Source organism: Hyperoodon ampullatus, assembly GCF_949752795.1.
Source record: "Hyperoodon ampullatus genome assembly, chromosome: 19".
Classification (NCBI taxonomy): Eukaryota; Metazoa; Chordata; class Mammalia; order Artiodactyla; family Ziphiidae; genus Hyperoodon; species Hyperoodon ampullatus.
The window spans coordinates 51,575,344-51,647,432 of NC_136932.1; the positions used below are offsets into that span (position 1 = coordinate 51,575,344).

Sequence of the window (72,089 nt, forward strand, 5' to 3'; positions counted from 1 at the left end):
TACAGCAGTCAAGAAGTTTGAGCAGATACTTCCAACAAGGCATATAATATTTGAATTAGATATTTTGAATGCTGAAAGAATTAAAGAATCAGTCGGCTACTGGAGGTAATTTGTGCAGATTCTGAAGTATTTCCATACAACTTTGCTTCTAACAGAAAAGGGAAAACCCTGACTCTGAGTTTGGCTTCTTATTGTGCAGAAAGATTTGAGGACCAAGTTTCAGTCGTGGTGGGGTCACTCACCCTCCTATCTAGTGAGCTCCATATATGAAAAGGCTTTCCTTTTGTTTTACAAGTAGCTCTTATTGTAGGCTAGCCTTTAACCATTGAGAAATTAGGGTTCAGGTCTCAACCTAAGCAACACTGAGGTTAATTGCATCACCTCCATCCTCAGGGGTCTGATATCCAGGGAAGCCAAGGGCGAGAACAGGGTGAGTCCAGGACACACATGTTAGCAGAGACAGTGCAGCGTGATGAGGCATGCATCCAACCCCCTAAGTGTGCTTTAGTTACCAGAATATTTGACACACCCACAAATTAAGTAGCAAAACATTTTAATCCATTAATTCTAAAAATAACAGAGACATTTTATATCCAGTGCCACCTCCTCAAAAGTCTACTGCAGATTAGACAGCCAGACTGCAACTTACAAAGCCAGACATTAAAGTTGAAGATGCAGTTTGGGACAAGACCATCATGGGGAGATTTTCCTCCTCTTTGCTCATAAACGTAAGTTGTTAGCTTAAAAGAATCCTCAGACAGAAAGAGAAAGCTTTCTCTATATATAACCTCTATATTTTAAATCTGTCTGTAATGTTTGAAGGCAAAACAGATAATGAGAAAACCAACCTCCCAAGCAAGTACAAGGATCTGAGCTGCACTCCTGGGACTAAAGACTGGTTTAGTTCTATTTCTACCAACACTGTGATGTGAGGTACTATGGTTCTTGTTTTAGTTATAAGAGGTGTTAGGAATGAATGCCCACACACAATTAATAATAGCTTATCTAGCACATAACTCTGCAGCACAATACCAACAACAGGAGTATTTTAAAGCAGGGTGGAGAAGAAAGTAGACATTAATACAACTTAAGGTTTCCTTTGTTCTTCCCCTCTTTTTACAAGGAGAATTCAGCTCAAAAACAAAACTCCACAATGCCCGTACTGTCCTTTGGCCTACCAGGCCTGAAGAGCCTCAGGCTTTAGTGATGTATCCTTCTCGGATGAGGAAGTCATAGATTTTCCGGGTTTTGTTCACGTCTATCTTGATGAGTGCTCTTGCCTGTGCCAGTCTCAAGCCTCCTTGCTTATTACATTCGTTCAGTAGAGCAGATTTGTATTCTAAATAGGCTCCTGGGACCAATCTCACCATCTGACAGAGCTGCAAGACATGGCACATTTAATAAACATTAACATCTGTCATTCTCATAATTTAATCCAGCAGGTATAGCCAAAATAAAATTTAAAGGGTGACATCAACCTCCAACTATTTATAGGAGCTGCTGGTGGCTAGATCACATTCCAGTCTGTCTTTTCTTTGGAGAGAATACTCTCTGAAGACAGACAAAGGCAGAGTGTGATGCCGGGAGAGCTCCAGCACCTATCGGCTGGCTCACCTGGGTTTGTCAGGGATACAAGTCTGTGTCCTGAGGAGCGGTGTGGAGTAGAGACCCGGCACCTTCCAGCTCAGCCAGTCAGGGAGGAGCCACCGGGCACCGTGTGGGTGGGGCTGCTGGTACTTGGGTTCCCAAGTGTGAATCGCATTATTTTTAGTATCGGCGTAAATCTTTAGTCCCTGATTTTCTGATTACATTTCCTACTTTGGAGGGAGAAGAGATATAGAGACCTTGCCAAGAGGTCACTTTAACTGCTAAAATATCTAGAAACCTGGCTCGATTCCAGTTCACCTGCCATTATCCAGAAATGAACAGCCTGAGGCTACCACTTTGTGGGTAAGGATAAAAACTGCTTGAAACTCCGGGCCATTCCACCCTTGATTCAGAATGGCAATACTTCTTCAGCAATACTTGGATATAACATACACCTCCTTCTACTCCCAAACTAATCTCTACTGTTCCTGCTAGGTAAAATAGAAGACTAATACTAGCGCCTACTCCATGACTTTTCCTTACTGTCTGACCTGAATTACTGATACGGAGTGGCAGATGAAGACACTGATCTTGGGAACCGAAAATGGAGCACACGGGGAACAAAAGAGGATCCTCTCCTGGAATGGACTTGAGAGATGCAGCATGTTCTTTTGAAAACGCTTGATGATGACACTTTTGAGGCTGGATTTAAAGTTTAGAAATGGCCAAAAGTAATATGAAGAAGACACATCCGGTGATTATCATGTAAAAGAAAAGTAGGTCATGGCTTTTTTAATCAAAATTAATGTGTGACTATATATGATGATGAATTCCTCTTTTATGCTTATACACATACTATGGAGACAATTCAAAAATCTTTTAAGTGATGCATAGTGTTGGAATAACAGTAGAACTTCTGAAAATGCCCACTCTAATAGGAAATAATCATTTTCATATACCAGTTTTTTTTTTTTTTTTTTTTTGCGGTACGTGGGCCTCTCACTGTTGTGGCCTCTCCTGTTGCGGAGCACAGGCTCCGGATGCGCAGGCCCAGTGGCCATGGCTCACGGGCCTAGCCGCTCCACGGCATGTGGGATCTTCCTGGACCGGGGCACAGACCCATGTCCCCCGCATCGGCAGGCGGACTCTCAACCACTGCACCACCAGGGAAGCCCTATACCAGTTATTTTAAGTTTGAAAAAAAATTACATTCATTGACATAAAGCCCAGTACAGTATCTAGTACATGGTAAATGCTCAATAAATGACAGTTGCTCTTATTTAGACTTACATCTCATATGTTCTTCTCTCAGGAGATGAATGGTGGCTGGGTGATAAGGAAAGGAGTCCCTGAGACCTGCTGAGGTCAGCTCTTTAGCACCCAGATCTCTGGGATGGACTAGAGCTGTACATGCACGTGTGCGACATGAACAGAGCAAAACGGGTTTGATCCTATGACATGTTTTTAACGACAACTCAGTGAATAACCAGCCCCTATTCTCTTTCTCTAACCAGCTCCCCTTCTTTTTGTTACCTCCTTTTCTTTTTCATTCAACTTCTCTGTGCCAGGGAGGCCAGTGAGGTTCAAGGGTGGGGCACTTCGTCTACCTACAGATACAGACAGAAAAAGGCATGTATTTCATAAGAGCGACAGTCCCTCAGGTGTAAAGTATATAACAAAGTTCACCACAGTCAGGCCAGTTAGGTCCAAGATTACTATACATAGCTGTACATATACACCTCAGGCCTCAGTTTATCTGGCAACACGGGTACCCCAATGTTCACTTGAAAATAAGAACGGTAAGGCATGTGCCCTCTGCTCTGATAAAATACACATATAATCACACATATCTCAGTGTCAAATATGGCTATTCTTCCTAAACCAGTAGGAGATTCTAAAATCTACAGCCCAGATGTCATCCAGTTAAGAAAGGTCATACGCTGCCTGCCTTGACAGCTGATGAATGGAAATAACAACTCTGCGTGAGAGACATTTCCTAACCCTTGCCACTCTGCCAGCAGTGCAAGGCAAACGTGGTAATTAACCACATACCTTTCGCCTTGAGATCAAAGGCAGAGTGTTAGGCCAGCAAAAGGCCCTTATTTATTACATGAGGGAATATCTGTTCCTTCCAAAGTAGTCCTGTTTACCTGAAAGATCCGCACAGAGGAATGAGCCACTATATGGCAAAGTAGAGGCTGAGGTGAACTCTCATACCTGAGAAAGAAACCCAAGCATGAGGTCACTGCCCAGGATAGGAAGCCTGATGTGCAAAACCTTTTGGTTTTGTTTTGAATGTATACTTGAATGAATGGACTGCATTAAACAAAAGAAAATGCAGAATAATACGCTACATTTCATGGGGGTTGCCGTTTAGGTGGTGGAGAGAAAGGGGATGGACTGTTGCAGCCTGCTGTACTACAAAACAGACTTCTCTGTAGTAACAACAAACGGGATGAGGACTTCTCCATAACTGACAGGCCTAGCCGTACCCTACATGCTCAAAAAGGGAGACTACAATCATTTGGTGCCTCAGCAAAGTTCCCAGAGGCTGGGTTACAATCAGGGATCCAGGCTTCCAGCTCTGCACTACTTTAGGAGCAACTCAGAGCATGAAGAGGAGTAAGGGGTCACCTCACCCTAAACACAGGGGTGAGGAAGGCACATGCCCGCCTAGGACGCAGCAAAGAGCAAGTGCGAATGGTTCAGAAAACACAAATACCAAAGGAGCTCGGTCATGTCCATTCATTCATTTTAATTAGCCAATATTAAGTTATTTGTATTTCTGTATTTAGATTGGGAAGGGGGTGGATGTAAGAAACTTAAAAACTTGGATTTAACTGTCTTGGCTTTTCCCTAAAAGACACTCTTTTCTCCTTTAAATATTAAGAAATTATTACTTGAAACAAAGGAGTAAATGAAAAAAAAATTATCATCCATAAAGTTACCTTTTCTGAGCCCTGTCTAGATCCTGAATCTGAGAGATTGTGAATGGGATCACAAGGTCTGTTGTTCCAAGCTTCCAAAAAATGGTAAAATTGCAAGTGGGTCATCTTTTTGCCAAGTCCAATCTGTAATCAGTGGAGCAGTCTGTATGTTCTGACCAGGGGAAGTGGCTAATCTACCATATGGAGCAGGGGTGAATGATAACCAAGAAAACAGGCAAAGAAACACCGTGATCTTGGACCAGAGTTCTACAACTAACACCACCCCAAACTACCATTCACTGATTACCAAGAACCAGGGATTACCAGATACCACATGGCTTAATCTTGCTCTGTGAACTAACCTCAAAAGACGAAATACCCAAAGAGATAAGAAATAGAAATACCTTAAGTCTCCAACTTATAAAGAAAGTCTTGCTTTTCTGGCATGTAACATGCTTCTTTGGCTCATATAGGATACAAAGCCTCTAATTATCCCCTATGAGACAAATCTCAAAGTCTGTGGTAGACAGCATCATAGTAAACTAACTGCCCATGAACATTGGTAAAATAGAGAACACACCTGCCTGGAGTTCTTTCTTCCCCTGTCTTTGTACTCCAAACCTGAGGAAAGTCCTGTTTGGCCATGAATATTCTAAAAACCTGCTTATGTTTATAAATTGGGATAACACTTAATTACCATTCCTCTGCCTAAGCACCCAGGTCCCACACAGGCTGAAGGGATTGCTGGGTTACCATAATTCCTAGAATGAAAACTTCACAATCAAGACCTGCTCCAGCCTAAAAAATAATTACCTGAATTCGAAGCCATTGGTACGGAAGGACTCAGGCCAGAATCACTACAAAGAAGAAGAGGAATTTAAACTTATATCACATCAAAGAGAGCCATTTCCAAAAGCCCATGTGAGACTGGGTGACACTTATCAGGTCAGTTACTTTGAAGAGAAGTAATGAGACAGACTGTATTATGTTTTACAGGATATCCCAACTGTACTACCTAGGAAAGGAAATCTGTTCCAGAGAAGGAAATTGCTTGGACTTGTTAAGAAGAATTCTTGGCCTGGCACATCACAAAGACCATTCATGGGGAAAGGAGAGGAACATAATTCTCCAATGAAAATCATACCAACAGATACAGAGGGAGAAAGAAAGCATGGGGAGGGAATTTACTAATTAAAAAAAATAAGGTCAAAGTAGCAAAGTAGGATTCTAGGAGGCCAGTTATGTTTCTCAAAACTGTCAGTATGGTACTCTTTTTTTTTTTTTTTGCAGTACGCAGGCCTCTCACTGTTGTGGCCTCTCCCGTTGCGGAGCACAGGCTCCGGACACACAGGCTCAGCAGCCATGGCTCACGGGCCCGGCCGCTCCGCGGCATGTGGGATCTTCCCAGGCCGGGGCACGAACCCGCGTCCCCTGCATCGGCAGGCGGACTCTCAACCACTGCGTCACAAGGGAAGCCCAGTATGGTACTGTTTCTGAGACAGCCTGCTAAAATTTTCTAAATTCTTCTAGTCACCCAATTATTACTGCCCTGCCATGTAGGATAGGGTGCCCACAGAATTCTCTGAAAATATAGGTAAAGGCCAAATCCTCCAAGAGATTGCTCCTTCCCCCTGGACTAATTCCTCACATGTCAGCCTGCCGGCGGAGCCACTGCTGGCAGGCACTACTGTCCTGGATGTACTGGAGAACCTCCGAGAGCATAGTGCGTTTGAGGCGTTCCTCTTCTCGAGTCTTCTTGAGGTGATCATAGGTTCTGGCACCTGGAGGTATTAAAAAACACTGCGACTACAATGACAACGCAGCAGAACTAACCGAAGGGTTTCCTAACTCATCAGCAAACTTTATCTTTCTTAATCTTTAATTTAAAAAAATTTTTGGCCGTGCCGCGAGGCTTGTGGGATCTTAGTTCCCCAGCCAGGGACTGAACTCCATGCCCACGCAGTGAAAGCGCCAAGTCCTAACCACTGGACCACCAGGGAATTCCCAGTCATTTTTAAATTTCCTTTGCAAAACTGCTTCCACAATTATTTTTCTTTTTTTTTTTTTTTTTTTTTTTTTTTTTTTTTTTTGCGGTATGCGGGCCTCTCACTGTTGGGGCCTCTCCCGTTGCGGAACACAGGCTCTGGACGCGGAAGCTCAGCAGCCATGACTCACGGGCCAAGCCGCTCCGCGGCATGTGGGATCTTCCCGGACCGGGGCACAAACCCGTGTCCCCTGCATCGCAGGCGGACGTTCAACCACTGCGCCATCAGGGAAGCCCCACAATTATTTTTCTAAGAGCAAAGTCATTTCCCCTAGTTTGAAATCCTTTTTTTGACAAGAAATAAAAATATTTTTATTCCTTTTCTACCTTTAAGACATTTGGGGGGAAAATCCCCAAAACAGAAAATTACAAGGAGTCCCTCATATTTCCATCCCCTAAAAGTAACTTCTAATATTGTCATATTTACTTCCTGTTCTATATTTTTCTATCCATATATTTTTCCAGGTCACACAAGTGCTATACACATACACTCTTCCTTAAAAACCAGTTAGAATTACAAATAAAAATAAATCCTCATTGACCAGCACTATTCCTTTCCCCTCTTTCCGAGAGCAACCAATATCAGGTAACCCAAACCTGGTATCAGAGTCTTTATACGCATCTTGATAAACGGTTGCATAGTGTTTTCTACATGTTACAAATGTATACAGGATCCAAAATATCACACCAGTGGGTTTCAAACCGTGCTCCACAGAGGCCCAGGATACCATGAAAATATCTCCGGGATTACGAGGAAGAGCAAGGGCACCAGCACATACCAGTGGTCCTGTGCTCCACACATGACCTGAACCATCAGACTTCAACCAAAGTAGTTCTACTTTTATCTTATTTATGGATTAGTGTCCCACATAAAATTTCATTTTGTCAACGGTTTCCACTGTTAGAAATAAAGAGCCATTACAGCAGGCTGAACTTATACCCACAGGGCTACTTCTTGTGAGCAGTGGGTGATAGCTTTCAACCAACAGGAAGAGGGAGGAAATGCCGAAGATCATTCCAACAATAACAATAAAATGACAGAAACTGCCATTTACTGAGGATTTACTGTGTGCCAGGTATTGTGCTATGTTTTCATGTATTATCTCTAACTTAATCTTTTTAAAAAAATATATTTATTTTATTTATTTATTTGGCTGCACCGGGTCTTAGTTGCGGCACGCGGGATCTTTAGTTGTGGCATGCGGGATTTAGTTCCCTGACCTGGGATCGAACCCGGGTGCCCTGCATTGGGAGCGCGGAGTCTTAACCGCTGGACCACCAGGGAAGTCCCTCTAATTTAATCTTCATACTAACTCTAAGAGACTTGGAAAATTGAAATGAACAGAATTATAGATCTTGTGAAAGAACAGCCAGAATTCAAACTCAAGCTGTCCAAGTCTAGACCTCAGCTCTTAACTACTAACACACACTACCTTCCCTTATGAACTGGCTCTACAACAACTAGCTTCTTAATCACTTTAAACTTTAGTCTCTCCATTAAATGAAAATAACAATAAGTTTGTTACAAGAATTAAATGACACGATCCAGGTGAGGTGCACAGGGTAGGGCCTGGGGCATGGTAAACTGTTAGCTGCTATGAATGTAATTATCACTACCTCAAGTAACTGGGATGCAAGCACCTAGAACCAGTTGAAGCTCCCTTAATAAGAATGATCAGACTATGCATCACTAAATTTAAAAAGGCTGAGGCTAAAAACTGGAATACAGAATCCTTTTTTTTTAGAGGCCACAACGGAATCCTAAATCTAAAACAGCATCTCTCTTTTCTTTGTGTCATAACTTTTACTTCACCTCAGATAATCCAAATAATGGTATTTTATAAGGATTAAATAGGTGAAACTTTATGGGAAAGATTGAAAACTCATTCTGAAATGTGATAGCTTGTTTCAAAAAAAAAACTCCATGGTACCTAAAACAGAGACACCCTCTATGTATTTGGAAGACTTGCCCTCTGATTTAGTGTGTAGCTTAAGCATACTTACTACAAAAATTGGTAATGCCTGCTGTCCTGTATTCCTGGAGCCTCTTGATTTCCCTTCGGAGCTCGAATTCCACTATTTATCCCCCCGAAAACAACAGAGGAGAAAAATTGGAAAAACAAAATCAACATTAATGAGCACTTTTACTGTTGAATATTTTCAGTAATTCTGCCTTCTATAACAGACTGGGCAATTCCATTCAGGGAATCCTAATTTTTGCTAATATCTCATTAGAAATTTTACCCAAGAGCTGACAAAAATGTACAACAGCTGTCTTTTGGCTTCTCTCTCCAGCTGCTTCCTAGAAAACGTATAATGAACTGGTTGAATTCATTTAGCTACAGAAGTAATGAATATAATTTTTTAAACCACCAAGTTTCCCTGCTCTATGTATTCTCTGTTAAAAGTTCTAGTCACAAAACCAAATTCTTTTATGAAACCTGTCTCTGGTATTACTTGATGTGGCCCTTTTGCAAGGGAAGGACAAAAGCTCTGTGCTTCAAGTCCCAGATAGTTTCTTTACAGCTTTTCTCCTATAGGAACAAAAGAGCATTGTGTTTTCCATAAACCAAAGATTTCTGCCTCCTCTGAGCACACAGATCAGGTTGCACTGCTTGGGTTATTATGCGATAGAACATTCAAATTTGGGTGCTTTGAAACAGAGGATGAAGGAAGAACCTGGACAATCCACGGGGTGTTGTTCTTTGGACTGACACATAAACCAAGGATGGCACAAACTGGGACAGGAAGTGAAGGATAAATCACCCAGGATAAATCACACAAAGAATGCCAACCAAACAGGGTGTCTGGTGAGGACAACCAACCTGGCTCAGATACATGCCTACAATGTCATGCAAGAAATGTGTGCATGATGAGTACAGGATAACAGTCTTCATGAAGTACCTTCCCAGAACTAAACTTGGGGGTCAAACACCTGACTCTCATGAGTAAAGGTATAGACTTAGCCCCCCAGTCCAGACTGTTTTATAGTCTAGGCCTTACTGCCTTAACAACTTCAATTTTTTACAGTGAGAAATCAAATGGTAACTAGATAGAGCTCTCTCAGGGAAAAAGGCAAGAAAATGATGGAAGTACTATATACTATCTCGATGAGCCATCCACCTCTGTCCCCACTTAAAAAACTAGTTTTAATACTAAAATAATTACAAACAAAATAATATGATTTGCTTCAAAATAATCCAGATTGAGGATGGGAGGGGAGTGGGTGGTAAAGATGAAACTGGATTGCCCATGTGTTGATAATTGCTGAAGTTGGGTGATGGACACAGGGGTGTTCATTATACTATGATCTCTATTTTTGCATGTATTTGAAAACTCCCATAATAAAAAGGGGGAAAAACTACTCAACTATTGTTTATCTAAGGGGAAAACAAGCCACTAGGCTTTTTAAGCTCTCTTCTCCCACCCCCAAAGTCCCAAATTAATCTCATAGTAATAAAGTGGAAGAAATACAAAAAAATCCACGTATTTACAGAACTTCACATAAAACACACCATTATCTCTCCTATTTACATAAAAACATACACACAAATATTTGCTCAAGGTTAAAAAACCACCTACATGCATGGCTTTCAATGAACTTGTCATGTTCTACCGGCCCCACTATCCTTGCAAATCGCCTCATTGTTTCATAAAGGTCTTGGACTTCCTTGGGATACCGCCGTTCCATTACTACAGAGAAAGCAAAGAATATAAAGATCTCTAAGTTTTCTGCATTTTTTTTTTACAAGAAGTAAAATGGAAGAACATTATTCCTAACCTCATATGACTAACTTACCAATGACAGGAAGCAAACTGGAAAGCTAAGAATGCAGCACACTAATCATAATGATAAGAGAATCAGAGTGACTATGACACAGAGAGGCTGTTATCACTGGAGAGCATCTGCACTGCTGAGCACCCTGGAGACCTCCACACCTTGCTGCCTCTTAATCTATACAAGGGCAGGAAGTACTGGCAGTAACGGGAAAAATGAGTAGATCATGTGTTCTCAGAAACATTGTGGGGCAAAATCTCTGGTATTAACTTCTGCAGAGGGCTTCCCTGGTGGTGCAGTGGTTAAGAATCCGCCTGCCAACGCAGGGGACATGGGTTCAGGCCCTGGTCCGGGAAGATCCCACATGCTGCGGAGCAACTAAGCCCGTGCACCACAACTACTGAGCCCGTGCTCTAGAGCCTGCGAGCCACAACTACTGAGCTCACATGCCACAACTACCGAAGCCCATGCGCCTAGAGCCTGTGCTCCACAACAAGAGAAGCCACTGCAATGAGAAGTCTGCGCACCGCAACGAAGAGTAGCCCCCGCTCGCCGCAACTAGGGAAAGCCTGCACATGGCAACAATGACCCACTACAGCCAAAAATAATAAACAAATAAAATAAATTTAAAAAAATAAAAAATAAAAAAGAACTTCTGCAGAACAAGGGAAGTGCAGACAGACTAATTCATCTAGAAGAGGTAGATTAGCCTAGAAAAAGTGTGATCTCTGGCACGCTCCACCAAAAATAAAAATCTCTGTAACTACATATCCTCAAATGAGGCATTTATTTCTTCACTTTCTACATGGGTCATTTTGCCTTTCTCTAAACTTAATTAGGTACCACAACTTAATGTACTACTAATGAAGTTTTATTTTAGTAACGATGATGGAAGCGAATGGTCAAATATGCCATTTGGGATACCCATATGGGTCAGCAACTTTGAGGATCACTACTGACCAAACTTCTAATAAAAAGAGCTACCAGCAAAAAGATGGTTAGTAAAACCCACCAACAGTAACTGGTAGGTTGGAGCGGCCGGGAACTCTCGAACTGCTACTCAGTCATTTCAATAAGAGTAACTAGGCTAGTTCTGTCCACTCTCAGGCTAAAGATACAGGCTATCACTTATGACAGTTACTTAAATCAAGTCCTCTTTTCAGATGAATCTCTTTCTTTGCAGGAGAAATTCTTGCCCACAAATTCTAGGAGCTGATTTGATGGGCAGCCACAAATTGATTATTTTCACCACCCAACTCCCCGCCCCCCTCTACAGGGATAATACAGAAACATTTGGAGTAAAAGTTTTTAATTTGATGAAAAAAACTCCTATGCCTACATATTAAGGTCACACGTACATTCAGTATAATGGCAAATGAAGACCTCTCAAACCACAACGCACATACCACTTCTTTCTCGGAAGCAACAGAGCTTCCTCTCAGCTCTGTATGTAAGAAATACAGTTAAAAGAATAAAGAGGCTAAACTGACCTCTGTCCACCAGCTGAGAACAGAATTTATACAAGAGTCAAGGTCTACTATGTAAAGGTTAAAATCAATTGACCTATCGTGGAAAGCCCAGGAATTCAGACAAAGGAACCCACTACTGTGGCTATCAGAACGTGACCAATTATTGTCTACAGAAAGGGCAAGGGAGATCTGACCTTGGGTTATTTTTGCAAACCCACAGCTCTCGATGAGGATGAGGTTAAATAGGCAATACTGTATACTGCTAGAAGGAATATAAATTGATAAAACCATCTTTTAGGAAACAATCTGGCAGCATGTGTTAAGCATTTTTAATAATCATATTCTTTGACCTATTTAATTCCACTTCTGAGAATCTATCTTAAAAAAACAATTCTAAATACAGACAAAGCTCTATTCACAAACAAGTTTACCTTAGCTTTATTTATAATGATTAGAGAAACACTGAAAATAAGCTAAAGATCTAATAATAAAAGACAGGTTAAGCATGTCATTATATATTTATGTATCTATACAACATATTATGTAACTATTAGAAGTGACATCGTCAAAACACCATAATGTGTGTAATGGAAAGCGAAAAAGTAAAGGACATAAAATGTAACCTACTTATGAACATGACTCTATTTTTTTTTTTTTTTTTTTTTTTGCGGTACGCGGGCCTCTCACTGTTGCGGCCTCTCCCGTTGCGGAGCACAGGCTCCAGATGCGCAGGTTCAGCGGCCATGGCTCACGGGCCCAGCCGCTCTGCGACATGTGGGATCTTCCCAGACAGGGGCACGAACCCATGTCCCCTGCATTGGCAGGCGGACCCTCAACCACTGCGCCACCAGGGAAGCCCACCATGACTCTATTAAATGATACTTAACCCAAGACTGGCTGACCTGAACCCTCCTGGCACAGAGTGTCAAACCCTGTAAGATTCTATCAATTAGCATACGAAGCACAATCATTAGGTACTTTTACAAAAGAAAAAGTCTTGTGACATACAACTATTATAAACATATATAAATATTGCAATTATTATGATATCATCATTCTTATGTTCTGAACAAACTCTACAGTGTAGAAGAAGAAAAAGTACAGAGACTCTTTCCGCCCAGCATAGGTTATCGCCAAATATTTAAAAGGTCAAAGTTAGCAATCATTTAAAAATCATAGTTTATTTCATCATCATACAATGCTAATGTCTTTTCTTGCTTGTTTGCCCCGACCATGCAAAATAAAGCTATCATTTTCTGTTAATTTTTTTCCATAAAAATATTTTCACAACCTGGTGGTCAAAATTATTTTATGTTTAACATATAATTCCAAAACACAACCCTATCCAGTTCCAGAAAGTGATCCATTAATATTCATGCTTTAATTACTATACTAATTTTAAAAAAAAAGAATTCTCATGCTAGTGTTACTGACCATATATTAATGGTTTGTAACTCTTACGATGCAACAGAATTGCCTTGAAGACTTTAAAAAAATACAGATGCTGTAGCTCTACCTCCAGAGATTCTGACTTAATTAGTCTGAGGTGACTGTCAGGCATTAGCATTTTTTAAAGCTTCCTAGGTGATGCTAATATGCAACTCTGATTAAGAACTACTGTCATAAATGATTTGTTTAAAACTATTCAATAATGTTGGGAGAAATTTTAAAATAAGGAAAACTAATACTTACACTGAAACTTTCTAAGGTTGATTAATCCATGGTCTCTTATAATTCTAGAATGAAAAACATATATATGATAATCAGTTTCACATTTAACAATGTTTTCCACACACAGCTTTCATTAGACATCCTAAACACTGCAAGGGGGAATACGGAGGTCCAGAGAAGTCACTCCCCACAAAGTTCTGCAGGTCAGTAAGTCTCTAGCACAATTTCAGGCTCTCAAGCATCATATATTTTTCCTCTCCTTGGGCACTGTAGATTCTCAATAACTATCTGCTGGATGAATGAACAGATCAATAAGCACTCACAAATAGTGAAAAACACATGTCTGTAACTTAAGATGAAACAGAAGGGAATCTGTGTCCATATCATAAAAATCATCTATTCAGCTTAGGGAAATGATAATTGAGAACAGCCGTTTAAGGGAAATCTGTGATCACATACTCAACATTTACAACTGTACATTCGCAGAATGCCTTGAAGCTATTTGAAATAAATCTTGTGCATGTTTAATGGAAGGTCATCATAAAGCATAAGATCTAATAGCGACCTCAACTACTGAGTTCTACAACACTGTCTAGCTCTAATTCCGTGTTTTAAGCAAAACGGAATTTAGGCAAACCATGCAGAGTTACGTGTCTGGAAACTCTGATTTATACCGGAGGTATTCATGACTAGCAATGAAGCTTCTCACAAGAACAGCTGGGTAATCTTCAGCGCTTCTTAGAAGCTAACTACAGACACGCAGAGAGTAAGCTTTCCTTTAGATCATGTCTTGGTCCCTCCAGAGTGCCTCCCAAGTCCCATTCCTTTTTCTTGTTGTGATGCCACTGTATCTCTAGTTATTAACACCATGGTAACATGCCTACACATACATACACACACACCCTCCGCATACCCTTCTCTGAACTGTTAAAGTCTCTGTAATCCAATAGGGGTTTGGGATCCATAATTTCTCAGTCTCAATGTATGTTTTTTGTTCTGTTGCAAAGAGAAGGAATAACCAAGAGTGACTGAAACTTGTTCATAATTTCTTTGAAATCCTTGTACATAAAAGACTTCTCATAAAAACTGAGCAGTTAGAATAGAGCATTATTAAGTGTAACAACTTAATAATATCTTGAATTTTTCTTGTTCCTTTTTTCCTTAAAACAGTGTATCCATATTATTCATTGGTCACCAAAACATCAAGAAAGGGTAAGGAAGGAGGAGGTTAAAAAGCAAGAAAAGGAGAGGTATTATTATCTCCTTTTAACAGATGGAAAAATTGAGATCCAAGGAGGTTAAGTGTATTCCTCAAGGTCCTAAGATGAGCCACAAGTGGAACTTGTTCTTATGGGCTATAGGTGGTCAATAGTCCAAAGCCAAAAGAAGGCAGGATGGTTTTCTAGACTTACTTTTTTCGCCTTTGTCTCTCCTTTAACCTGGAATGATAGATATCTACTACAGCCATCTTCAGAGCTATAAACAAACAAACAAACAAACCCTTACATATAAATAAAGCCAAGACAGGAAGAAATCTTTTGCCCAAGCTGTCCTAAACTTTCAACCTCATACTGCTAACTATTCCACACTCACTGGTCTAGGAAATCTGTCTCTTGGAAACAAAAATACCCTAGGATAGTGAATTTCTGTATCAGTAAATTACAGTAAAGTTCTTTTCTCCTAAGTATATGTTTATATGGGATTACGCTATAGATAACAATTTCTGCTTTTTCCTGAGCACCTCTTTTGACCATGCTTTGCTATCTATATTATTAGCTTTCATGTAACAGTTCAACAAGGAGTCTGAACTTTAGTAACACATGGACTAGAAATTACATCTGTCAGAGTTTCAGATTAGAAGAAAGAACTACCAAAATCTAACATGCTGAGCTATGAGCAGATGCACTACATCTGTATATAACTTCAATCACTGGGAAATGACCAGGAATACTTTATCCAGGCCATTCTCCCTTGGGTCTGAGATAAAAATAACATAAATTCTAGCTGGATGACCTGAAGAGATGAATGACTGCAATACTTTTTAAACTTTAAGTATTAAAAAAGAAGTATTAACTATCAGGGATCTTTTGTTCATTTCTAACAAGTTCAAAAATTTAAACAACATTACTTCATTTTTCCTCATAACTGCCCACAAGCTAAAAATAATTCAATAATATCAGGTCCAAGATTTAACGCAATGGTTTTCAAACATTTTTTCAGGTTGCAGAACTCTTTCTATAAATGAACTCTTTCTTGATTTACATGTGTTCCATATAGAAGCATAGGTACCACAGAATGCCCCATACCCTGCCAGTGTTTCCTAATAAAACTGCTGGGGAATGATAGGCTCTAGAAGGCTGTGCTGGTGGAGATGCACTTTACATAACTGTGTGGTGGGAGAGGAAGGAGGCATGGGGAGAAGAGGGACTGTCTCTGACATGCAGTACAACCAAGTACAAGTTTTATGGCGGACTCTACCTTTACTTCTTATGAGAAAGAGAAATTAGGACGTCAACAGTTCAAGGCAGAAAGAGAAGCAAATAAAATAGCTAAGTAAACAGTTGTCATACACTGAGTATTTATCACGTTCCAGGCTCTTTAGGTGCCTTATCTCGTTTATCTACTCAATAATAAGATGAGTTCAATAGGAAAGAAACTACCTGAAGATCCAGTGGAAGTTAGTGCTAATTTTGACAAAATATTTCGGTAATTTTTCTAAGACACTAACTTATCATGTTGTTTCTTGAGATTTGTGCGGGAATGACTTAATTAAACAGAAAAAAAACTGAAGAGACTGTGTTACAGAAAAACTCTATAAATAAATCCTGCTGATAAATGCTTCTGATGCTTGATCATTTCAGTAGTTTAAACTTGTACAACTGGCCCTGGAGAACAAAGGGAAGGAAGGGAACACAGAGAAACAAGTGGGAGAACTGGAATTCTCCCAGAGAAAAATTCATAGTTGAGGCTCTCCCTTGTCTTTATGAAGCACACTCAGATAGCAGCAACTGATTATAAGATCTTAACTGCATGAATAACCCAGGGAGGACCACAGCACAGCAGGCAGAACAGAAATGAGGCAGACACTGAAAGAAAGAGAATCACAGGTTCATATTCTACTGAAAGTGAGTGGAGGGTCTAGTAAAGCAGGCAAAGACCCAGAGCTCCTTAAAAACAAACAAACCCAAAGCACCCATAACCTCTCCATTGATGCCAGGCCTCTGGAATCTCAGTTTTGGGGGATGACTAGTCTCCCTGTGACCACATTGGGGACTGATAACAAAGTTTCCAAACGGCTGGCCTTAAAATATTTCAAGAAGTGGGCAGAAGTCAGAGGCAGCTCCTTCCCACTGCAGTGTATTTCTAACATTGTTCAAAATAGCTGGCAACATGTTTCTGTTTTCCTGACAGAAGGCACCTGCTGCTTGCTTGGCAAGAAAACCTACTCAGAGGCCTTAACTGCAGAGAAGCCAATCAAAATCCCTACTGCAAGCACACAAGCACAAACCTGTGACTCAGGCATTCCCCAGAAGCAAAGCTTTTTAAAAGTCATTTCCCCCCCAAAGATTTTGGCCGAGATGTACACAAGTAGTGCTATGAAGGAAAGACAACCATGTGACCTAATGGTTAAAAGTCAGCAACTAGGAAGCCTTAGCCAAGTCACTTCACTCCTTTGTGCATTTCTCTGAAAGTAGAATGGGAAAATATCTATTTCCACTTCTCAGGAATGTGGTTAAGCTATAGAAGATAAAAAATGTGAGATCTAAAAAGAAAAAAAAAGGTTCAAGGTTGTAGAGACATTAAGTATAGCACAATATTAAGAGCATAGACTCAAGATGGCCCTGCCACTTGCAGGTTACCTCTTGACCTCAGGCAAGTTACTTAAGATTCCTACTCCTCAATTCCCCCATCTATAAAATGGGGGTAACAGTAATAACACCTAACCCAAAGAGTTTTGTGAGGATTAAATGAGTTCATGTGTGTCAAGGACTTAAATGGTACCTGGCAAACAGTAAGTGCTATACGTATTAGCTACTATTATTAATAGCATTTATGTCTAAAAAGTCCAAAACATAAAGCAGCCAAATCACCATCAAGGGAAGGGCACTGCCAATAGGTAGGTAATAGGCACAGTGACCAGGCTGGACCTCTGATCGACTAATTGTTAAAGGCTCTAAAGGCTGACAATACAGACCAAAGAAAGAAAATCTGGGGGGAAAAAGTGGGGGAGTATCCACATCTGGCCAAGAAATTTTGCTGAAATTGGCTTTCCAAATAGAAGGAGAGTGAACTGCTCTAATGTGCAACCCTGAGAAGTGCTGAAAACACAGGCCCAGTGCAGAGGAAGGAGCTCATGATGCCTCTTGCTTGCCTGGGTTATGGGCCAGCAATGATTACAAGATGCTGCACGCAGGGCTTAGCACCTATGAAACTCTGAGAAAGAAGAGTCCACAAATTTAGGAGAGAGTTTCCCAAATGAAAGCAGATGGAGAGCGATGTCCCCTAAGGAAAAGGAAACTATGCTGTGTGTATGCACTGACATCCCACAACATGCCACAGGGAGTGCCGAGTTATGTCTTTTGCGTCTCTCTCTCTGGACCAATAATTTCTGCTTATTTCAATAAAATACTAGGAGGTGTCATTTAGGGATCTCAGAACCTCCTTATTTTCTTCCTTAGACACTACTTCACATGCAATATCTTTTGGGGGCCCATTCTGAAAGACTTCTGGTATGGTGGAATGTAATTACATGTCCCTCCATTGTGTCCCAGGCCTCTATAATGGACCATTTAAACCTCCTTTATTAGACAAATTCCATAAATCACAGCAAAAGTCTTGGGTGAGGAAAAGAGCTTCATGGCATCACCCAATTTTCTAGATGCAATCTTTCTAGGCGATGGGATACAAAGCCCAGTCAAACAGTTTACTTCCTTCCAGTAGTTATAAGTGAGGAAACATAAAAGGAATGTTATTAATGCTCAGTAATATTAAGAGTATAATGGTATAATGGAATGGCAATAACACCAATCTGAATTATGTACCACGTTTCATTGGAGACATTCACCCTGACTAATCAGCATCATCCGTTCTTTGTTGGCCAGGGACACAAAGAAACAGCATGCAAAATTCCAAGGACTTGACCAAGATCACAGTGACTCAGAAGCAAGCCTGAGGTTGAATCACTGTCCTGATGTGCACAAAATATGTGCCCCTCTTTCTGTTCTAGGTGTGCATAAAAAGCTCCTTCTCATTCCCTCCTAGTTTCCTTAGGCTCCTAGTCCCCTTCACTGAGAGTTCCAGGAGAAACTGCTGGAACAATATGTGCCCAACTGGACAGTGGGTCATACTGCCAAAGGAGCTAATATGAGAACTCAGAGCCATAAACAAAGCATCCCTCTGTGGCACCAGCAAGTCATCCCTTTGATCTCTAGTCCTGCCAAACCTCTTTATGATGCTATCATCTTTTAAAAAGCACCCATCTAAACATCTTACAGTTCACTACTAGACAGGGAGGGAAAGGAGAGGCAGGGATTGTTATATAAGCGCTGTTAAAACTACTTATGTATAACAATCAATAACTGATTCTTAGTTCAAATGAATTAGAATCAAATAACTTAAAAGGCTGCAGAAACTGTAGAAAGAACACAAATAACTAAAGTATGTTATAGGTTTGAAATGCTAACTGAAATAAAACTTGTTAATCAGTTGATTCTTTTTGATTTTTTTTCCTTTTGCCCTCACTTAATTACAGAAAGGACCATAAGAGCACCAGCAGAAATTGCAAATCATGCTTCCACACAGGATGAAGAGTGAAATTAAATACCAACCATTACTACAGTTTTCTTAATAATGTTGAGGCTTAAGAATGAAGACCTTGGATTAGGGCCTGGAGAAGTGATTCAGCAAGTCCCTTACATAGTTGAGCCATGACTGATATAAGAGATTTTGACTTCCAAAAGTTCAGTACTTTTGAATAGTATCTAAAAGAATGATATTTATGAAACTGCTTTTTTGCATTCTGTATAAGAAAGGTACAAGCCAGGAAACAATACCATTTTAATCAAAGCTGGTGTGTATGATGAGAAATACTGAATGGCAACCTGCACACTGCCTTCAAGAGAATGACACACGAGGTGAGGATAGACAATAACATGAATTATCAGGGTTGAAAAGCAGAGATTGACATGGAAGACTGAACAAACACAATGGCTCTAGTGAATGCTAAAGCAGTTTGCTTTAAAGCTTTCCTCTTTTAGTTCAATCTACGTCACTTTGACTTTCCTTAAAGTTGTGTGGGAGAAGAGAAATGAAATTTTGCAAAGAAAACTGCTCAAGATATATGTAGAGAAAAAACTCTAAAGGTAAAATTTTTATGAGGACTCTTTCTTGGTCCCAGATCTGATGTAACAAATATCTAGTCAGCTCTTCTACGGAGAGAAGAATAAAACTCCCCTTCAAGTGACAGAGGACCAGTTAATGCAACATGAAAACTTGATTTAAAATTCAACAAGGATTCTAACTTGCCTTTCCTACCTGGGATATACATTTAAGAAAAGCAATGAAGATGTTGTTTAGGAAATACAGAAACCAAAGGAGCATTATTCACCTACTGCTTCACCCTCAATTCTGGGCTGAAATGAAACAGAAGATTGGGGATTATTTAAAATATGTAGTTCACTGAAAATGGAAAGAAGGAAAAAAAGACATTCACTGAAAGTCTAACCATCCACTTTTAAAAGCCTTGTTGGCATTAGCCATTTACGTTATAACAAAAGAGTTGACATAAATCCTTAGAGGGTTAATCTTAGATGAGAATTCAGAAGTGCTAAAAATTCAACAGTTCTGAGAAACAAGAGATTTCTAATCTTGGTCTAAAAACTCTTGAACTTCCATTCTTTTCCCCTGCTATGGGAAATTTTGGGTAACAAATTATAGTGAACATCTAGTATCAGCAGTTGTTATTGAAGTCCCAAGGTCTTCACCCTGATTCCCTTTCTTTTAAAGAGGCAGTGAGGGCCATTTAACCAATTACCTCAGTGTAGGCTTATCTCAGCCAAAAGAAAGCTCACACAGTCCAAGGGATGGGATATTCCTAACTACCCTTATATGATCAACATTCTCACCATCATCACAAATGATCTTTCTCATTATGGTCAAATCCCAGCAACAGGGTAAGTTCAGCAGCTTAACCACTGTAATTTGAGTCCCATAAGGGGCAGGAGACATGTTTCATTCATTCTTATATTTCTAGCACCCAATACAGTGTCATCACAGTTTGCAATCAATAAAAACATTGGCTGTAATAAAATGTTACCATGTAAAATGTCCGAGTCATCTTCAACAAAATCAATGTCTCTCAAGTCCCATTCTGCATAATTGTCAAACTCCTGTTTGGGGAAAAAAAATTCCCATCTAAAATCCACCAGCTTTGAGTAATGCCTTTACAGGAGCCATGTTTTAGAAGCAAATGGCAAATATATAAACAAACACTTGCTAAAAAGTACTGAATGGAGTACAAGGCCAGGACAACTGCCATAAGTAAATAAGTCATGGGAAAAAACTGAGAGGCTTTCAGGCAGCAGTGACGGCAAAAAATGAGAAAGTTATGAGTCCAGGAATAAAGCCAAACGTATTGTTCTAAAAACTAAAAGTTGTCTGTTCATGAAATCTAACTCAAGAAAATCTAACTCCTACTAGCCCTTCGAGTATTGGGTTGGCCAAAAAGTTCGTTCGGGTTTTTCCGTAACATCTTACAGAAAAACCTGAAAGAACTTTTTGGCCTAACCAATATTTAGGTAAGAAAATTGTCTGCATTAATTCATCTACCCTTTTACCACCATCTAGGGCTCTATTTATCCCATAATATTGCTTACATAGCTCAATGGGTAGATTTGTTCATGTTCTATTCAATGACTGCAATCTGTAGGGGTAGTATCTCTGAGGTAGCTCTACAACAGCAGCTGCCATGAACAAAATGCTGACTTGGGTGTGGCTAGCAAAATTGTTTGTAGTTTGCTAAACTTTAATTACCTCCAAGAGCACTATAATTGCGGATTAGGTGATACATCAAGAGACTTGTGACTACATTCACATGGCTTTTAATTCCATGGCTGAATGAAGAACATGTAGTTTTCATGCACATTCATCATTCTTCATAAACTTGTGAATATAGCACAGAGGTCAGCAAACTGCAGCCTATAACCAAATTCAGCCCACTGCCTATTTCTGTAAATAGTTTTACTGGAGCACAGGCATGCTCATTTGTTTACTACTATCTATGCTGCTTTTGCATAATAATGGCAAAGTTTAGTTCCAACGGAGAATTTATGGTCTACAAAATCTAAAATATTTACTATCTGGACCTTAATAGAAAGTTTGCCAACCCCTTGATATAGTACAACCTCGAAAACCCCTAGATGTGGAATGAAACTTAAGAAATAGGTTTTTGGGGCTTCTCTGGTAGCACAGTGATTAAGAATCTGTCTGCCAATGCAGGGGACACGGGTTCGAGCCCTGGTCTGGGAAGATCCCACATGCTGTGGAGCAACTAAGCCCATGCACCACAGCTACTGAGCCCATGTGCCACAACTACTGAAGCCCAGGTGCCTAGAGCCCGTGCTCTGCAACAGGAGAAGCCACTGCAATGAGAAGCCCGCGCACTGCAACGAAGAGTAGCCCCCACTCCCCCCAACTAGAGAAAGCCCGCGCGCAGCAACGAAGACCCAATGCAGCCAAAAATAAAAATAAATAAAATAAAATAATTTAATTAAAAAAAAAAGAAATAAGTTTTTGCTCTGAAGAACTTTTACCTTTCTAAAAGAAATATTTATTTACAAATGAGAAAAAGGCACTCAAATGGAGAAAATGTGGCTCGACAAGTTAGAGTGCTATGAAAGTCTCTTTTTACTGGTATGGAACCTATAGGTAAGAGATATAGCCTCATCCTAAACAAAAACAAGTTTCTCTTACCTCAATGAAATCTGCTCGAGCTGGCATGTATCCTGCCATGTCCCGAGAAAGCAAGGAGTCAAAGGTAGGTCGGGGAGGGTCATCTGTAGCTGAAAGAATTTAGTTTTTCTTAGTTACTTAATAAGATACTGGCATAAAAAAGTGATACAAAGAAAGTCCTCATTTAGACTCTGAAATATTTTTGTTTGGAGAAAGTGTCTGAGAGGATAAATAAAATGCAAGAGATTTTTATAAAGAAAAAGTAAAAAAAGATAAAGTATTAATGGAAACAAATTGATTTCTTGGAAACTAAGACTTAGGGAATCCTCTAAGTAAATACAGAAATTCCCTCTTATTTTTGCTTTCCTAATATGAAAGAAAATCAAGGATCTTTTCTTCAGTATTACAGAACTTAAGTATTTACCCTGTCTGCTTCAGCTCCCTTACCCCTTAGGACCAATCTCAATTTACAAATCCCATCCAACTGACAGGCAAAAACCCCCACTGGATTTGGAGTAAGCCAGAATTGAGTCCAGGCTCTACTGTAACATCCACTAGTCCCATGACCTTGTACAAATTATTTAACCTTTCTGAATCTCAGTTTCCTTGTGTGCAAAACAAAAGCACTTGCTCTGCCTGTCTCACTGGGTTGCCATGAGGAAGAAATGGTCTAAGGCATTTGAGAACAAAGTGCTAACATCCAAAGGGCTATCCAAATAGGAGGTATCATCAGGTTTTGAGTTAGTCACCTATGAAACTGTTTCCAGAGAGTATGAGGAAAGAGGCGGGGAAAGAAAAACATTCATATTTCATTACTCGTGCTCTGGGAGTCATTCAGAAAAGATGTCCATTTATAATTCATCATGGGTTTAGTTATGTTTTGTTAGAAGACCCATGAGTCCCTAAGTCACATGAGATTTAAAAAAAAGAAAACGATGGGCTTCCCTGGTGGCGCAGTGGTTGACAGTCCACCTGCCGATGCAGGGGACACGGGTTCGTGCCCCGGTCCAGGAAGATCCCACATGCAGCGGAGCGGCTGGGCCCGTGAGCCACGGCCACTGGGCCTGCGCATCCGGAGCCTGTGCTCCGCAACGGGAGAGGCCACAACAGTGAGAGGCCCGCGTACCGCAAAAAAAAAAAATTAAAAAAATTAAAAAATGAAATAAAAAAAGAAAAAAAAGAAAAAGAAGAGTTCGCTATTATTACCACAACCAAGTGAAGAAAAATAACAAATTGCTTCTTGGACTTAACACTGAGATGATTAATTATAATGAGCTAAATACTGGACTCTCTTACTGATACAGGGAGGTACTTACAGTGAAATGGAATGGCTGTGTCAGCCGTTTTTGCCTCCTCTGCTTGCTTCAGGTTTAGCAGGGTAGACGCAAATAGAGGGTTATTGATGAAATGCTTCATGTAGTGCTTCTCACACTCCTCCTTGGTCTTGGTGCACATTTGATTGGCTACATCCTGCCTAGAGTGTGGAAAAAGAGAGAAGGAAGTAGTGCTTTCGTCTATACATAATGGTCAAAGCATGGTTTGTTCTTTCCATATTTTAAGTCCTACCTATATAACGTCTGGAACTTGACACCTCCGAACTGGTATCATGGAGCTATCAGCAGAACATTGAGACAAATATAAACATAGCACTGGTGCAACCTGATGTTCCAGATCCCGCTATTTGGAGATTCGGAAACAGTATTTTTTTTTTTTTTTTTTTTTTTTGCGGTACGCGGGCCTCTCACTGTTGTGGCCACTCCCGTTGCAGAGCACAGGCTCCGGACGCGCAGGCTCAGCGGCCATGGCTCACGGGCCCAGCCGCTCCGCGGCATGTGGGATCTTCCCAGACCGGGGCACGAACCCGTATCCCCTGCATCGGCAGGCGGACTCTCAACCACTGCGCCACCAGGGAAGCCCGGAAACAATATTTAAAAAGCCCTTTCCTGGACTTCCCTGGCGGTCCAGTGGTTAAGACTCTGCCCTTCCAATGCAGGGGGTGCGGGTTCGATCCCTGATCGGGAAACAGAGATCCCACATGCTGTACGGCGTGGCCAAAAAAATAAAAACATAAAAAGCCCTTTCCTTTCTACCAAAAGAAAGGAAGACCACTAGAAAATATGTAAGCTAGGCTCCACCGAAAGAATTGCTATAAATAACAGTAAGCCACTTTAGAACATTCAAAATGTACATTAAGAGTAGTTTGTTTGTTTTTTTTTGCAGTACGCGGTCTTCTCACTGTTGTGGCCTCTCCAGTTGCGGAGCACAGGCTCCAGGACGCGCAGGCTCAGCGGCCATGGCTCACGGGCCTAGCCGCTCCGCAACACGTGGGATCCCCCCAGACCGGGGCACGAACCCATGTCCCCTGCATTGGCAGGTGGACTCTCAACCACTGCACCACCAGGGAAGCCCCAAGAGTAGTTTTATATTCACATGTTTTATAGTTTACAAAACACTTCACATGAACAAACATTTCTTTACTAGAGCTGTCGTGACAGACCAAGCTCTCAGCTAGAAATATTCACAACATAATTTAAATAAATCCTAGTATTAACTGTATATTTACTATCTCAGTTTCACAGATGAAAAAATGAGGCCCAAAGAGATTAAGAAACTAGCTTAAGAACACAAAGCACATAAGTGACAAAGCCACTTAATTTTTACTTAAGACCTCTGACTCCTGGCCCAGATGATGGAAAGGTACAGGTGAAATCTCTCCAAGTCTGCTCTCAACTTCTCTCTTCCACAGTACTTCACTTGTCCTTCTCCTAAGGCATTACTATGCTCTGCTTTGTGTACCTGAATCATCTGTACATATATTTTGATTCCCCTACTAGACTATAAGCTTCTTGAGGTCAGGATACATGTCATAATTCTTGGCTCTAGCGTCCTCACCACCAAGCTTAGTGTCTTACCCACAGCAGACAAGAGAAATAATGGTCTTTTTGTGGTCTTTGCTGAGAGGGAAGGAGGACCAAGAGGATTAGCCTGTTTTACGGTTAGAAAAAGCGAAAAACCAGGCCAAAGATGACTAGCAAGCGAATGGTCACTCTTCCTATCTTCCTTGGTATTCCCATAGTAAACAGTATGTTATGATACTTAATAAACGTTCAATGAATGGATACGAGCAAACTGTGAACTGAACTCAACTCTCCTTCTTCAAGGCCCTGGATGTAAGGGAGGCAGCACAGTATATTCTATTAACATCAGGATAGATTATCTACACTAGGAAGTCAGGACAAGGAAGAGCTAGTTAAGGGCCCTTCACTAATAAACTATGTGGTCGTAAGAAGTCATTTTAACTCCCTAAGCTTCAGATTCTTCATGAACAAAATAGATTTAAAAATGCCTCTGCTGGGACTTCCCTGGTGGCGCATTGGTTAAGAATCCGCCTGCCGGGCCTCCCTGGTGGCGCAGTGGTTGAGAGTCCGCCTGCCGATGCAGGGGATACGGGTTCGTGCCCCGGTCCGGGAGGATCCCATATGCCGCGGAGTGGCTGGGCCCGTGAGCCATGGCCGCTGAGCCTGCGCATCCGGAGCCTGTGCTCCGCAACGGGAGAGGCCGCAACAGTGAGAGGCCCGCGTACAAAAAAAAAAAAAAAAAACAATCCGCCTGCCAAGGCAGGCGACACATGTTCGATCCCTGGTCCCGGAAGATCCCACATGCCGCGGAGCAACTAAGCCCGTGAGCCACAACTACTGAGCCTGCGCTCTAGAGCCCACGAGTCACCACTACTGAAGCCCGCATGCCTAGAGCCCGTGCTCCGCAACAAGAGAAGCCACCGCCATGGGAAGCCCGCAGAACACAAGACCCAACTCAGCCAAAATAAATAAATAAATAAATAAATAAAATCACTAAAAAAAAAAAAAAAAAAAAAGCCTCTGCTATCTGGTTCACAAAATGAAATCATCGGTGTGAAAGTACTCCCAAAAGGTAAAAATGAAAGTGGTGGTATTATTAGTAAGCAGTGTCGCCTCACATGGCAACAGCCATGAGTGCTATTCAGTTCTTGCAGGTACCTACAAGCTAAAAACAGGGAATGAGGATAGGCAGTCTGTCAAACTTGAATCTCAGGTAAGCCATGGCTGTCTAAAGTCTGACTCACTTAAATGACGAGGGCATCTACAGCCAAGAAAAATTCAGAAATCAGAAAGGAGCAATAACTAATAAGTCTAAACTTCCCCACTATTCAGAAAGGAATAACCAACCTTCCTTGTGTGGATATGTCCAAAGCAGCCCTTTAGAGCTGTCCAGTCATGGACCACTAAACATCTCATAGCCCTGTGAGGCATTTAGGCCTTGGAAAATAATGTGCAGAGGGGAAGAGGACTTGTCTCTAAGTCATGGGTCAATAGAAAAGCAACATATGGCCCCCAAACTCCTTTTTCTTTTTTTTTTTTTTAATTTTTTGCTTTATAACAAATTTAATCAGTTATACATATACATATGTTCCCATATCCCCTCCATTTTGCGTCTCCCTCCCACCCTCCCTATCCCACGCCTCCAGGCGGTCACAAAGCACCGAGCTGATCTCCCTGTGCTATGCGGCTGCTTCCCACTAGCTATCTACCTTACGTTTGGTACTGTATATATGTCCATGCCCCTCTTTCACTTTGTCACAGCTTACCCTTCCCCCTCCCCATATCCTCAAGTCCATTCTCTAGTAGGTCTGTGTCTTTATTCCTGTCTTACCCCTATGTTCTTCATGACATTTTTTTTCTTAAATTCCATATATATGTGTCAGCATACAGTATTTGTCTTTCTCTTTCTGACTTACTTCACTCTGTATGACAGACTCTAGGTCCATCCACCTCATTACAAATAGCTCAATTTCATTTCTTTTTATGGCTGAGTAATATTCCATTGTGTATATGTGCCACATCTTCTTTACCCATTCATCCGATGATGGACACTCAGGTTGTTTCCATCTCCGGGCTATTGTAAATAGGGCTGCTATGAACATTTTGGTACATGTCTCTTTTTGAATTAAGCAAACTCCTTTTTCTGAGACTCCTCCTTTTACCCTCAACAGCACCTTCTTTTTGGAGCCCACTAGCACATGAGAACCCTTACTCCCAAGCTCTTACCAATTTCCAAAGCCACAGTCCATCACAGCTTCTAAAAGGGCCATTTCTTCTTGAGCAGTCCAGCTGGGGTCAAGAACAGGAAAATCTGAGGTCTAAGGAAGAAAAAGTTTGGCCTAAGAACAGACACAGAAATGGAACCCAGCAACCCCAAATGTAATCCTAATTATAGTCAAATGGCTGTCATTCTCATGGTATTGAGAGGTGCCTAAAGTACATTCTTATTAGCTGTCCACAGCCCCCCACCTCTACTTCCACCATTAGCTACAAGAGTCTACAACAAATATTATCAACCATAAATGCCACTGTAACTCAGGCAGAAATATATGTTTTTTAAACTTAGCAAAAAGGTAAATATAAGTATCATAGTATGTTCCCATTTAGCTAAGAAAGATAGGAATACAAATATGTATATTTCTATCTTTTTTTTTTTTTTTTTTTTTTTTGCGTTACGTGGGCCTCTCACTGTTGTGGCCTCTCCCGTTGCGGAGCACAGGCTCTGGACGTGCAGGCTCAGCGGCCATGGCTCACGGACCCAGCCGCTCCACGGCATGTGGGATCTTCCCGGACCGGGGCACGAACCCGTGTCCCCTGCATCGGCAGGCGGACTGTCAACCACTGCACCACCAGGGAAGCCCCTATTTCTATCATTTAAAATGCAAGAATAAACCATATATTAAAACCAAGGTTACCTATGGGGAGGGAGGGAGGAGATAGGGTGGAAAGGACAAGGATAGAAGCTGAACCTCTCTGAATATTCCTTGTTTGTAGACTTGACTTTGAAAACATAAATACTGTACATTAACTATTAAATTTTAAAATCATAAGAATCAAAAGCAAAATGTAACAAATAAAGCCATGAATTAATTTTAAGGCATAATCACACAGGAAGAAACAAGCCCAAGTGACTTTAAAACACAGTAACTTGACCAAATATTTCTAGTAGAATATACCTTAAAAGTAAAAGGAACTGCCAAAAAAATCTTAAACTGTTTTCAAGTAGTGTTGGTGGTTATTCTGAGATTATTACATGTTGACATGCTGTGGGGTAAAGCAAATAAGTAACTGTATTGGTGTCACTGCGCAGTGGGACTTGGAGCTTGGGGAAAAAAAAGAGATGTAAGATCTATGAGGCTATGTAAAACCATGTAGTCTTGTTATTTGAATTCAAAGTTTTAGTATGGGGACTTCCCTGGTGGTGCAGTGGTTAAGAATCCACCTGCCAATGCAGGGGACATGGGTTCGAGCCCTGGTCCGGGAAGATCCCACATGCTGCGGAGCAACTAAGCCTGTGTGTCACAACTACCGAGCCTGCACTCTAGAGCCCGCGAGCCACAACTACTGAGCCTGCGTGCCACAACTGCTGAAGCCCGCGTGCCTAGAGCTCATACTCTGCAACAAGAGAAGACATTGCAATGAGAAGCCCAGGAACTGCAACAAAGAATAGCCCCCACTCGCTGTAGCTAGAGAAAGCCTGCGCGCAGCAACGAAGACCCAACGCAGCCAAAAAAATAAAATAAAATAAATTAATAAATAAAATTTAAAAACAAGAAAGTTTTAGTATGAACTCATGTTGTATTTGTCTTAAAACAATAATTTCCTATATAGAGAACTAGTGATTCTAGTGGGGGGGCACAATACAGGGGTGGAGGAGTGGGAGGTACAAACTACTGGGTGTAAGAGAGGCTACAAGGATGTATTGTACAACACAGGAAACACAGCCAATATTTTGTAATAACTGTAAATGACGTGTAACCTTTAAAAATTGTACAAGAAATTAAAAAAAAATCCTATCGCTGTTCAATGAAAAGGTCTAGAAAAAATGACTAACCCAGTAGCAATGAACACTTCTAGCACCCAGTATGTGGTCTCTAAATACAATTTCCCACTAAAGGAACCAGGGCTCCTTGAAGAAAAAGGCAATTCCAGGTTTGGGTAGGAAATGTACAAGATGAGACTGGAACATTTCGTTACACTGGAGAGCAAAGAAACTCTCAAAGATGAAAAGAGTCCTGTCAAAAGGATTCAGAGGTCAACTTGTAGAGGCTCCCACTGACCAAAAATGGAACATTCTGAGCATTAATAAGAACTGCAAAGGATTACAACACATTAAACCTTCTAAATATCTAGAGGATGCCAGGGAACCAACTCATACTTTCAAAACTAGTAAATAATGGAAATAATTTATCCTGCCCTTCTGTACAAACTTTACCTCAGGGTGACCACGCAGATAATGAAATTTCTTTTTATAGAATTATTTAATCTCATAAATTAAAAGGAGTGATAGAACTGAAAGATAACTATGTATTTTGCAATTCCAGAAGAAAAGATCTAAACAATGATCATGAATGAATCTGATATAGCCAGTATATATTAACTACTAATTTGTAGGAAACACAGAAATCAGAGGAACACGTTAATCAGCAAAATCTAGACTGCACTAACATCCATAAGATAAACCCAGGTTTTTAAACAAACTATATGAAACAAGAGAAAGAGTGAGGGAAGGAGGGGAAGGAGAGGGAGAACCCACAGGATAAATATATGAGGCAATCAATTGGAATGTATGGACCATATCTAAATTCCAAATAGCACTGTAAAAGGTAAAAGAAAAATGATGATACCACTACACATTCATGATACCCACTAGAATATGAGGATGAAGAAAATGACAATAACAAAACTTGGCAAGCATGTGGAGCAATCAGAACTCTCATACACTGCTAGCTGAGGTGTAAAGTGATACAACCATTTAAGGGAACTTTTTGACAGTTTCTTAAAAGTTAAATAATCATTTATTTTATGACCCAGCAATTCCACTCCTAAGTGTTTACCCAAGAAAAACGAAAATATATGTCCATAGAAAGCCTTATACAAAAATGTTCAAAGCAGCTTTATTCTTTTTTTTCTTTCTTAAAGTATTTTTTAAAAATTAATTTATTTATGTATTTATTTTTTGGCCACATTGGGTCTTCATTGTTGCACGGGCTTTCTCTAGTTGCGGCAAGCAGGGGCTACTCTTCGTTGCAGTACATGGGCTTCTCATCACGGTGACTTCTCTTGTTGCGGAGCACAGGCTCTAGACACATGGGCTTCAGTAGCTGTGGCCTGTGGGCTTAGTAGTTGTGGCTCACGGGCTCTAGAGCGTGGGCTCAGCAGTTGTGGCGCACAGGCTTAGTTGCTCCGCGGCATGTGGGATCTTCCCGGACCAGGGCTCAAACCCGTGTACCCTGCACTGGCAGGCGGATTCTTAACCACTGCGCCACCAGGGAAGTCCCTTTCTTTTTTCTTTTTTCTTTTTTTTTTGATGTGGGCCATTTTTAAAGTCTTTATTGAATTTGTTACAATATGGCTTCTGTCTTGTTTTGGTTTTTTGGCCCTGAAGCATGTTGGATCTTAGCTCTCCAACGAGACCCCCTGTGTTGGAAGGTGAAATCCCATCCACTGGACCACCAGGGAAGTCCCTCACAGCAGCTTTATTCTTAATAGCCCCAAACTAGGCAAAGCCCAGTCTCTATCAACAGGAGAATGGATAAACAAACTGTGCTATATTCATACCATGAAATATTACTCAGTAACAAAATAGAATGAACTATTATTATATACAACTTGAATAAATCTCAAAAACATGCTGAATGAAAGAAACCAGAACAGGAGTACATACGGAATGAATCCATTTATATGCAGTTCTAGAATATGCAAAACTGATCTATGGTGATAAAAATCAGAATAGTCATTGTTTCAGGTGTGGAGAAGAGAGCAGTTTTTTTTTAAAAGCTTTTTTGAGATGATTAGAGAAATGTGAAAAGTGACCTTTGTTACTTTAAAATTTTAGAGTGACCTAATGAGACATTTACAGATGAAATGATACAATATCTAGGGAATTTGTTTCAAAATAAGCTGGAGGGGTACGGGTTTAGATGAAACAAGATAGGGTATGAGTTGGTAATTTTAAGAACCAGTGACAGGTATATGGGAATTTATTACACTATATGTGGTAGTTGATTACAATGGTGGCCCCCAATGAACTTCTAGAATTCACATCTTCATGTGGTCCCTTCCCATTTAATATGGGCTGAACCTGTGACTTGCTTAAGAAGGCCTGGCAGCTTCTACTTTTTTGCCTTTGGTAGCCCTGAACCACCACATAAGAATTCTAGCCTCCTTTCTGGAAAGACCACGTGGAGCGGCCACATGGAGAGAGAGAGGCCCTAAGGCTACCTGGAGAGGAACCAAAGGCCTCAGGCAGTTAAGATGTTCCAGTTCAACCAACTCAAGGCATTCTGAGGTGCTAAAAGTGAAAAAACCCCCTTGGACTTCCATTCCCAGCACACCATGTGGAACCAATGAAAGCTACTCTCATGGTGCCAATCTGAATTCCTGACCCACAAAACTGTGAGAGATAATAAAATGGTTGTTATTTTAAACCATGAAGCTTTCTTGTTTGTTTTGTTTGTTAATTAATTAATTAATCTTTGGCTGTGTTGGGTCTTCATTGCTGCGCACGGGCTTTCTCTAGTTGTGGCGAGCGGGGGCTACTCTTCCTTGCGGTGCATGGGCTTCTCATTGCAGTGGCTTCTCTTTGTTGCGGAGCATGGGCTCTAGATGCGCGGGCTTCAGTAGTTGCGGCACGTGGGCTCAGCAGTTGTGGCTCGTGGGCTCTAGAGCGTGGGCTCAGTAGTTGTTGCGCACGGGCTTAGTTGCTCCATGGCATGTGGGATCTTCCCGGACCAGGGCTCGAACCCGTGTCCCCTGCATTGGCAGGCAGATTCTTAACCACTGCGCCACCAGGGAAGTCCCTAAACCATGAAGTTTTGAGGCAGCTATTAGGGGCAACAGATAACTGAAACACCATTTTCTGTATTTTAGTATATGCTTGAAATTTACTAAGTTAAAAAAAAAAAAGTGACACAAGACATCCTCAGATCACATGGGCATTTAGAAATTGTTCTATCTTTTGTTAATGGCAAAAAAATCTGTGATCTGTGAAATTACATTACTAATAAGCAATATATTTTATCTGAGCACATACTAGGAATATGCCTCACATGAGATATTTCGGATACGAGATCCGAAAGAGAAATTTCAGAGTCTATGTCTGTATTAAATTCAAAATAATCACTCAATCTGGAAAGTACCATAAATACAAGTAAATATGACAACTCATAGTTGAAAAGCCTGTTATTTCTAAAAGTGTATTTTAGAATATTAATTAGTCCTCACCAACTTTACTGTGAGATAAACCAGAAAGACTTTCTACACCAAAAAATAAATGGGCATAAGTCAGTTTTTCTTAAAGTTGAATCAATATTATTCAATTTCTGGACCCAATCTTGGCCCTACCGAACCAGAATTTCTAACAGTGAGGCCTAGGAATCTATAATTTTAAGAATCTCCCAGGTGATTCTTATGCACTAAAGTTTAAGAATCACTGGTATAAAGGGTGTGGCTGAAAGAGGTGTCTTGACTTGTTCAAGGTTCTAAGAATTATAAGACAAAAATAGGCAAAGAACTCAGAAATCTTGATTAATGCACCACCCACTACAGCATGAGTAACTTCCAAAAATACAGCACCGTGAGATGGCAAAAGTACTGAAAACCATTTAAAGTTTTCTGAGGCTTCATATGCAAAAAGAAAAAAAAAGAGAAAAAATCAAGTTTTTAGTGGCTTCGTGAGTAGAAAAGCAAAATTTGGTCATCATTCCTACGGAAGGAAAGATTCTTCTTTTCCTTATCTGGGAACAGATAAAGACTAGCAGAAAAAAGGAAGTATTAGTAACCTCCAAGAGCTCTACAAAATAAAGGACAGAATTCTGAAATGTGTTTTATGGGTGTAGAATATGTGAGAAAAGGATGAAGTAATCTGCAGAGTTAGGTGGACTTGGAGTGAAACTTCGTGCCGTCAGCATTATGCAGAAGGGATGGTGCCCAGAACAGCTGAAGAGAGCTCATGGTCAGCTTTCCGGCAGTGGATAACTTCAATCTACCCAAACTATACTGAATTATCCTTTAAGGAATTATTTTCACAATTCAAATGAATAAATTTGTATTCTGCTTCTAGGCATTCTTATGTGAATTTAGGCAGAATAAGCCAACTTTCTGAAGATCTGATAACCCTGGTGAAATGAACTCAAAGCCACAGCTACTTTGACCATACTCTCCCCCAGCCGTTCACTCATTTTGCAATTAACAAAAGGGAAAAAAATTATTCATATGAAAAGATGTTCCACATCATATGTTGTCAGAGAAATGCAAGTTAAAACAACAAGACAGCGCTATGTACCGATCAGAATGGCCAAAACCAAGAACACTGACAACACCAAATGCTGACGAGGATGTGGAGCAATAGGAACTCTCTTTCATTGCTGGTGGGAAGACAAAATGGTACAGCCACTTTGGGCAGTTTGACAGTTTCTTACAAAACTAAACATACTCTTACCATGTGATCCAGCAGCCATGTTCCTTGGTATTTACCCAAAGGAGCTGAAAACTCATGTCCATAGAAAAACCTGCACATGGATATTTATAGCTGCTTTATTCTTTTATTTTATTTTATTTTATTTATTTTTTTTTTTTTTTGCGGTATGCGGGCCTCTCACTGTTGTGGCCTCTCCCGTTGCGGAGCACAGGCTCCGGACGCGCAGGCTCAGCGGCCATGGCTCACGGGCCCAGCCACTCCGCGGCATGTGGGATCTTCCCAGACCGGGGCACGAATCCGTGTCCCCTGCATCGGCAGGCGGACTCTCAACCACTGCGCCACCAGGGAAGCCCTGCTTTATTCTTTTTTTTTTTTTTTTTTTTTTTGCAGTACGCGGGCCTCTCACTGTTGTGGCCTCTCCCGTTGCGGAGCACAGGCTCCAGACGTGCAGGCTCAGCGGCCATGGCTCATGGGCCCAGCTGCTCCGCAGCACGTGGGATCTTCCCGGACTGGGACATGAACCTGTGTCCCCTGCATCGGCAGGCGGACTCTCAACCACTGCGCCACCAGGGAAGCCCTGCTTTATTCTTAATTGTCAAAACTTGGAAGCAACCAAGATGTCCTTCAGTAGGTGGATGAATAAATAAACTGTGGTACATCCAGACAACAGAATATTATTCAGTGCGAAAAAAGAAATGACCTATTAAGCCAAGAAAAGACATGGAGGAAACTTAAATACATATTACTTGGTGAAAGAAGCCAATCTGAAAAGGCTACACGCTGTATGATTCCAAATATATGACATTTTGGACAAGGCAAAACCATGGAGATTGTAAAAAGATCAGTAGTTACCAGAGGCTGGGGGGAGGGACGGATGAACAGGCAGAACACCAGAAGATTTTTAGGAACATGAACCTACTCTGTATGATACTATACTGGTGGGTACATGTCATTATATATTTCTACAAACCCATAGAATGTATATCACCAAGAGTGAATCCTAATGTAAACTATGGACTTTGGGTGATAACGAGGTGTCAATGTAGGTTCGTCAATGATAACGTATGTACAGTTCTGGTGGGGGAGGTTGCTACTTGGGGAGGTTACGCATTTGTGGGGGCAGAGAGATTTCTGTACTTCCCACTCAATTTTGCTGTGAACCTGTAACTCTAAAAAACAAAGTCTAATATTAAAAAATGTATTCCAAATCTTATAATTAGTGAAGATACTACTTAGAAGACTGAGGGTGTTTAGAAAGAGGCAGGGGAAGGCTAGACAGCTGGCTGCCAAGAACTCTTACTAAGGAGCATTTCTTTGACTAATTCATCATGGACCAGGATCTGACTCTCAGCATTACAGGCCCAGAAACTCACTTAAATAAGACTTCATAAATAATCAGACTTGGAGATGCTGAGTTACCCTTTCTAAACTTTTAAGAGACTGAAGTAGATATGCTACAGCGCTGCGGTACACAGAATTCTAAAGATGTCCCCCAGTGCCCCCAAGATTCCTGTCCCCTGATTATTCAATCAAACACTAACTAGATATTACTATGAAGGGACTATGCTAATGGGATTAAGGTACTAATCAACTGACTGTAAAATAAGGAGATTATGCTGGTGGGCCCAATATAATCACATGGCCCTTAAAAGTAGAAGAGAGAGGCAGAAGAGTCAGAGAGATTCAGCACAGGAGAGATGAACCAGGAGAGGTCAGAGAGACGCCAAGCATTTCATCAGTAACCCTCAAGGACTCCCTGCCATTGCTGGCTTTGAATATTGAGAATGGGGGCCAGGAACCTCTAGAGACTAAGAGTAAGCCCTGGCCAACAACTAATAAGGAAACAGTAGCATCAGTCCTACAACCTCCCGGCAGTGAATTCTGTCAACAACTTGAATGAGAATGGAAGTAGACTGGAAGTGGATTCTCCCGCAGGGTCTCCAGATAAAAACCCAGACAGGTCAACACTTTCATTTCAGCCTTACAGAATCTGGAGCAAACCACTGAGTCTAATGGTCTTCTGACCAACAGAATTGTGAGATGATAAATTTGTGCTGTCTTAAGCTCCTTCATTTTTGGTTAAGTTGTTACGGCAGCAAGAGAAAACTATCACATGTATCAATGGATTAACCCATGATGTGAAATTACTGTCAAGTAGATGCCCAACCAGCATTCCTTCTTGTAAGAAAAACAACATGGGAGGCCAAATGTAAGAAAACTACTTGGTGAACTAGGAGCTAGGCTCTGATAACTGACAAAGGTACTGTATATACACCTGTCAAGCATGCCAGATATTCACTTTGGCTTATTAAAGTGCCCGTTCCTCTGGCTAGATATTGGAAGGACACTACCAACATCTGCCTCTCATTCCTTCTTTAGAGGTGGCAAACAATCAAATTACAGCCAAGTCTTTTTCTGGCCTATAAGTCAGTCTACCTCTTCAAAATGATTTTGTATATTACTATGTTATTCACCCTACATCCATTTTACAACTTAACTCTCCAAGGGTAACTAATTTCCCCAAGGCTGGGGAGGTGGAGTGCCAGATATAAATATCACCACTGCCCACAAAAACCACATAAAAATACCATTAGCCAAACACAGCGACAACACATTTACTACATGTTTGTCAATGAACTTAGAAAACCACAAACCTCTGATCCTTATATTAGTATATCTCAAAAAGCACTTCCTTTAAATTCCTTCTAATTTAAACCAAAAATCTGAGTATATAAAATGATTTTTTGGACTTAAATGCCTTAGAAGATCCATAAAACCCTAAAAAGCTTATTACACAATGATTACCTAATCCAGAAGTGGGCGAAAAAAAGTGAGATACTTGCAGATGAAGAAAAAAAAAAAGACTAATTCCCAGTATAATACTTGAAAATGAAGGGAAATTCCTACAACTTCATCATTACCATTATTTCGTAAGTATGATCACTTTGATGTTTCTTGTACTCAAATCCTCGAGTGAAACACTGCAAAAGAAAAGAAAATTAAGTTACCAAAAAGCTACGTTTTGAAATGCTTTCTTAAAGGATAAAAGATGGCTTGGGGGTATTTTACTCTTGTGATGAGTTTTTAAGAATTCATTTAGTCTTGTCTGCAGCCACAACAGGAAGGTTAAGTTCATGATCGCAGCCTTTCAATGGCCCTCATAGAGAAAAACAATGATCTGAAAAAAAGACTTTTTCCTAGGACAACTTCTCCTTTTATAAAAGCATAAGCCCTGGAAGCAGACTGCCTAAATTTGAATCCTGGCTCTTAGCTTATTTCAGCAATTCTAAGACATGTATTATTTCATATTTTAAAACTCTGAAATGTGGATTCATCTTATAATAAAAAGTATATTACAACTTCCATCAGCCATTTTTACACTTTAACATTTCTGAAATTGGGATGTTTCTTTTAATCAATAGCATCTTGGATCTGATAAAATATGGTATTTGCTGTGTGACCTTGAGCCAATTATTTAACCTCTCTTTGCCTGAGTTTCCTTTATAATACAGGGATACTAATCATAGTTACTTCCTAGGGTTGTAGTTATGATTTAAGGGTTAATTCATGCAAAGTACTCAAGATAGTGCCTGGCACAGAGTAAGCATTTATCATTAGTATTTTTTTTAAACAATTTTTAAAAAATTTATTTTTGGCTGTGTTGGGTCTTCGTTGCTGCGCACAGGCTTTCTCTAGTTGCAGTGAGCGGGGGCTACTCTTCGTTGTGGTGTGCGGGCTTCTCATTGCAGTGGCTTCTCTTGTTGCAGAGCACGGACTCTAGGTGTATGGGCTTCAGTAGTTGTGGCACGCGGGCTCAGTAGTTGTGGCTAGCGGGTTCTAGAGTGCAGGCCCAGTAGTTGTGGCGCACGGGCTTAGTTGCTCTGCGGCATGTGGGATCTTCCAGAACCAGGGCCCAAACCCATGTCCCTTAACCACTGCGCCACCAGGGAAGCCCAGCACTTATCATTAGTATTGCTATTACCACCATCATCGATGAAATAGTTTGTTCCCTGGTTTGTCACCTGCCCAAACATCACTCTTCAGTAAGACAAAAAACAGTGTCATAGGTGCTATCAAAAGGAATAATCCTCCAATTCTATTTCCTGTAGTCCCAATACTTGAAATTTACTGGTAAAAACAGCATTAGGTTGATACAGGGAAGTGGAATATTCAACAGTCTATCTCATCCATCCTGCTCTGTTCTCCAATTTTTCACTGGTAAAATGTGTAATTCAATATTGACTGGAAAAAAATAGACTTAATAAGGTATGGTCCTCTGAGCAATTGATAGTCATCTCTGAATTTACTATATCCATAAAACTAGGCGAGCCTCCCCTTAAAGAGTTACCTGTAAGCACAGGAAAAAAGGAGGTGGCCCACATTCAGCACACTTGATATAAGGTTCCATGAGGTAGGAGGAGCAGCCTCGGCAAGGTGGCTTATCAGAGGGATCATCTATAACAAAAAGAAAAATATAATAGCTTCAAAACACCTTATGATTATCTTAAATGCGAGAAGGTGAAAATCTGCAAATGATTACACAAGGTAGTAAGCTGTGCTGAAAAGTTCATGGAGACAAGATGAGCTCATTCCAAATAAGAAAAAACAAAAATTATGTTCCTTTTTATTTCAGGGCAGCTTTGTTCCTACCTGCAGTGTATCTACTATTTTAAATAGCATTTAAGTAGATACTGCCCCTGCAGAGAAATTTACAAACACAAGTTTTAACTGGAAGTTTCATAATGCCCACAATTTATTTTCCCAGGGGAAAATAATGTCACATACCTACATAACACATATATAGTTATAGATAAAGCCAATCTGACAAAATGTTAATAACTGCTGGGTCTGGGTAATGGGCAATAATTGCTGTACTGTTCTTTCAACTTTCTATTAAGTTCGACATTTTTCATAATAAAAAGTTGGTAAAGAAAAACCCTTTAAACATGTCTTGGGATGTACTACTTTATATTTGATTTGGGAGTTACACCCAGGACAGCTCCCTCCCTTTCTCCCACAGTAAGCAGAGAACGGAGCAGACCTTCCTCCAGTTCTAATGACAGTACTGTCTCTGCAATATTAAGGCAAGGAGTATAATCCAAACTCTCTAAAGTCATAAAAATACAGATGTGTGTGTCCCTGGCTGCCCCAAACTCTGCCACTCTTGAGTCAGGGCAACCTAGCAGAGTTGTTCTCTGTGATCAACAGAAGTCTAAGAAAACAGGCTCTAAAGGTAGAGGAGGGATTTAATCTGTTTGGCCTGGGGCAGAATTTCTCACATTCTGCAATAGCATTTTCCTTCCTAAAGTCCAAGAAACACTCTTCAAGGCACCTTTCCCTCCTGTAAGTGGTGATATTGTTCTTTTCTTTTGCTTCTAAATGAACACCTGGAGAAAAAAATGACAGAGGAAAGAAAGGTAATCTTTCTGGCAGCAGCTTCAAAATAAACATGTGGAACAGCAACTACCCCACTTCTCCCATTTAAAATTTTGACATGGAAGAACAAAAATTATTTTATATTAAATGTCAATTTTTACCAAATTACCTTCTTTCTCATACCCCTTTTTTTTTTTTTTTTTTTGTGGTACACGGGCCTCTCACTCTTGTGGCCTCTCCCGTTGCGGAGCACAGGTTCCAGACACACAGGCTCAGCGGCCATGGCTCACGGACCCAGCCGCTCCACGGCATGTGGGATCTTCCCAGACCGGGGCACGAACCCGTGTCCCCTGCATCGGCAGGCGGACTCTCAATCACTGCACCACCAGGGAAGCCCTAACATCCTTTTCTTTTAATGATATGAGCTTGCTTTTCTTTCCTCAAACTTTCTTCAACAATAACAACAAAAAATTGGCCAATGACTGACCTAAAGAGTTTTTAAACCCTCATGTCAAGAAGTAATTGTTTTTTAGAGAAATGCAAATCAAAACTACGATGAGGTATCACCTCACACCAGTCAGAATGGCCATCATCAAAAAATCTACAAACAGGGCTTCCCTGGTGGCACAGTGGTTGAGAGTCCGCCTGCCGATGCAGGGGACGCGGGTTCGTGCCCCGGTCCGGGAGGATCCCACATGCCGCGGAGCGGCTGGGCCTGTGAGCCATGGCCGCTGAGCCTGCATGTCCGGAGTCTGTGCTCCGCGGTGGGAGAGGCCACAGCAGTGAGAGGCCCGCATACCGCAGGGAAAAAAAAAATCTACAAACAATAAATGCTGGATAGGGTGTGTAGAAAAGGGAACCCTCCTGCACTGTTGGTGGGAATGTAAATTGATACAGCCACTATGGGGAACACTATGGAGGTTCCTTAAAAAACTAAAAATAGAATTACCATATGATCCAGCAATCCCACTACTGGGCATATACACTGAGAAAACCATAATTCAAAAAGAGTCATGTACCACAGTGTTCGCTGCAGCTCTCCTTACCATAGCCAGGACATGGAAGCAACCTAAGTGTCCATCGATAGATGAATGGATAAAGATGTGGCACATATATACAATGGAATATTACCCATAAAAAGAAACGAAAGTGAGTTATTTGTAGTGAGGTGGATGGACCTAGAGTCTGTCATACAGAGTGAACTAAGTCAGAAAGAGAAAAATACTGTATGCTAACACATATAGAATCTAAAAAAACACAAAAGGTTCTGAAGAACCTAGGGGCAGGACAAGAATAAAGATGCATACGTAGAAGATGGACTTGAGGACACAGGGAGGGGAAAGGGTAAGCTGGGACGAAGTGAGAGAGTAATATGGACATATATACACTACCAAGTGTAAAATAGCTAGCTAGTGGGAAGCAGCTGCATAGCACCGGGAGATCAGCTCGGTGCTTTGTGACCACCTAGGGGGGTGGGATAGGGAGGGTGGGAGGGAGGGAGATGCAAGAGGGAAGAGATATGGGAACGTATGTATATGCATAGCTGATTCACTTTATTATAAAGCAGAAACTAACACACCACTGTAAAGCAATTATACTCCAATAAAGATGTTAAAAAAAGATAAAATTATTTTATAAAAATCCAATTTATGGTTTCAAAAATTTTAGACAATAAAAAGTATAAAGTATAAGTCATCCTCCATCAACATGCTGATTTCCAGCCCTTCTTCTATGTACATGTGTGTATATTTTAACAAAAGTGGGATACCATACATTTTATAGCCTGTTTTTTCACTTGATAATATATTGTCAACATCTTTCATGATGGTACACATAGATCTTCCTCACTGTTTTTAATGGATGAATAATAGTCCATTTTATCTATTTAATCTAACCTAATGGTTTTCAACTGCCTCCTAGGAAGGCATTATGGACATCTGAGGAGATGCTTTTTTGTTGCCACAATGACTAGGGAGCACTACTGGCACTTAGCAGGCTGGGATCAGGGATGCTAGATATCTTTCAACACTCAAGATATTCCTACACAACAAAGAATTGGTCAGTCTCCTGCACAACTTTCAAATGTCCCACCAGACGTTCAAGTAGGTGAAAACTTGCTCATAATTACATGACCTGGAACATAATTCCATACTAAATAAAACAAAATGTTTTTGACAGTTTTAATATGTATTGAATTTTCCAGGAAGGCAACTGCATTACGTCAAGAGGAGATTCTACCTTGTTTTGTTCAGAACTTTACTAAGAGTTATTCAAGCTTGTGGTATTTGAGTCATCACCAATACAACACACGTGAATCACTGTGCATTTGTAGTTGTAATATGCACAGTGATTTGACTTATGGGTACAAGCATCTGACTAAAGGCATTATGTTTTCCACTGTAATGTCTAAACATATTGATACATATTATTATAAATTACATTATTTATTACAAATCTTTTATTTATCTTTTATAGTATAGTTAGGGCATTATTATTATCTATCTATCTATCTATTTATTTATTTATTTATGGCTGTGTTGGGTCTTCATTGCTACGCACAGGCTTTCTCTCGTTGTGGCGAGTGGGGGCTACTCTTCGTTGTGGTGTGCAGGTTTCTCATTGAGATGGCTTCTCTTGTTGCAGAGCACAGGCTCTAGGCGCTCGGGCTTCAGTGGTTGTGGCTCGTGGGCTTACAGCACGGGCTCAGTAGTTGTGGCGCATGGGCTTAGTTGCTCCATGGCACGTGAGATCTTCCCGGACCAGGAACTGAACCTGTGTCTCCTGCATTCGCAGGCACATTTCTTAACCACTGTGCCACCAGGGAAGTCCTAGGGCATTATTTTTCTTTGAAATCATGGGCATAGATATGTTATATTATCTATGTATTTCATTTCCGAACAGTAAAAGGGGCTTTAAAAACATTATAAAAAGAAATCACTGGGTCTCATAAGATTGAGAACCACTAATCTAACCAGTTTCCTATTGGTGGATATTTAAGTTGTTTCCAGTTTTTCACTATTATAAAAAATGCTGAGATCAACGTTCCTGTACACATAACAGTTCACAATTTGTTCCTCAGGATTTCTATTTTCCTAGAACTAGAACTGTTGCGTGTACAGAGGGTTTCTGATACACATAGCCAAAGTGTCCTTCACAAAGGATTCCAGAACTTTTCTGTAACCTAGGAGGAAGGAAAGACTTTTTACCATCATTCAAACTTCAGAGGCAATAAAAGAGTAATAAATTTGACTAAACAAAACAAACAAAAAGCTCTTTTTTGGCGAAAAACACCATAAGCAAAGTTAAAAAAGCAAATAAACTAGAAGAAAATACTCGTAAACATATCATAAAGGGCTAACAGCTTTAATATAGAAAGAACTTTTTAAAATTGAGAGGAAAATAAAAGACCAAAAATCCTACTGTGAAAGTCACGAAGAGATAATTAGGAAAAAAAGAGAGAGATAAAATGGACTTTAAACATGAAAAGACATTCAACTTCACTCATAATAAGAGAAATCTACACTGAGATATAAGTTCTTACCCATCAGATTGGCAACAATTCAAAAGCTTGATAATATACTTTCTTAAGAAGACTGTGGGGAAATAGGCATCCTCATATATTGATGGGAATGCAAAATGGCACAACTTCTACAGAAGGGAATTTAGCAGTATCTAAATAAATGCATCCATTTATCTTTGGACCTAGAAATCCTACTTCTAGGAATTTATCCTGAATATACACCTCCAACAATATAAAGTTATGCATTAGAACATTCTTTTTAACTGCAAAATACTACTTTGATGTCCAAGCACTGGACAGTAGTTGAACAAACTATGGTACATTCACATAATGGAGTACTATGCAACTATAAAAAAATAACAATCTCTATAAAGCAGCATCGTATTGCCAGGAGATACAATTAAGTGAAAAAAGCAAGGTGCAAAAGAGCATACACAGTATGCTACCTTTTCAGGAAAAAATTAGGGAAAACAAAAGCAAAAACATATACACATCTGTCTGTCTTTGCAAAAAGAAATAAAGGACAGGTAAATAAGAAAACAATGAAGTTGGATACCTACAAAGGGTTGGGGGGGAATGGAACGGAGTGGAAGAGACCTAGGAAGGAGCAACAATTCTCCAAATATAACTTTTTGCATAGCTTTGACTTTTGGAAGCATACTTATGTTCTACAAATTAGAAAATTAATCCACTAAATATGGGAAGGGAAAACTGAAAGCAGAACGAACAGATGAACCCAAAAGTATTTCAAAGGAATACCATAGCCACAATGAGGAGGGGGAAAAAAAGAACCAATCCAGGTAACTTATGAACATTTAACAACAGACCTTCAGTCTTGGGTGATGCCGAGAATTGCAAACAAATCCTGAACTTGTTGAAGTGGGTCTGTGTTATGTAGTGGTATGCACAGAGCAATTCTGAAATAATTCTGGATGTATTAAAAGACTGAGCAAATGAATAATAGTGCTAATGCTGGGAGCCAGGGTTTTCACTGAGGAAAGGACACACAAACAAGGAATGTGGTGGGGTGGGGGGGTCAAGAAAAGAGCCTAGGAAGATGAACTGGAGGTTATCAGTGTGAACTCATGATTTCTAAGAAAGTGCATCTATGGATATATGCATGTATGTGCAACTATGTACATATACTGGTATATATGTACGTAGCGTATACCTACCATGTATTTCCCAGCGCTGTGGGCCAAAAAGGCCCAGATGCCAAGATGCTCTAGTAGAAATAAGCAATGGCCATATCTTGGTCTCTAATGTCATTCCTTTCTAAAAGGACCAAGGGCTCCTCAGAGAAGTGGCTGATTCTAGGGCTGGGGCATGGGAGGTAGAAGATGCACCTCGAACATGTAGCCATGCCAAAATGTAAGGAGATGCTCAAAAAAGCGATGGGGCATGTCAGAAGGTTGCAAGAGCCAGCTTGAAGGGGCTCACAGTGGTCAAATTAGGACAATCTGAGAACCAAAGTAAGTATGATAATGAATTATAAACCACTAAAAATAGAGGAATTCATGCGTGCATACTTATAATAAATAAGTGAAACAGGAGGTCTCTTGATTATAGTAGAATGCTAAGTGCTAACTAGTAAATATGGAGAGAGTGCTGGATGCGGGGGAAAAAATCATTTTGCGGCCATCGTAGTAAAGACTGGATCAGGCAAAACTCATCAATGGGGCTTCCCTGGTGGCGCAGTGGTTGAGAGTCCGCCTGCCGATGCAAGGGACACGGGTTTGTACCCCAGTCTGGGAAGATCCCACATGCCGCGGAGCGGCTGGGCCCGTGAGCCATGGCCGTTGAGCCTGTGCGTCCGCAACGGGGAGAGGTCACAACAGTGAGAGGCCCACGTACCGCAAAAAAAAAAAAAATCAATGGATGCTAACTAGGGAGAACTTCTGATGAGGAACAGGATATTTTATGGCCTCAAAGTGTCTCCTTATGGGTTGCTTATTAGACGCAAGGGAAAAAATAGACATTAAACAGTGAAGAACTCAAACGCACACCTTGACTGGGTTTTCAAAATTAACATCGCTAATGAGGACCAGAGCAAGACCAGACAAACCCAGAATGAGACACCTCTAGTTTTAAAAAGGGGAGAAAGCGGCTGCATTCTTCAAAAGTGTCAATCACTAAAGACAAAGGCTGTGGACATGTTTCAGTTTAAAGGAGGCTAAAGAGACAGCAACTTAATGCAAGACCTGAACCCTGACTGTATCCTGTATGGGAAGGAAAAAAAACATCGTCAAGGACATTATTGAGTCAGCTGACAAAACTGGAATACAGATGGCAGGTTAGATGAAAGTATTTTATCAGTGTTATACTTACTAAAGTTGGCAACTCTACTGAGGCTAGAATGTACTGAAGTTAGAAGAGAATATCCCTAGTCTCAGGAAATAAACACTAAAGTACTTAGGGGCCATGAGGTATGTCCCTAAGCCCTCAAAAGATTCTGAAAAAAAAATATGGGGTATGTATATCTACTTATAAATACATATATATGTGAATAAATATGTATATTTATAGATTAGAGAACTATGAAAATAGAGTAAAAGGTTTACAAAAGGTGTATGGATATTCTTTGTACTATTCTTATTCTTCCAACTTTCCTGTAAGTTTGAAATTATTTCCAAATAAAAATTTTAAAGTTTAGCTTAAAAATATTCAAAAAAAAAATTTTTTTTAATTTTTAATTATTTTGAAAAGGGGGAGAGAGTGGTTTCAGTTTACACCCCCAGCATGGGGATAATTCATTTAGGCTCTTTCCCTGAGTGAAAAATGAAAGATCTGAACTAGATGTATTGGAAGACTCCATTCTGTCCTAAATATATATAGGGAGCCTGATGAGAGAGTAAATTAGAGCCCCTTTAAGAAACTACTGAGGGATTTCCCTGGTGGTCCAGTGGGTAAGACTCGGTGCTCCCAATGCAGGGGGCCCAGGTTCAATCCCTGGTCAGGTAACTAGATCCCACATGCACGCCACAACAAAGAGTCTGCGTCCCGCAACTAAAAGGTCCCACGTGCTGCAACTAAGACCTGGCCTAGCCAAAAGCAAAATAAGTAAATGGAAGGAAGGAAGGAAGGAAGGAAGGAAGGGAGGAGAAGAAACTGCTGAGGAGGAAACACCCCAAAAGTGACTTTCTGATTCTTCTCACTGGGACACTACTAACATCTAACAATGGATTTCTATTTCTGCCAAATCTCTTATCTTCAGAAGAAAAGAAAAAGTGTATTTTTTCCTCCATAGTTGTGGCTGCCTGGATTTACTTCACATGTATGCTATAAATCTCTGCACTATTACTGTACTATAGTTTACTCTTAGAATACAAGTGCCAAAAAACCAGGGGCAGGAGCATTTCCTTTATTCTACCACTGACATTATTTCTTACCAAGGCGCCTGAAATATGTTATTGATTCTAAAGAGAAATTCAACTGCTTTTTTTTTAAGTCGAACTACGGGTTAATCATATTATGCATGGCCCACCTGAGCTTAATTTTCTTATAAGACCTTGAGTGTCATGTGCTCAGTTTTGTATCATGTGTTCAGTAGTAGTGGTTGATTTTATTCTGATTTGATACTCATTCCTTTAGGATCAGATTCACATGGCTTCATCTTCAAAGTGCTTATTTTTCTTCTTTGATCAACTTCCACTTCAGTTTGCTATTAATATTCACCTGGGACTTGTTCCCATGGTACTTACTGCTAAAGGAACTCAAACGGTCCATTCCCCAGTTGGCAAAGACTGCTGCTTTGATCTTCCTCAATGTAGGGCTCCTTCAAGGAGATTTCCGAACTGGCCAACGCAGACACCAAAGCTGACGACCCCCCCTATAAACAAACAAAAGTGGCACATGGATGAGGAAATACTTTAAAGGGACAAGATAAAGAGAACATAATGCAACTTACTCAACGGTACCACATCCTAGCTTTGTAAGGCTAAGCAAATTAGTTTATCTCTACAAGCTTGTTCCCTCCTCTGTAAAATGGATAGGATACAATCATATCTACCTTCTAGAGTTGTTGAAGATTAAATATCAAAATCCACATGGATAACGTACCATGGTGCCAGGCCCATAGTAAGCCCTCTACAGAGGCTACATATCTCTAACAAACAACAACTGATTTTCTCTGCCGGGCCTCACTTTTCTCCTTAGCCCTCCTTCCTTTGGGAAACTGACTCTCCCACATTTCATATGGCTTTCGTGGGGTTGCTAATCCCCATACTCCACCCCCCAGCCCCACAGCAGCTAACGCAACCAGATCTGTTCTCACCGAAAGCTGAATCTTGAGTAAGGTATCCAAGGAGAGAAGGCAGATGAGAGCTCATCCACTAGCCAAAGAATCTGGTCCAAGAGATCTGGCTCTTGAGATTCCCATCCCCAAGGGTAGCCGAATGGTTTAGGTTTGTTTGTTTTTTCTCATTTCTCTATCTTTCCAGTAATACGTTAATCTGAATGAACGTCTATTACTAGAAAACGAAGGAATCCTATCTATTACAACGTACATTTTGTTCACTAATTTATTCTTTGAACAGCTATTTAATAGGTATGTACTATATATAAAGTTATCTTTTTGAAGACATAAATGAACTCATATTTCACACTAAGCCATGAAAACATCCCCCCTCCCTCTGTACTCCCATATCTTTTTATCTATCTCTTTTTTTGGCATTTTTCACATTCCACTTTGTGAGAATCACTTCTGAATGCATATTTTCCCCATTTCTAGACTAAATGAAAGCAGGGACTACATCAAATACAAATTTGTATGTCTTAAAGTACCAAGCACAGTGCCAAGAGGAAAGAACTCAATAAACACAAATGTAATAGACAAATAAATGTTAATTCTTCAAAAAGGTTAGTTCATCTTTAGTTCTCCTGCAGTGACTTCTTGCACCTGATAGTTTTAGCTTGGGGAATAATTCATCGTTAACTGTATGGGACACTCACATAAAACTGTCAATGAACTTGTCTTTTCCAGGATGAACTGGAGTGGTTATCCCTCTGCTCTGGTCCCAGGAAAATGAGTTTGAAGAAAAGTGCGCTTAGTAAGGGGTATTATGCACTCAATAATGAAATAATGGCCAACATTTACTGAATATTTTTCATATGCCAAGTACTGTGGTATCACTGTATGTGGATTGCCTCTGAATCCTTACAACCTTCTGAGGCATGCTGCTTTTTTAAGAACGGAAAGGAACCTCTGAAAGACTGTCACTTGCACAATGTCTTACAGTTAGTGAACAGCAGCGTCACTTCAACAGAGGTTAGTAGAGATGGTCAAGTAAAGGATGTATACAGTCTCAAACACTTCACGTTGTAAGAGCAATATTGCAATAAGCGGAATCTTTTTTCCTCTTTCTTCACACAAGAGACATTTCTGACGCTAATGTGGAACTAGCATCCATCCATGAAAGGATGGATGCTAGTTCCACATTAACATCTGCCAAATTCCAAGAAGTTACTGGGAGGAGGAGGGAAGGAACGTGAAGAGCATTCGATGTGGTGCGGAGGACAGGCGCAGGCGTGGGAGTTTTGCGGACAAGATTCGAAGGAAGCCTCACTTCGTTCCTTATTAACCGTGTGATCTCGGGCAAGTCATTCTACTGGAGCCTCAGACCACCTCACCTCTAAAACAGAGCCGAAATATCTACTTGGAAAGCCTACTTGAAAACAAGGGGTAACGTCAACCAGGGTCTGCTAAGAGCGGGATTTCGTGTTCCCTTGCAGCAGAGACAGGAATAGCCAGGCTGGGACCCAGCGGGGCCGCCCAGGGGGCGGGGCACGTCAGCCCGCGGAGGGGCGGGGCCTCAGGGCTCAGGCCCGCCCCACGCCGCCCTCCCCCACAGCGCGGCGTGGCCCGCCCCCCTCGCCCCCCTTGCCCTCCTCGCCGCCGACGCCGCCGGGGCCCGCAGACCGCCCCCAACCCCGCCGCACCTCACGATCCCCGCCTCCCCCTTGTCCCGAGACAGGGGCTCGCGCCCCGCCGCCGCCCGCCCTGCAGCGCCTCGTGCCTCACCTCACTTCGCTCTCCTCCTCCGCGCCGCGGAAACGCCAGCGGCGCGCGCGCCCTGGGCTTGCGTGCTCGCTCTCGCGCGGCGCAGGCGCGAGCGGGCCGCGCGCTCGCCGCCTCCGCCCAGTCCCCGCCCCGTCCCCGCCCCGTCCGTCGCGGCCTCGCCGCGTGCTGCGCTTCCACGGCCGCCCCTCCCTCCGTCCCCGACCCGGCCCTAGCCGTGCGCTGGCGTCTGGCCTCAGGCAGAGGCCTTGGAGGCTGGGACCTTGTGCAGCTTGTCTGAGTTTTGAGTCGGACCAGTAATCATTTTTCCCTGGGGGCGCGTTGCTGGTTGCCGCAGGCTTGCCGGTGCGTGGTGCCGTTTGAGCCGCTCTAGAGTGCGGTGAGCTGGAGCGGGCCGGTACTGCCCCGCTTTTGTGTTTTCTAACATTCCCACCCCTCACCTCTGTTGCAGCCTCGAACAAAATCGAGGCTAAGGGACTGGGCCCAAGGACGGCGAGCGGTGGTCGCCCTTCGAAGCCGGGTCTTGCAATGCTGCTCTTGGATTAACCAGACTTCCTGAATGGTTTAAGGGTTCACAGGGTACGTTTGATTCAGATGCTTCTGGAACGTCGAAATTATCTTCTTTGGAAAGAACCATCCCCTCTTTGGGCTTCAGGGGCCCAGATTGAGGCGCAATGATGAGAGGATGTGGTGGTCCACTCTGATGTCAATCTTGAGGGCTAGGTATGTCCCAACATCTCTTGTTACTACTAACTATTATAATAGCTGCCATTTGTCGAGTATTTTCTGCATGCCAGGCATTGTACAAAGGGGGTTACATACGTGGTCCCGTTTCATCTTCAAAAACAACCTCATGGGGTAGACACTAATGATTATCGTCCCCATTTTCCAGGTGAAAACCTTTAGACCCTGCCTTGTGAACAACTTGGGATCACACTGCTAGACCGTGTTGGGGAAGGGTTCAAACAGCAGTTTAGCTTAACCATCATGTTAATACATCTACTTAGAAGTCTTTCTTTCATAAATTTGCCCAACCTCTTATAGAATTCATTTACACTTTATGCCTGTGTGGCCTCTTTACTCATTTTTTAGTATCTGAGTCATACAGGTTCATACTAAAAAAAAAAAAAAAGGTTAGAATATTTGCATGAGCAAAAATAATGTGAAAACCAGCTCCCACCATGATAATTAACATTTTGCTATACATTCTTCTAGATATTTTTCTATGCTTCATGTCAATACATTTAGAGTAGTTTTACATTTGATGTATTCTGAAAATCTATTCATTTATCAAATATTTGATGAGAAGAGTGTTCTAGGTGCTGGGAATTAAGCTGTGAATAAAACAAAGTCTGTCTCATAATAAGGGGGGAGATTGACATTAAGCAATACACATAATATATTACTAAATAATATCTAATGCCCAGTAATGTGGCAAGCTTTAAAAAAAATTAGGAGAAAGGGGATGCTTTATTAGATGGGGTAGACAAGGAAGTCCTCTTAATTGTAAGCAGAAATCTAATCATTAAATGAGGGAGGCAACTGTATGGATTTCTAGAGAGAAACTGTTCCAGGAGAAAAGAAATGGCAATTAAAATAGCCCTGACTGCTTGGCATGTTGGAGAAGAAGCAAGGAGAGCAGTGAGGCTGGAGCACAGCAAATTAAAGCAATAAGTTGGGTAACAGGCAGAAGCCAGACTGTATATCTGGTAAGCCATGTGGGACTTTAGATTTTATTAGAATGTGATAGAATACCATGGAAGGGTTGAGAACAAAGGAATAATCAGATTTGTTTTAAAAGGATCACTCTGGCAGTTGTGTGGAGAATAGATAGTAGAAACATAAAAATTGGCCTTTAAATCATTAATCGTCCAGCAGTTGTTCAACAGGTAGTTTATGAACATTGATGTTGCAGCTACACCTTTACAACACCTTCACCTCCACAAACAGAAGATGGGTTCAAACCTTTAGGACTTATCTTCATGTCTTTCTCATCTAAACTGAAAGTTTTTGAGTCTGGCTAGGGCATTTATCCAGATCTGGACATCACGACTGTCAACAAACTGAATATGAGTCATCAATGTTGTACTGTTGTGGAAAAACAGCCCCACATAATACTGGGATCTATTCATTAAAAACACAGCATTCAAGCACCTGGAAATTACCCTTCCTCTTCAATTGATGTTAGGCCCTCATTAAAATTCTAAGCCCCAATTTAGTCATTCATTGTGCTTAAGAAAGATGTGGAGAAATGAAAATGCACCTTGAGGGTAAGGGTAACAGTGATTAAGGCAGTGTTTTTCTGGGTTTTTGCCTTCAGCAATGTGGTGACATCAGGCAAATTTGGAGGAGGAATGAAAGGTCTGTCTCAGATACCTGTTTTGCAGTCTGAGTGGAAATGACATAAATGAATTTAGAGCTCAGAGGAGAAGCCAGGGCTAAAATGCTATAACCATATTAGAATTGTTTCTTTGGATGTGTGTCTTCTTTGTAACCTCAGTGCCCAGAAGTGCATCCTGGACAGATATTTGCAAAATGAGCAGGTAAAGGCAAAGGTATGGATGAAGTCACTCAGGCAAGGAAAAGAGAAGATGTCCAGGCTCTGTAATGTGGCTGCCATTGCTTGTCTCCAAATATCCCCACAGGCTCCCCTTCAGCTGCTTAGCTGCTGAAGTGCAGTTTCTGAGCCTTCCTCCCAGTGGAAATGACTATCTGCCATTTCTAGTTACTTGCTATGTTCTGAGTACTGAAAGACTTTATAAACTTTACCTCATCCAATATTTATTTTTCCTGTATCTGAAGTGGCTCTTTGTAGTTTGGTATACAAATACTTTTAAATTAAAAGATTTTTTAAATTAATTAATTAATTAATTAATTAATTTTTTTTTTTTTGCGGTACGCAGGCTTCTCACTGTTGTGGCCTCTCCCGCTGCGGAGCACAGGCTCCGGACGCGCAGGCTCAGCGGCCATGGCTCACGGGCCCAGCCGCTCCACGGCATGTGGGATCCTCCCAGACCTGGGCACGAACCCGCGTCCCCTGCATCGGCAGGCGGACTCTCAACCACTGCGCCACCAGGGAAGCCCTAATTAATTAATTTTTTAAATTAGTTTAATTTTGGCTGCGTTGGGTCTTCATTGCTGTGTGCGGGCTTTCTCTAGTTGCGGCGAGTGGCGCCTAGTCTTCCTTGTGCGTGGGCTTCTTGTTGCGGTGGCTTCTCTTGTTGTGGAGCATGGGCTCTAGGCATGTGGGCTTCAGTAGTTGTGGCACGTGGGCTCAGTAGTTGTGGCTCGTGGGCTCTAGAGCGCAGGCTCAGTAGTTGTGGTGCACGGGCTTAGTTGCTTCACGACATGTGGGATCTTCCTGGACCAGGGAATCGAACCCATGTCCCCTGCATTGGCAGGCAGATTCTTAACCACTGTGCCACCAGGGAAGCCCCTTGGTATACAAATAGATAAAAACAAAAAGTCTAAAAGTCTAGCCACGCCTTCTAGGTTTCAACTTCCTCCCCTTTAAACTCTAAGATAACCCCAGTCAATGTAAATTAGCCAGAGATTTATGTCTGGGAGCACAGCCCTTTGCTTTGCCAATTGCAGGGTCTCTTAAAGGCAAGGAGTTTCCTGTGATGCACTCAGTAGAGAGGGCTTCATGCCACAAAAGGCCTGAGCCTCAAGGATTGCAGCTCTTAGGGTTCAGCCCTTTGAGTTCACACACTAAGGCACTTTCACAGAAGCCCTGGGTCCACCATGGCCCAGCTCAGGACTGGTTCCAGCCTCCTCAGCCTCTGTTGCTGTCTCTTGCACTCAGAAGCATTGCCATCCTCTTGTCCCCATTTGTTCCCCGCCCGCCGCATATCTTTCTCCTTTTGTGGCCACCCTAGTCAAAGGAGATAGGAAATCAATCCTTTTCTTTCCAGGAGTTTCCTAGATTGCTCTTTTAACTTGATCAAACTCAACCATGACCAGTCTGCAGAGTAAGGGTTGAAGTACTCTTGCTAAGCTACTTAAAGAAATGTAAGGTCTACATACAGCTACTTCTCCACACAGTGGCTTGACTGGAGTGCTTCTGCATAAGTAAGAGGGCCCTAAACATCTCAAAGATGAACAAGAGGGGGGAAAATTCTGCTAAAGGACCTTACTGCATCCCATTTTACAGATAAGGAGAAACGAGGCTCTGAGAGGTAAAACCACTTGCCCTAAGTCATTCAGTTACTAGGTAGTACAGCCAGAATTAAAATCAGTTCTGTCCAAATGTAACTAATAAACTCCCTCTGGCTATTCAAAGTGAAAAGTTAGCAAGTATTAGGATTTTCATAATGCCATGGCCATTATGCCAAGTTTTCATGAATCCAGCCCTTTGCTATCCATCTCCTCTGCCTCTTCCTCACCTTACTGACTTTTTTCTTTTTGGCTGCTCCGCGCGGCTTGTGGGATCTTAGTTCCCCAACCAGGGATCGAACCCGAGCCCCGGCAGTGAGAGTGCCGAGTCCTAACCACTGGACTGCCAGAGAATACCCTCACTGACTTCTTTTTTTTTTTTTTTTTTTTTTGCGGTACGCGGGCCTCTCACTGCTGTGGCCTCTCCCGTTGCGGAGCACAGGCTCCGGACGCGCAGGCTCAGCGGCCATGGCTCACGGGCCCAGCCGCTCCGCGTCATGTGGGATCCTCCCAGACCGGGGCACGAACCCGTGTCCCCTGCATCGGCAGGCGGACTCTCAACCACTGCGCCACCAGGGAAGCCCTCACTGACTTCTTTTTGATCTTCACAAAGTGCAGGATGTCTGTCTGTTGAAACAGCAGCCTTGGGGTAGAATCTAAAAGTTAGGTGAACCAGGAATGTATTGTTGCTGAGTGACTCCTGTTTATCAGGAAAATTTTAAATGCCTGCTAGGCAGCCTGGCTGCATGCTTTTCAGCCTGATGAACGAGGCCTCCACCTTTTGACCTTCAAAACAGGCTCCTAAAGTATTTTGCATCATTTGATGACAGGCAGTCTATACTCTTTTGCAATCAACAAGTGCCTAGTAAGTGTTTGAAATATAAATTGTAAGAAACCTGGCCCAGTTTAATATAATTGAAAAAGCATGTACTTTGAAGCCTTTCCTGAATTTGAATCCTAACTACCTTCAAGAATTTAGCAAACTATTATCTTTCTGTGTCTCTTTTCTCCTCATACATAAAATGAAAATAATAATACCTAATTTAATAAGAGTTTTATAAGGATATGATGATGTATGTGTAGTACCTAGTTCATGGTGGGAGTCAAATAAATTATAATTGTTGTTTTAATTTTAATTCTAGAAGTGCTTCAGAGTATGACCTTGGGGCTTGCTTAGAAGTGTTCTAGGCTAGGTTGGCCAGTGCTCAGCATTGGAATATTTTCATTATTTTAACCAAGAACTATCTACTGGAAACCTGTAGGCTTCCAAAACACCAAATTAAACAGAATTTTCTTTTGCTACCTGCTTCTTTAGCACCTTCCTCACTATACAAAACTAAAGAGAGTGTACATTATCTCACAGGTCATAGGGCAAATGCATAGTTGCAATCAAGGATGGATAATCCAGGCTTATGTCAAATGCAGGACACGCTCAGGAGCTCGGTCTCATTTAATTGATGTCAATGGTGAACAGACTTATGCATTATGAGCAATTAACTGTAAGACTGTTCTATAGAGTGCTATTGTAATCAAATAAAACTTACAAGGTTAAGCGGATGCATATTTAATGATATATGTAATTGTTATTGTGCTGCATGATAATCAGGCCTTAAATGTTAAGCTGTTTACATAAATGGCTGTAACTGGTTATTTTTACACAGCCAAACACATTTTTTAGTGTTTACTCACTTTACTAATTTTCTGGAATCTATAATCATGCAAAGGACAGCAGTTTTCTCTGAAGCCCTTTACTATTTAATCATGTGCTCACACACACATGAACACACTCTTCAAAATGACACAGCAGTGTTGTCTCCCAACTTGGCACTAAAAACATCTACTGTGCAAGGCTGTTTGTATACACTTTCTCATTTTAGTCCTTAAAAATCCCTCAAGGGAGGTGTTGTTATTCCCATTTTACTGATGCAGAAATTGATGCTCAGAGAGTGTAAGCAGGCAGCATAGTAGTCATTCAAACTTCTATCCCCAACCTCTAAACTTTATACAACCTCAGAAGGTCATGGATCCCAGCAGAGATATGTCAAGTTTTTTTAGGAAATAGAATGGCTCCTGAGAAATACAGAGCATGCATACACATCCAAAGGAAGAATGAATCAGCCTGCAAGAGGGAGGGGTTAGTTAGTAATGGAAGAGCTGAAGCCTGTTGAAGCTGACTTTCTTGTGCCCATTCAAGGAAGAGAGGCTCGGCCAATGAATTTCAAGCACAATCACTCCAGTATTGGCTATTATAGAGATACTATATCAGTCTAATGCCACTGGATATTTGAATTTTAGAACTAACTCCAGGGCTTCCCTGGTGGCGCAGTGGTTGGGAGTCCGCCTGCCGATGCAGGGGACGTGGGTTTGTGCCCCGATCCGGGAGGATCCCGCATGCCGCGGAGCAGCTGGGCCCGTGGGCCATGGCCGCTGGGCCTGCGCGTCCGGAGCCTGTGCTCCGCGATGGGGGAGGCCGCGGCAGTGAGAGGCCCGCGTATCAAAAAAAAAAAAAAAAAAGAACTAACTCCACTTATTCTAATTCCTTAAGAAAGAATCATATAGAGGTTAAACTAGTGTTTCTCAACCTTTTTTTTTTTTATCATTATTGCCAGCCCTAAAAAGCCTTTTTAGACATTTTTTTTTTTTCTTAATTTGCTTTCCCGGATGAAGTTTTAAGACCACAGATATGCTAGCTGTATATCTGTTTATGTACTGTATGTATATCTGTACTTTTTACATAAAAAGTAAGATTGTTTTTGCTCCTCAAGAATAAGATTTTTTTTTTCCTCCTTCATTGAGAGTGCACAGGTTAAACAATGATGCAGGAGTAATGCAGCTTCCTATATAGGCCTACCTTTAGGTTCGGGATAGTTGTACAGAAGACAGTATTTCTGTACATGTGACTATTGTATTTCTCATTATAAATAAGTTGATAATTTTACGTATAAGCATGGTTAGTATGAATCTGCTCCTAAATAATGGGACCATTCTCTATGTGTGGAAAATTTGGGTTTCTAAGCTTGTAAAACAGCCTGAGAGGTCTTCTGACAGACAGCCTGCTAGGCTTCCACAAGTCAACCTACAGAGCAAACTTTTTATTTGAAACTTCTAGAGCATTCTTATGTGTTTATTCCTTCATTCCATAAATATTTATTGAGTCCTACTGTAGGCCGAGGTAGTAGGGATTCAACGACTATTCAAATAGTCTCTGCCCTCAAAAAGAAGCTCAGTGACTAGCTGGGGAGACAGATGGGCCTGCAGATAATTACGATACAAGGCAATATGTGCTGTAACAGAGGTGTGCTAGGTACACTGTGGGCTCCAAGAAGAGACTGGCCAATTCTAGGGAGAATAAAGGGGTAGGTCTCTGGGAAGTGATGAGTTAAGTCTTGAAGAAGAGTGGGAAGGAAATTCCAAACAGAGAGATCAAATTATTCAAAGGTCAGAAGCATGAGATAGCATGCAGTTTGGTCTGTGTGACTGGAGTACAGAGAGCAAGAAGGGAGGGCCACTGTCCATGAAGCTACAAGGTACACAGAGGTCAGACCATAGCGGGCTTTGGACGTTACTCCAGAGGCCATGGAGAGCCAGTGAGGCATTTTGAGCTAGGGAGTGGTGATATCACTAATCTGGTTTTAGACCTATCTCTGGCAGTGATGTGGACTAATAAGTGGCAAAAGGGAAGGCCAGGAGTTTCAGAAGTCCAAGTAAGAGATGACGAAGGCTTGAGCTAACATGGTTGGAATGGGGAATGAGGAAAAATAAATGGATTTAAGGTGTTTAAGAAGTAATTGGGGGGAAATCCCTGGCGGTCCAGTGGTTAGGGCTCCACACTCTCACTGCTGAGGGCCTGGGTTCGATCCCTGGTTGGGGAACTAAAATCCCACAAGCCACGTGGTGTGGCCAAAAAAAAAGTAATTGGGGAAGAGGAGTAACTAAGGTGGTAGAATTAAAGATGGTTCTCAATGTCCAGCTTGGTTGACTGGGTAGATGATGGTGTCACCAAGACAGGGACCATAGGGCTAAGAGCAGACATGAAGTAGAAAAGAGCAGGTTTTGTTCTGGATACCTGGAGTTTGAGGTGTCTGCAGGTTGTACAGGTGACGTTCCCTAGGCAGATTCAAAAGCTAAAGGAGGGGCTTCCCTGGTGGCGCAGTGGTTGAGAGTCCGCCTGCCGATGCAGGGGACACGGGTTCATGCCCTGGTCTGGGAAGATCCCACATGCCGCGGAGCGGCTGGGCCCGTGAGCAATGGCCGCTGAGCCTGCACATCCAGAGCCTGTGCTCCGCAACGGGAGCCACAACAGTGAGAGGCCCGCGTACCAACAAAAAAACAAAACAAAACAAAAACAAAAACAAAAAAGCTAAAGGAGAGGTCTGGGACAGAGACACAGATTAGGAAGTCAGTGCAAATCTGGGAATTTTGAAACTGTGGGAGAGGATGAGATGGCCTGAGCTCAGTGAATGGAAAAAGAAAAGAAAGGTGAAGAGTGGAAACTTGGATGACAACAACAGGTAAGATACAGAGGAAGACCCCATAGTCCAGAAAGGGAGAAGTAGATTGAAGAGATAGAAGTGTTAGTAAAGATGGGGGTGGGCAGTAGTCAACAGAGCATTGAGACCCTATAGGCCCTAAATAACTGAAAATATAGTGCTTCACATGTAATTTAAAATAAAAATATTGGGAGTTCCCTGGCAGTCCAGTGGTTAGGACTTGGTGCTTTCACTGCTGTGGCCCTGGGTTCAATCCCTGGTCGGGGAACTAAGATTCCGCAAGCCGAGTGGCATGGCCAAAATAAATAAATAAATCTTAAAAAAAATAAAAATATTATAAGCTATAAAATATGTGTAAGGGAAGTCCAACAAAGTTCTGATTTTTCTGTGGTGGCCTCTTTGATTATATCTTCTTTATTATCATTATTTTGGTGCCCCTGATTGCTAGTGCCCTAAGTACATGTTTATTCACCTACTCAGTAATCTAACAATATAGCACTGAGAGTACATCAAGGAAAATGGATTAGTCAACAGTGCCAAGTACTACAGAGAAGTCAAAGATAAAGGTTAAAAAGTGCTCCTTGGAAAAAAGAAAAAGTACCAATTACTCTAGCATTTGGATAGACTTACATACTAGTGGAAGAGGAGCGAGAGTTCAGAAGTAAACCAAAATACATATAGGAGTTAGTGTATGATGAAGATGGACTACTCAATAAATGGTGTGGACAATTGGATAACCATCTGGGGAAAAAATAAATGTCGGTCTATATCTCACACCAGGATAAACTCCAAATGGATTACATATTTAAACAAAAATATAAAAATTGAAAACTATAAAAGTACTAAAAGAAAATATGAGAAAACTCCTTTATAATCTTGGCATGGGGAAGGAAAATCTTTCTAACTATGACTTAGAGTACAGAAGGCATAAAAGGAGAGGTTAATAATTTGACCACACAACACTCAAAATTTCTGCAGAGTGAAATACCATCTTAAGCAATGTCAAAACATAAATATAAAATGGAAAAAAATGTTTGCAACTCATATCACAAAGAATAATCCTCCTAATACAAAGAAATAGATAAGAAAGAGATCAGCCACCCAAGAGAAATATCAATGAAGGATATAAATTGACAGGGCTCATGTGTCCTGGTTAAGAGCATAGAGATTAAGGCCAGTGACCTATATTGGAATCCTAGCTGTGTCCACTTCCTAGCCCTGTGACCTAGGGCAAGTCTCTGATCCTCAGTTTTCTCTTCTATAAAATGCAGATAATTACAGCTACTTCAGAGGGTTAAGTGAGATGAAGGCCAGGCTGGTGCCTCATGGTAAAAAGAAGGAAGGACACAGAGAAGATGGGTCCTAAATTTCTGGTATCTGGGATCCTTGAAATAAAGAGATTCAGGGAAGAGAACCAATTCAACTCCCATCTGTCTCTTCTTTCATTAAGGGCAGTTATTTACTAAGTCCCTCTAAGTGTCAGACACAGCCCTAGGCTTAGGGACATAATGTAAATGTAAGCAAGACAGACATGGTCCTCGTCCTCAATGTAGCTTACCTCTGTAAGCGAGGCATCAATCAAATGCCACAGAAATACATTACAAACAGATGAATACCGTGAAGGAAATGTGCACTATAAAAGGGTATAATGGCGGAGCCTGGTGGAGTCTGGGAGGTCAAGGGGGACTCTTTTCTTTTTTTCTTTTTTTTGGCTGCGCCCCATGGCTTGCAGAATCTTAGTTCCTTGATCAGGGATTGAAGCCTGGCCACTGCAGTGAAAGTGCCGAGTCCTAACCACTGGACCGCCAGGGAATTCCTAAGGGGGGAGATCTATTAAGGAGGTTCTTTTGAGGGAATATCTGAAAGATGAGTAGGTGTTGAATAGGCAAATAGTGAAGGAAGGGGAGGGTGGGATGAGGGAGTCGAAACAGTGTTCCAGGCAGAGGGGACAGTGTAGACCCTGAGAGAAGGAAGAAGGAAGCTAGTCCACTGTGGCTGAAGCTAGAGTAAGGGGAATAGTAAGGAGAGATGAAACTGGAGAGGCGGGCAGGCTAGACCAGCGAGGGCCTTGACCGTCTTTTTTTTTTTCTTTTTTTTTTTTTTTTTGCGGTACGCGGGCCTCTCACTGTTGTGGCCTCTCCCGTTGCGGAGCACAGGCTCCGGACGTGCAGGCTCAGAGGCCATGGCTCACGGGCCCAGCCGCTCCGCGGCATGTGGGATCTTCCCGGACCGGGGCACGAACCCGTGTCTCCTGCATCGGCAGGCGGACTCTCAACCACTGCACCACCAGGGAAGCCCCGACCGTCTTTTAAAATTTTTTTTATTGCGGTTTAGTTGATTAACGTTGGCAATCATATTAAGCATTTTGGGTTTTGTCCTGATAGCAGTAGGAAGTCACTGATGTTTTTTAGCAGAAGAGTAACAAGATCTAATTTGCGTTGGGGAAAGCTCATTCTGGCTGCAGGGTGGAGAACTGTGTGCAGATTGAAGCGAGGTAGGAGAGTCGCCGTGGGGAGACAGATTCAGGGGCTGTGGTAGTTCAGACCTGTGAGATGCTCCCTGGCCTACCTGTTTCCCAGAGTTACTTTAGCAGGAGACAAAACTTTTATTCTTACTGTACATAGTAGATGTGCATTATGTGTTAGCTCTTATTATTATCTACAGTTAGAGATAAACGGCTTAAAATTAATCCACCAGGAAGAACGAGTATGTTGGAGCGAAAGGATTTCATGGAAAGTATAGATACAGGAATCAGATGATTTCCTTTAGATGGGAAGGAGGGAGCTAAAAGGGTAAACAGTGCTACCACAGCAGGAAGGAGAGGAGGCCAGACAGATATCTCTAATGTGATGCTGCTCTGGCACATGGGCTGTCTGTTCTGCCAAAGTTCATCTTCCCTGTGCTTAGACAAATAAATATGTAAGGCAAAGGTACTTTATGGCTTACTCTGGAGAGCTGGAAAATAGGCCCAGGAGTTTAGATATTACTACAGGTTGCACTTCTTTTCAACACCATGGAGTCATTATAAATGCTTAGGAAAGCAATATCTGAATAAATCACTCCAAAATTAAAGCTGTGCATTGCTTAGCTGGTTTAATTTCAGAATAAGACAATAACAGATACTAGCAGTTTTCTGAGAGCTGCTCATTTCTCTTCCTGCCATAAAGAATTGAATAGGGTTGGAACGGGCTGACAACCAGCTACCTTATTTATTTATTTATTTATTTATTTATTTATTTATTGTGGTATGCGGGCCTCTCACTGTTGTGGCCTCTCCCGTTGTGGAGCACAGGCTCCGGACGCGCAGGCTCAGCAGCCATGGCTCACGGGCCCAGCTGCTCTGCGGCATGTGGGATCTTCCCGGACCGGGGCACGAACCGGTGTCCCCTGCATCGGCAGGCGGACTCCCAACCACTGCGCCACCAGGGAAACCCCCAGCTACCTTATTTTGTCACGTATGTGTTGACAAAACAGAGTCCTTCAAGGTGGGAGTCCTTGAAGTCCCTCTAAGGAATATGTTCAGTTTCCTGGGACTTTGAAACATAAGTCCAATAGCTTTTTAGCCATAGAAGTCAAAATGAAAACAGAATCTTGGAGCCAAAAGGCACCCCAGAGCTTCAGAGCCTGGCAGGTGTTTATTTATGTGTAAATCAGCTTTGAGGAATACGTTTTATATTAGAAATAATACTTTTGATAATAAATGTTTCAAAGACAGAGGATTAGTATTCAGGAATATCACCAGGAATACAGGACTTCTACAGCTCAATAAAAAAAACTAACAACACAATAGAAAAAAAGGGAGAGGTTATAAGCAAGCAAGAGAAAACCTGAAGGCAAATAAATACCTAGAAAGATGCTCAACCTCACCATTAAGCAGGAAAATGCACATAGGAACAACAGTGACACACTACTTCATAGCCATCAGACTGGCAAAAATTTTAAAGTCTGAGATTTCCAAGTTAGGGAGGAGGTGGAACTATAGGGACTCTCTTTACTGCTGGTGAGAATGTATTTGCTACAACCAATTTGGAGAACTATATGCAGCAAAGTTGAGGGTGTATGTACCCTCCAACCCATGAATTCTACTCCTTGGCATATGTCCTAGACATAGACATGTCCCAAAAAAGTTCATTGTAGAAGAAATAAATTAAACTGCTGATATTATCATATGTATAGTTTATAAGTCTTCAAAATAGTGTCTCTCACGTTGGATGTTTGGTTCCTCAAGAGAGCACTAAAGACTACCCTATAACCTGTGCTGTTTATTCTTCTTTAAAAGTACATTAGAAAGCAGAAGTGACCTGAATAAATCCTTGGCGAGTCTTGTGGGCATCATCTTATTCTGTGGAGACCATGACAGTATACCCCTAAACATGTTCTTTGCCACCCTATTTCAAGTATTAGAAAATAGACTTTAAAATAGGACAAAATTTGGCTGCTATGAATTATTTTTTTCCTTTGGGGCAGTATTACAGGCTTCACATTTGTTTATATTTAATTATTTATACGCACTGCTTTTTTCAGAGGATGACTTTAGCAACTTTAGCCACTGGGTGGCGCAAATTCATAAGAATCTGGTGAAAGTTTTTGTACTACAGACCGAGGTACACCAAGTAAAGGAGGGTCAGCCTGTGAAAAGCCTTCTGGAGATTGAAATTTATGTCCTATAGACATGGATTCAAGGAGTGCAGATTAAGAGACATTTTTTGTATTGGATCACTGGCAAGTCGGGTCAGTGAAAAAGGGAAAAAAAGAAGGAAAGGAAAAAGAAAAGTGTTGGAAAAAGAAAAGCATTGGAATAAGGAGAAGGAAGAGAAAGATGAAGAGACAAAGAAACAGGAGAGAAAAGAATGTAAGTCTAGAGAGATGAATTCAGGTGTTACCAACAGTTGCAGGTTGGGCCCTCAGTGGTTTGCATGCACCCGGTAACCAATAACAACTTTTTTTTTTTTTTTTTGTGGTACGCGGGCCTCTCACTGTTGTGGCCTCTCCCGTTGTGGAGCACAGGCTCTGGACGCTCAGGCTCAACGGCCACGGCTCATGGGCCCAGCCGCTCCACGGCATGTGGGATCTTCCCAGACCGGGGCACGAACCGGTGTCCCCTGCATCGGCAGGCGGACTCCCAACCACTGCGCCACCAGGGAAGCCCTCGATAACAACTTAGATGTAAAAGCAAAGGTTACCTCATTTTCTTCTAGAAAGTCAGTTATGCTACCCTCAGCTATCCATTTAGTGGTGTGACATCGTCAGTAATTTCTTTGAATGTCTACTATGAGCATGGTGCTTTGTTGAATACAAAGTAATGTAGAGAAATAAAAGTTAACACAGACGGGACCGGCTTCAAGCAGAAGAACTAGGAAGTATACATAAAAAGAGCAACTTGAGGCAGCATGAGGGCCAGGTGTGAACTCTGGGAAAGGAATCTTTTCTGAGAATGCAGGGGAAGAGTGGAGGCAGGAGGGGAGGGTCAGAGTGTAAGGGGAGGAAGGCCCATAAGACCATCAACCTGAACAGGGCAAAACAAAGAAGGGCTCCTGCCTGCTAGTCCTAAGTACACATAGCAACTCTTCCTTGGAACATGGCTAGTTTGGGACATAATGTAGGAAAAGTGCTCTAGGTCAGAATCTACTGGACTGTGCTTAAAGAGTCTCCAAAATAAGAGTGAGGGAGGGGTGGGGAGAAAAACGTGTAGGGCTAGAACCACCTTAGGTCCCTCTCTGGTTAGTAACCCCTTGCACTAGCCTGGGTGTGCAGAGAAAGAGGGATGCTGGCAGCCTGCTCAGGCCTGTCGGAGACCCAGAGAGGCCTAGGTCACTTTGATTTTTTTTTTTTTTTGGGCTGTGTTGGATCTTCGTTGCTGCGTGCGGGCTTTCTCTAGTTGCGGCGAGCAGGAGCTACTCTTCGTTGCGGTGCACGGGCTTCTCACTGCGGTGCTTCTCTTGTTGCGGAGCACGGGCTCTAGGCACATGGGCTCAGTAGTTGTGGCTCGCGGGCTTAGTTGCTCCACGGCATGTGGGATCTTCCCAGACCAGGGCTCGAACCCATGTCCCCTGCACTGGCAGGTGGATTCCTAACCACTGCGCCACCAGGGAAGCCCGGTCACTTTGATTGTTGAAATCACAGGTAGATCTTAAAAAATGAAGAAATGGCAAAACAGAAATATAAAACTGTGTATTTTAAGTGCTTCCTTTAAATAAAGTCATGCTTTTAACACATGCACAAATACAACTCTTCACTGAATGTCATTTTGCAATACCATCAGAAGTTTAAATTGCAGGTGTCTGTGAATGTGCTTTCTCTGCCCTAAGCAACGACCTCCTTTAATCTTTGGGCCTATCAAAAAGTACTGGGGTGACTCAGACTCTTAAAAAAGGTAGAATGACTTTCAGTCCTCTCCAGCCTAAGACTTGAAAAAAACACAACTTCATACTTGTGCTAACTGGAAATATGGTAGTAATATATTAGCCAAAAGAGGGAGACAGGTTTAAAATGGTATGAAGGGTATGGTGGTGTTTGTGTAACATATATATCTTTTTTATGTATATATATTTATAATCTGTAAAGAGATACATCAAAGTGTTAATAGTGGTTATCTCTGGGAAGAAGGATTAGCTATAATTTTTTTCTTTTATTCTTTTTACTTTCCAGTATTTTCTAAACATTTTGATAATGAGGATGTACTTTAATAATCAGAAAAACAATGTGTGGTAACTTAATGAGAAAGAATCTGCAGTTAAAAATCTTGCTGACTAGTCACTTCCTAGAGGAATAATTGGCTCCCCATAGAAATGGCATTTTATCAAGATGAGTCTATAGCTCAGTCTATAGTGGTGACAGGGAGTATTGTGCCCTGCTGTGAAGTGATCTGCAAAGAACGGACTTGAGGACACGAGGCGGGGCAAGCTGGGACAAAGTGAGAGAGTAGCATTGTCATATATACACTACCAAATGTAAAATGGATGACTAGTGGGAAGCTGCTGCATAGCACAGGGAGATCAGCTCAATGCTTTGTGACGACCTGGAGGGGTGGGATAGGGAGGGTGGGAGGGAGGCTCAAGAGGGAGGGGATATGGGGATATATGTATACATGTAGCTGATTCACTTTGTTGTACAGCAGAAACTAACAACATTGTAAAGCATTTATACTCCAATAAAGATGAATGAATAAATAAATAAAGAGGATGCCTGTAGGGAAAAAAAGAATAAAGGTCACTTCCCAAGGTCCACGGGGGAGTTCTCCCTTCTCTTCCGCTCTCTCTCTTATCTTTTAGTTTTCAAAGATCTCCACTGGTAAGAAAATACGATATTCAAAATTGTTAACTGATTAGGGAGTCAGAAGATCCTCAAAGGGACCTTGCTTTGGCTGGGGAAACAAGTCCCCAAAGCAAAATAAACAATTTCCATTCCATCGGTGAATCTCTATAAAGAAAAGTCACTGTACATGTTACCCAAATTATATTCTTGCAGTAGAGCTAATGAGTGTAGACTCTGCCACAGGTTTTATCTCCTGTTTCTGGATTAAAGGAAAGGACATTCTCTGGTGGATAAAGCCTGGGAAGGTGGGGATGAATGTAGGTATCAGTCCTAGACCAAGAGCTTTAAGTATGGAATGTTTTTTTTTTTTTTTGCGGTAGGCGGGCCTCTCACTGTTGTGGCCTCTCCCCCTGCGGAGCACAGGCTCCGGAGCACAGGCTCAGTGGCCATGGCTCACGGGCCCAGCCGCTCCGCGGCATGTGGGATCTTCCCAGACCGGGGCACGAACCCGTGTCCCCTGCATCGGCAGGCGGACTCCCAACCACTGCGCCACCAGGGAAGCCCTGGAATGTTTTTAATCATCCTCCCTAGTGGTCTTGAGAAGGAGTGGGGTTTTTTCCCCATATTTCATGGTTAGACTGAGCCACAGATGGCAGGATAAACTGGAGGTGATGCTGTGAATCAGTGGAGGGTGATACTCATTTATTCAAGTGCCAGCCTCAGTGGTCTTTCCTCTCCGCCTAACATATTTTCAAAGCGTGCTCTGTGGAACTTTAGGGCACCTAGAGGACCTCTAGGGCTTCCTTGAAAACTATCATCATCCATGCTTGGTTCCATCTCTTCTAGGGTCAGCTTGAATATCCAATCAGGGCTTAAGGCTAGATGTTGTACCTTTTTGGACAGTACTTAAAGTGAAAGAAAGGAGGATATGATTTGTATATGTTGTTGTTGTTACCAGAGAATTAACAATTACTTAGGAATAGGCACATTTCACCAAAATGAAATGGAGTGGCTTCAGACGCATGAAAAGAATCAGGACAACACCCTTTGTATCCCTCATGCCAGTCCCTTTTTCACTGAAGCTCTGTTTTAAGGTCAGCTGTTTCATGCCACCATCATAATAAAAACATTTCCAAAATGCAGTTTTTAGAACACAGGTTTGAGTAGTAATTTTGAATTTGTAAGATTAGTTGGGGACTTCCCTGGTGGCGCAGTGGTTAAGAATCCGCCTGCCAATGCAGGAAACATGGGTTCAAGCCCTGGTCTGGAAAGATCCCACATGCCGTTGAGCAACTAAGCCCGTGTGCCACAGCTACCGAGCCTGTGCTCTAGAGCCCACGAGCCACAACTACTGAGCCCACGTGCCTAGAGCCCATGCTCTGCAACAAGAGAAGCCACCATGGTGAGAAGCCTGTGCACCGCAATGAAGACCCAATGCAGCCAAAAATAAAATATAAATAAATAAATCAATAATTTTTAAAAAATTAGTTGTTGCAAAAATTCACTGTTAGGTAATACTCAAGTAGCTTAACGTTGAAAGTATTGATATACTAGTTGACAGTTTTTTACTTAACATGTTTAGAAAATTTCCCAAGTAAGACAATTTATAATGGTAAAACAAGTAGAATATTCTTTGATACACAAAATAGATTGTAGATGTCTCGTTTCCTTGTCAAAAGTCATATGCATTGTAATCCATAGTTTTGAGTTTTATGAAAAATTACAATGTATAAATGAAAATCTAATTTCATAATAAGTTCTATAAACTGAACCTTTCTTAAACTATCTCTTAGCTGAGGTAAGGGAAAGGAAGAAACCACAGCTAAGAAATACAATAAAGTATTACATTGAGTATTAAAATAAAAACCAGCTGTTTCACTTTCTCACCAAACTCTTATTTAAGTAAGTCAGACTTGACTTATAGCCATGCCTCTGTGAGAAAGAGCACATAATCATGTTGCTCTGGAATCCTTGTTCAGAATGTCTGCATCTCACTGTGATGGTAAGGTATAATGTCAGACCAACTTTAGGAATTCTGGATTATCAGCAGACCTTGTCTGGATCCTATTTGCTACGGTTTGTTTGTTTTTGTCTCTTGGCTGCGCTGCACAGCTTGCAGGATCTCAGTTCCCCGACCAGGGATTGAACCCAGGCCACAGCAGTGAAAGTGCCGAGTCCTAACTACTAGACCACCAGGGAATTCCCAGTCTGGATCCTATTTGTACGCAGTCCCTAAGTGCTTTGGGTATGAATCACGAGGAGGACTTTTGGAACGCTTAGGGTCATGTTCCCTTCCCCAGTGTGTGGAGAGCTGCATGTAGTGGCAGAGGCTAAGTCATAAGGCCCTATGAATGCCAGCCTGGGAAAACAGGAGCCCCACTCTCAGCTGGCTGAGAGCGAGTGTGCGTGAGGTCAGCAGAGAGGACAATCAAGGATTTGGTGAATGTGCCACACCAAGGGTTGCCTTGCTCAGTTCCTTGGAGGCTGTGTTTAAACCTTTTGTCAAAGAGAGTAATGGGTCCATTCATAGTGCTTAGAGGGAAGACCTTTTGTTTTCATTTGATGGGGTGAAAAAAATATCCATTTTTTGTGGGATTACCAAGTGAATTTCAGAGGCTTGTGGCTAAGTCAGTAGCAAAGGCATGAGAGTAACTCTGGAGCCCAGGCTTCCTCCTCATTGGCCTGGCATTACTGTCTGGTCGTAATGTCCCTGCTGAAGATACAAGGGTAAGATTGGCAAGAATCTGTCCATACTGATTAATAGTAGGGAGAAGACAATGTAGTATCTTTCATTCAGTGTGTGAGGCACAGCAGAACTTTTCAGAAGTATGTCTCGTGGACCACAGTGATCTCTGCAGCTTTCTTGGGGCTTGATGATTTGGGAGCATCTTGTCCAACCTAGAGATGGAAAGGAAATATGAAAGATAAAGAAGGATGCAAATGGGTATTTCTTAATGTACCAACAAAGAGATAGCTTAGTATAAAACCCCGTGTAACTCCAAGTTCACATCATTTCGCCTTTGTTACCCATCAATTCTAGGAAAAGTTATTGTGCTTTACACTGAGAAATGCAAAGTGCACTTATGTATGAGAACCTACAGTTTGTTGGAACCAATAACCTCCTAGTAAACAGCCCAGCCATCCCTTGTTTGACCGATTTGCCTTGAATGGAAAGGGCCCTGGATGTGCAGCTACTTTGCACAGATGCACAGGGATTCTACTTCATTCCTGGAATCAGGCCCAAACAGTCTCACTCTGTTTGAGAAGGGGCAAAGATCTGGGTCAATGTGGACCAAATATTTTTTACTAATCTTACTAATTTTTACTAACTGGCTTTCTCCAGTTGCGGCAAGTGGGGGCCACTCTTCATCGCGGTGCGCGGGCCTCTCACTATCGCGGCCTCTCTTGTTGCTGAGCACAGGCTCCAGACGTGCAGGCTCAGTAGTTGTGGCTCACGGGCCTAGTTGCTCCGCGGCATGTGGGATCTTCCCAGACCAGGGCTCGAACCCGTGTCCCCTGCATTGGCAGGCAGATTCTCAACCACTGCGCCACCAGGGAAGCCCCATGCTTGATTTTTTTAATTGAGATTTAATTTTCATGTAACATTCTGTAAGTTTAAGGTGTCCAGCGTGTTGATTTGATGCATTTATAAATTGCAGTGTGATTACCACGGTAGCTTTAGCTAACATCCCATCACGTCACATAATTATCATTGCTTTTTTGTGGTGAGAATGTATAAGATCTAGTCTCTTAGCAGTTTTGAAGTATACAATATGGTGACTATAATCTCTATGCTGTGCATTAGACCTCTGGAATGTATTCATCTTCTAGTTGCACTCTGCTTGATTATCATTATCATTATTATTTTTTGGCTGCATTGGGTCTTTGTTGCTGCACACGGGCTCTCTCTAGTTGCGGTGAATGGGGGCTACTCTTAGTTGCGGTGTGCGGGCTTCTCATTGTGGTGGCTTCTCTTGTGGAGCATGGCTCTGGGTGCATAGGCTTCAGGATTTGCAGCACACGGGCTCAGTAGTTGTGGCCCATGGGCTCTAGAGCGCGGGCTCAGTAGTTGTGGCGCACAGGCTTAGTTGCTCCATGGCATGTGGGATCTTCCAAGACCAGGGATTGAACCCGTGTACCCTCCATTGGCAGGCGGATTCTTAACCACTGCGCCACCAGGGAAGTCCTCTGCTTGATTATTGATATGTGCAGTTGACATGGAACTAAAGAGTGTGTCCCATACGGGACTATATAATCTTTGAGACCCATTCTCAGTGCTGTAATTCTACAAAAGTGGCCACCTTCTTTCATTTAAAAAAGTATTGGAGACCTCATCACTTTGCTTCAGTGGGTTTTTAGATGTAGAGAAGGCACCCATCACTTTCTTGTAGTCAAAGGCTGCGTCCATTCCTGGTGGGAAAACTATTTAAAGCAGCCATGCTGAGCCGGTGGTGTGGTGTCTGACTTAGACACTAAAGTGCAATATGGATTTATAATCCTGCCAGGAAACCCCAGGGCAGGGAAGAAAGAAGGTACTTTGCCAAGTATTTAGGCTGTGTTCAAGTGTGGTGGTTCCTGAACTGTGTTGTATGTCAGAGTTACCCAGGGGCAGGGATGGAGATGTAGGTTGTGGGCTCTGAAGCTCTTACAATTTCAGGGACCCTTTTTAAAGAAAAAGAATACAGATTTTAAAAATACAAAATTGGATACAAAGCCTTTGTGCAGTTCCCGTGGGTCCTGAGTTTAAGCTTCATTAATTTCACAGTAAAACCACCTCTACTTAGGGAGCTTGTTAAAAATCTAAAGAAAAAAAAAAAAAAGGGACTTCTCTGGTGGTCCAGTGAAAAAAAATCTTAAAAATAAGATTCCTGGTCCCACTCTAGCCATTCTGATTTATTATATCTGATGCCCAGAAATAGCTATTTTCAATAAGTACCCTATTGTATTATGACCCTGCAGATGTTAAGAAAACAGTAGTACAAATACCTGCCCATTTCCTGACACATAAAAGAATTACCGGGCTTCCCTGGTGGTGCAGTGGTTGAGAGTCTGCCTGCCGATGCAGGGGACGCGGGTTCATGCCCCGGTCCAGGAGGATCCCACATGCCGCGGAGCGGCTGGGCCTGTGGGCCATGGCTGCTGAGCCTGCGCGTCCGGAGCCTGCGCTCCACAACGGGAGAGGCCACAACAGTGAGAGGCCCGCGTACCACAAAACAAAACAAAACAAAAAAAAAGAATTACCCACATTTGCTGCATAATTAAAGCAGCTTCCTGTCTCCCAGGATTTATATATTAACCCCATTTTCTCTAGGCAAATGACAATAGCCATACAGAGAACACTTTCCTTTTTGGGCTGAGAGTCAGTCTGGGATTCAGCTACACCAGGTTGCTGGCCTTCCTTTCTTTGCCTTCTCCACAACCTCTGGCATTGGCATAGCTCTCTGGCTCCTAGGCATTGACTCTGAAGGGAGAAAATGACTGGTATTAACTTCAGGTGGCTGCTGTGCATCTGATTATCTTCCAAACCTCACATCAGGCCATGTAAAGAAAATCATCTTTCTTGTTTTTTTTGGCTGTGCCACACGGCTTATGGGATCTTAGTTCCCCAGCCAGGGATCGAACCTGGGCCTGGCAGTGAAAGCATGGAGCCCTAAGCACTGGACCACGAGGGAATTACTGAAAATCATCTCTTCTAAGGAAAAAGAAAATATACATTCCTATTGGCTCTATCCTCCCTAGAGAATGTACAAGTACAGCAGAGGAAAGGAACTTGCATTTAGCAAGCACCTCTACGTGCCAGGAGCCTTTCCCATAGAATCTCCATTAAACTTCATAACCACCATGAGAGGCAAATGCCATTAGTCCCATTTTAAAGATGAGGCAGCTGCAGTTGGAGAAAGCAAACAACTTTCTCAAAGCCACTCAGCTAGTGAGTGTAGAGTGGCAGGTGTGTCCGAACTCCAAAGTCTGTGCTTTTCTCATTATGCCAGCCTGCCTCTGGAACAGAAGGAGGTCTTTATAGATCAAGTCCAAGGACCCAGTACATCAGCAAACTTACAGGGCATGGGACTTCAAAAATGACGAACACTATAATGGCAACTCCACTGAACAACAAGGTGATGACTGCAATCAGAAATTTGACCACGATGCTCCATTTCTGCCTCTTCTCTAGGTCCTCATCTGTGTCTAAAAGGAGAGAGAGGAATAGAAAAGGGAGAAAAGAGAACTTGAGAGAAGGAAGAGATTGACCTTTTGACTTGAAGGTCTCCTGGCTCACAAGACGAATAGGGGCCCAGCCTGATTCAGAGACAAGGGCTGAATTTCCAGTTCAGAGTCAGGAGTGGGGTAGACATCATGGGGTCTGCTCTAACCTCCTTTGCAGTCTCTTCCCAGAGTCACCTTTACTAGGATTTGGAATTTTTCCATGATCAAGTAGGATTGATTCTTGCACTGCTTTCATGGAAAGAAAAGTTACGCAAGGGAGTCTGTCACCAGCAGCCCTCTCAGGGTCTCTGTCCTTGTGCCTCGACACACATACTGTATGGGACTAGCAAATCACCTTTCCTATGCTCTTCTCAATTTAGTGGGGCATATGAGGGACAGAGGTAAATTGCCATTGTTTTGGGGTCATAAGCCAAATTTGGGGACAAATGGCTCATGTGCATCTTGTTATTACTAATCTCATATTTACGTTTCTGCTGTTGGAACTGGGATGTAACCCAAACTGAAATCTTACAGAATTTGAGCCCTGGCCAATTTAGGGAGGGCTCTTTGTAAAAGCAACGCAGATGAAAACATGCTTCTTGGTTGTTGTCATCACTGTAACGAGTGCTTAGAGTTTAAATGTCGCCTCTCTATTCACACAATGGCTGGAATTACCCACCACACCAATACCCTTTATGCTGTCCCCAAATCTGGCTACAAGGTGAACTCACTTGTGTGGAGGTGAAGGATTATTAATAGTGTCAAGCTACAAACATTTCTGGGACCTTCTTTATAGAGAAGCTGATTTTTTTTTCCATAAGAAATGGAGTGATTTTCTAATGCAAACTGTGTGTAACTTCTCAACCTCCAGGAAAATTCTAGGAGACCCAGGCAGGTGTTGGGACTGAAAATGTTTCTTTTTCTTTCCGTTCTTGTCTCACCTCTACTTATTCTGTACCTTGTTTCAGAGGACTAGAAAAATCATCAATCCTTGTAGTTTTCTCTCCGTTTTTCCCAGGAGTTACGAAGGTGGTAGTGGTGGGAAAAGTCTCTGATGAAGCCCCCATCACTGGATAGACCTTACACTGGGAGATCCCTGGTAAAAAAAAAAAAAAGCTATAAAACAAGAAAGCAACAATGAAAGGCCAAC

The 72,089-nt window shown here is 41.8% G+C and overlaps 3 protein-coding genes across 3 annotated transcripts in view; 1 reads left to right on the plus strand and 2 right to left on the minus strand.

The window, feature by feature from the left end:
* Positions 1–542: 542 nt before the first annotated feature.
* Positions 543–46,612, minus strand: TADA2A (transcriptional adaptor 2A). The gene is made up of 15 exons (XM_079724782.1): positions 46,522–46,612; positions 38,273–38,379; positions 36,846–36,905; positions 27,510–27,601; positions 23,742–23,899; positions 22,447–22,535; positions 20,792–20,864; positions 14,889–14,952; positions 13,498–13,541; positions 10,141–10,251; positions 8,563–8,634; positions 6,163–6,295; positions 5,328–5,371; positions 3,121–3,194; positions 543–1,379 (listed from the first exon to the last, which is right to left on the minus strand). Exons 1-15 carry the CDS (start codon positions 46,544–46,546, stop codon positions 1,194–1,196), a joined length of 1,332 nt encoding a protein of 443 aa, XP_079580908.1. The 5' UTR covers positions 46,547–46,612; the 3' UTR covers positions 543–1,193.
* Positions 46,613–49,521: 2,909 nt separating this feature from the next.
* ACACA (acetyl-CoA carboxylase alpha) overlaps positions 49,522–72,089 on the plus strand; it is a gene marked incomplete at both ends in the record, with an annotated part of 208,309 nt that continues 185,741 nt past the window's right edge. The window contains one exon of the mRNA XM_079726304.1: positions 49,522–49,559. Within this exon, the coding sequence (XP_079582430.1) occupies positions 49,522–49,559 (38 nt within the window). The remainder of the gene's footprint in view (positions 49,560–72,089) is intronic.
* Positions 67,556–72,089, minus strand: part of LOC307067458 (uncharacterized protein C17orf78 homolog) — a gene marked incomplete at both ends in the record, with an annotated part of 8,213 nt that continues 3,679 nt past the window's right edge. Inside the window, 5 exon segments of the mRNA XM_079724903.1 lie at positions 67,556–67,633; positions 70,080–70,196; positions 70,794–70,921; positions 71,881–71,889; positions 71,892–72,055. Coding sequence (XP_079581029.1) covers positions 67,556–67,633; positions 70,080–70,196; positions 70,794–70,921; positions 71,881–71,889; positions 71,892–72,055 — 496 coding nt within the window.

Excerpts from the sequence above, each read along its gene's own strand:
- TADA2A (XM_079724782.1), bottom strand. The coding sequence starts at position 46,546 with ATGGACCGTTTGAGTTCCTTTAGCA. Across the intron at positions 10,252-13,497 it reads CAACCTTAGAAAGTTTCAGT|TAATGGAACGGCGGTATCCC; the intron begins GTAAGTATTAGT and ends CTTTCTCTGTAG. Across the intron at positions 8,635-10,140 it reads GTTCATTGAAAGCCATGCAT|TGGAATTCGAGCTCCGAAGG; the intron begins GTAGGTGGTTTT and ends GGGGATAAATAG.